At 31.5% G+C, this 72,089-nt stretch overlaps 2 protein-coding genes across 4 annotated transcripts; both read right to left on the bottom strand.

Moving 5' to 3' along the window:
* Positions 1–12,900: 12,900 nt before the first annotated feature.
* LOC139498395 (1-phosphatidylinositol 4,5-bisphosphate phosphodiesterase gamma-1-like) lies at positions 12,901–23,927 on the bottom strand. The gene is made up of 4 exons (XM_071286780.1): positions 23,890–23,927; positions 21,566–21,754; positions 15,410–15,549; positions 12,901–14,706 (listed from the first exon to the last, which is right to left on the bottom strand). The coding sequence occupies exons 2-4, from the start codon at positions 21,752–21,754 to the stop codon at positions 14,517–14,519; spliced, it is 519 nt and encodes a 172-aa protein (XP_071142881.1). The 5' UTR covers positions 23,890–23,927; the 3' UTR covers positions 12,901–14,516.
* Positions 23,928–32,980: 9,053 nt separating this feature from the next.
* LOC139498394 (X-linked retinitis pigmentosa GTPase regulator-interacting protein 1-like) lies at positions 32,981–60,542 on the bottom strand. Of its 3 annotated transcripts, XR_011657921.1 has the most exons (9): positions 60,425–60,532; positions 58,942–59,032; positions 57,776–57,981; positions 55,799–55,825; positions 51,657–51,846; positions 51,085–51,169; positions 49,048–49,181; positions 47,913–48,267; positions 32,981–33,499 (listed from the first exon to the last, which is right to left on the bottom strand). XR_011657921.1 is itself a non-coding variant. In XM_071286779.1 (7 exons), exons 1-7 carry the CDS (start codon positions 60,022–60,024, stop codon positions 48,155–48,157), a joined length of 759 nt encoding a protein of 252 aa, XP_071142880.1. In that variant the 5' UTR covers positions 60,025–60,148; the 3' UTR covers positions 47,006–48,154. The 3 variants fall into 3 exon arrangements, 1 of the variants encoding a protein (XP_071142880.1); XR_011657922.1 differs by lacking the exon at positions 58,942–59,032 and having other exon boundaries at positions 60,425–60,542; XM_071286779.1 differs by lacking the exons at positions 32,981–33,499; positions 58,942–59,032; positions 60,425–60,532 and adding an exon at positions 60,021–60,148 and having other exon boundaries at positions 47,006–48,267.
* Positions 60,543–72,089: the final 11,547 nt, after the last annotated feature.

The following is a 72,089-nucleotide window of genomic DNA, read 5'->3' as shown; positions in this document are numbered from 1 at the left end:
TCCATTTAATATCATATTGGAGGACCTACCTTGTATTGTACTGGCCACTGAAGTTTTACAAAATCCCACATGTTCCATGATAGTTCTGTACATTGTGCCACTGGAATATTTTCTTTCGCCCATCTTCTAAATGCCCTATAGTACGTACCCGTTTCCGCATATTTAGGGAAAATGTATAATTAGGGGAACTAGGTATTACTATGACATATGGTTGCAATAATAATGCCAAATGAGTAATGTAAAATAAAGTCTTCGAAATGTAGATTTCCCTCTTGAGCTGTGATGACAGTCTTTCACGTTTGTCTTATCTGCTAGGCTTACACTACATTAGAACTGCCTGTTTATTTTCAAAAATGCTTGAGAGACTACGCACTTGACTAACATGATGAAAAAATAAATTCCTCCCTATTTAGTTTACAATTAAGGAATTGATGCAATAAACATCAGCAATGTTCGACATCACAAGGTGGTAAATGTTCTAATTCCGCTATATTTTCAAAACCAGTCTGGTCCTATTATAGTCAACGCTTACATCAAAACTATTGCACCTACAGAATGTAACTACAAGAAAGCGTTGAAGCACCTTGATTTTGAACAATACATGGAAAACCCTCTGACATGTGTCTATTCCAACTCGCCTACTTTTACTACCCCTTTGGCCATGTTATTAACTGAGATCTAACATAATTCAACATGGACATCACACCGACAGATGATCTCTCATGGTCCTTAGTTTAGAGAACTGAAAAATTGTGTGAATGATAGACCAAAATCTGTTAACAGAGGTAAAGAAGCTGTGAAATATTTATCATCTGTTAACAAAATAAATGGTAATGTTCCTGTGAATAGAGCTTTAAAGGGTGACACTTTTCAGATGGTTAAAATGGATATAACAATATGCTTTCTATAAAGATTATTAATTTGTGAATCATAAAATGCAAAAATCAAAAGCACGCAGATATGATATTAAACCTTGAAAGTCTTGAATGAAGATGACAGTTGTCTAGTTTTGTTGCATTGTCTTCCGACTTGACTTTTGATGGCAAAAAAAGTAAAATAACACAAATACTGAACTCCGAGGAAAAAATCAGAACGGAAAGTCCCTATTCAAATGTCAATATGAAATTTCAATGTCAAAAAAGACATCAAACGAATAGACAACACCCGTCATATTCCTGACTAGGTACAGGCATTTTCAAATTTAGAAAATTATGGATTAAACATTGTTTTTAGTGCTAAACTTTTCACTTGTACGACGATCGCATCAAATTCTACTGTACCGACATCGATGCGTAAATAAAGTGCCCTAAATAAGAGTAGAAAAACATCGCGAACCCAACTAAACACTGGGGGGGGGTGTCAGGTGCTCCGGCATGGTAAGTATATCCTGCTCCACATGTGGCACCCGTCGTGCTTCTCTTGTTATAACAAAGCTGGTAAATACTCTTATTCTGTAAGGCACATTTGTGAAAAGGGAACGGTATTTTAGTTACGACATAGTAAAGGAACATATTCGATATCATATGAATAACGGATATTCAATAATCGTCAACCAACTCGTGATGGCGTCCGTAAAATTTACGAAGTGGATTGTGGCTTGTCATTACGCACTAGTTTTCCGTTAAAGCGCCCAACGTCAGAGTGAAAATGATAAAATATAAATTGCAGCAAAACTTGTTTATAAAGAACATATAACATCTTCATAGTGTATTCTATCCACCCTATAAATTTCAGCAAGAAATATGCTACCGTTAATTAATAATGATCGAGACAGTTTAGATGAAAAAAAAAACAAAAAAAAACCAAACAATTAACGTCATTTTATTTCCTTTGACGTAGTGATTTTCAATGCCAAAATGCTAACAACTTTTCTTATTAATTCAAGTAAACTTGTATTTCTTTTTCTTGTTTGTTAAAATGTAAGCATACTATTCAGTCATGTCTGCATTATAATATATATATATATATAATTCTTTTTTTTTTATCTCTTTAAAAAAATTAATGTGATCAATCTTCAATTTGGCCTTTTCTGTGTGAACTAGTACGACTCAGCATTTCAGTCTTGTACAAAGCAGGAAAATGATAAAATCGTATAAACATGCTTTCAACCCGAATCATCCTGCTTTTCGTCATCATCCTATTTACCAATCTGTGTTACCATGAACTATCATTTATGTGGTCATATTGATATCGAAAATATATATATATAAATCAACTGTTTTAATTTCAAAATGCACAAGTATGGCGTATAACGCATGAATCCGTTGCCTTGAACTGTTTAAAAAATTCTTTCGAAGCCGAAGCACAACACCTGTATGATCTTATATCTTTGATGGGTTACTTCCGTTGGTATTCATTAATACCTTTTTGTTCAGTGTATCGGAAATTAAAAAAAAAAATAGGAGAGAGACGAGACGTGTCTTTTAGTTTTTTTAGTAGACCAATGGGAGTATGTTTCTTAAAATTGAACACTTGAACACTTTAATATAACAATAAGAAGATGTCGTATGATTACAAATGAGACTCCAGTCTAAAATTCAACTAATAAAGATAGTCGGCAAGATAAATTCGTTACAAAGTGTGTTAGTGACCTAATACGATATATACAGGGTCAGTAAATTCCATACGAGGTTCTGTTTTCGCTCAAACACCTTATGGAATTTACTGGACCCGTATTTATCGTATTAGGTCACTAACACACTGTGTAACTGATAATATCTGACTAAAATTTAAACGAATCAGTTATTTGATAATGTTTTCAGTTAGTTTAATACTACAATTTTAGAGGAGATATGATTTATTGATTGATGTTTTCTGAACGTACAGTGGCAACTATTTCATGCAGATTTATGACCGGGAGAAGAATATTTAAAAAATGAATAAGATGTTACATGCGTTTTCATTGATAAAGAATTTAAAAAGGTTCAATATAAATATATAAAAAAAACAATGATGAGAGAGACACGACAAAAAAGGATCCAGCAAAATATAAAATATAAAATCATTTTTCATAGATATTTTATTCATCCTCTTTGTTGGTTAGTTGTAGCCTATTAATCTCGCAACTTTGATTTTTAGACAACCAGTAACGCCCAATTGAAAAGCTTCTTTTTGAAGATCTTCTTATACTCATAGTACTATGCATCGTATTCCGCTTGAATATCATATAGTTATTTGAAATAATCCAAGATGTAGGAGGTGGTTTATAAATTAAAATATAATTTTGAAAATTAAGAATATGGTGAATTTAAAAACCCAGAAATAAATGATTTAAATGATTTAAAGATTAATGAAACTTTCCGTTTTCTGCATATTAAATTCAATATTGACAATATTCTAGTAGATCATTTCGAAAGAAACGTTGAACTTTCAAATTGGTTGTAAACGCAACTGGTCAAATAAAATTAGCGATGCAAATTTTATACATTCATATGCAGCAGGTTTTTTTTCGCCAAAATCACGATCTTGCATGAGTTAACTTATCATTTCGTTTCCTATTGTAGGCAAATTTAACCTTACATCCTTCTCGTGCATTGCATCAGCAATTATTTAATTTTATTCATCTAAAAAAAAAATAGTTCGTGACAGATGTCAGACCACGGTAATCCGATAAGCAACCAAATGATCTGCAATAGTGGGTGAAAAAAACATGTTATAAATTCCATGCGGCCGAAGCGAGCACTATTTTTGATTTATCTTCATCATTTACGCACAGGAAAAGTATTTGAAATCCAAAGATATAAAAGAATATAAAGAGTTGATGAGCTATATGACGAAAAGGACACGCACAAAAAAATAGTCAAATCAGTCGAATGTAACATTAATTGATGCATTCGGCAATCCTCGGTACATGTATAATCCGCTACTCTCCTTCTATGAGGGTACGGAATCGGCCGAGTTGACACGAATGTGATTGAAGGAGTTTAAAACCTTAGGTATCTTTATAATTCCAAAATATATAAATGGACCATTGATTCGAATTGTAAGGATTTGCAGAATCAAAACATTGTCATAATTCTTACGTCTGCATTTTCATACTGGTGCTCGAGGACGGAAGACATGGTCTTACATTTTTTGGGGGTATAACATTTTTTAGTACAAACATATATTAAATATATTTCATTATTCACCAAAACAATTGATTGATAAGCAATGTTTCTTTCTATATTTTGTTGGACAGATGAGTAATCAATGATAAAATCATTTTGGTGATTATTTTTTTTTTCATCCGATTTCAGATTTCTCTTAATGTCGGTTGGCTACCGGTACTATCACTGTTATAAAACTGAACGTTCAGCTCCTCTTTCTAGTACCTCGAATAACAAGGAAAATATGATAATGTTTATTATCCCAGCTATCCAACTTATTTCGAGGAAATTAAAATACGTTTTTTCTTCAAGTTTTATACTTATTTTAAACATGGTATCATTTATGCAGTACAGTGACAGAATACAAAAGAGGGGCTACACTGAGTAGTGTCGTCATACGTATGTTGTTGATACAGATAAGGGCTAATTTTTTTAAATTGTTATTTGGATGGATAGTTGTCTCATTGGCACCCACACCACATCTTTCTATATCTTAGACAATATATATTGTCAAAATATTATATACGGAAGTTTTCAAATGCAGGAATTGAACCCCAGAATTTTACAGAGAAGGGCATATATTTCTAACTGAATAGAGAAAAATGACCAAAAAAATTGCAGAATACAGAAATGTAGATCTCCTCCCCTAATACAGTCCGTAATATATAGCATTGTGACGGATAGTTTTGTTTAATCTTTTTAAAGGCTTTTAATTTTGAAAAGAATGTTGTACAAGGTGTTGTTAATAAATGTAGCGGACAATATATCATGCCCTTTCAACTGACGTCCTAATTTGATGAAAGAAATTAAAAGCTTCTCTCCGTGTGCAACACGAAAAAGGGAAGAGCAATTGTTATGGCTTCTTGCCATTGCATTATTGTTAAATCGTTTTGAATTCGGTACCAAATTTATATTACATGTAATCATAGAAGCTTCATATCTTGAATATTAAAAACAGGTTTAAATTATTTACATGCATTACGATTGATATAAAAACATCCGGTTCGTGTTTTTTTTCTTCTTCTAGATTTACACTCTAAAAATAAATTTATAAAAAATGTTACATAGTGTCTTCTTATGTTGTCTGCATTACAATATATTATTGATCTGTAAGTGATATATCCGCCATCCATTATAACTATCTAATATGTTTATTTGGTATGCCATACTCGATAAAAGTGCGGACGTGATATAAAGCACTCTTTACCAAAATGCTGACGGAGATTACATTCAACGGAGGTTACATTTTGACGATTTCGTCATCTATGAACCATAATAGAGTCATAATATGTATATCTAGAGATCGAAGTTGTACTAAAATTTAAGGAAAGGTTTGCATGATACGTGGATTTTTTTCTTAGTGGTATTATATCAATATGATACATCATTTTGTTCAGGGAGGAGTACCTGATAATTTAATGAAAAAAATCAAATATCGCCCGTCCCGTTTTTTTGTAAGAAAAGCTCAAAATTTCGGTTTTTGACGTTTTTTAGGGGACAATGTATTGCACTCTACTGATTCAATAATGAATGCAAGTGACAATAAGCAAATAAAACTGAATAAAACATGTTTAAACAATTGTTGTCCCTTCATTAATAACAAATTTAAAATCAGAAGTTCATAAAAAAGTACTAAAAATCAAAAAGTGGCAACAAAAAGCAGAAAAATCTTATTTCCCGGTCCACCGTTTTTGTAAAAAACTGAGAACGTAGAGATTTTAGGATTTTCAGTTTAATGATCTAATAAAATTGATATGTCACCGAACTCGTTTTCACAGAAATAGGCGTTATATCTTCATCATGTCATCTCGGTAAAAAATTAAGTAGGTTTATGTGGATCTTCAAAGATTATTTCACGGTCAAAGACTTTAAGTCTTTTAAGATAGCTTTAAAGAGGCGGATTAAGAGGGGGACCCAGTCCCTCCCCCTTTTCTTGGAAAAAAAGTAGTTGAATATATAGGGAATCAATAAAGCATGACCAGTGCAGGTTCCCTTTAAGGCAGTCAGTACGCCCCAACTTATGAAAATTTCTGGACCTGCCACTGCTTTTTTTTTAAGAATCATTCTGCCTTGTAACCAATGATAGCAAATAGTGATTAACTTACCTTTTATGTTCGCATCTATCTGCCGGTATGGGAGTTATTTGGTCAAACTTTGTTTTACATGTACAAGTATCTGATTTTGAAGGAAACAAAAAACTTTCCGTCCTTCTACTGTTATATTTTAATTCATAGAATAACATTATGATTGCATTTGAGAGTAACAAGTACTTCTTTATTATCCAATGGGGGCCTCCAATGTTTGGTAAATTGTTTGTAAATTGTTTGTATGCAGCAATTGGATGAAAAGACATAAGTTTTGAATATGAAAGTCATGTACAGCAGCAGTGTTTATTCCATTCATTTCAATCTAGACATAATCAAATATTATACAAATATTTATGAATAAGCAAAAAAAAGCCCTGCATGAAAAAGATAGATTTCTGGTATGATTTGTCCAATTGTGACACGTATAATGTTTAGATTTTGAGTCTTTTTGGTATAACAAACATGTACAGTAGTTTTTGTTTGTTTATGTAATTTATACGTGTTTCTCGTTTCTCGTTTTTTATATAGATAAGACCGTTGGTTTTCCCGTTTGAATGGTTTTACATGTACACTAGTAATTTTTCGCCCTTCATAACTTGTTGTTCGGTGTGAGTCAAGGCTCTGTGTTGAAGGCCGTACATTGACCTATAATGTTTTATTTTTATAAATTGTTATTTGTATAGAGTTGTCCAGATCCGGACATCTTGGCATTTAAATTTTTGCAGGGGGTGATGCCAACAGGAATCCTCTAGATTTTTCATCTATCTGAAGGTGATTCTTAAATATTTATATTGCCAATTATTTTTTAACCAGAGGAGAAAGTATGTTGAAAATCAAAATGGAGATATTACATCGTGTCTTTAACAATTATATTTAAAGAGTAAAATTACTATATTATACTGGTATCGATACATATCAATTGTATTAATTTGCATTGAAGTCTTGAAAATCTAAAGGATTCTTATTGGCATCACCTCTCAACATTGTTTACATAACACACATGCTAATCATTAATTGGTCAATTACATGGTGTGATGTCACTGCAGATCTCAGAATTCAGGCACTCACACCACATCTTCCTATATCTATATGCATGCTTCTATACATGCAGATAGACGAAACAGAAATTAAGATGGACAGAGAACGCAAAACAGCTGTATATATATTGTTCTTATATGAAATAACTAAATGTGGTTATGTAGACCTGTAATATGAAAATCTTACTTTTAATTTAATAAATTAAAATTAGTTCAATAAAGTTCACTTCTGGATATCTGTTTTGTATACCCCATTATGTGATTTGTGGTGTTTTTTGTGATTGGCATGTACATTTGTATCTGTCTTTTTTTCACATCTGCTCCTTGCTATAGTAGGTTGGTGATTGTGTTGTTCAGTGATTACAGTATTTATGCAAGTTTGATGAAATTTTATAAAGTGAAAAATTGTCCAACTTTCAGAAGTATAAAAGTGTTCGGGGGATCTTGTCATTTTTTCTCAAATGTATCACTATGACCTTCACCTTCAGTCGAATGATCAATGCAACACTTATATATATACTCAAAGAAGAACAATGAAACTGAAGTTTAATTATTTCTTTATCTCTTGAAAATAAATGTTCTCAACATGAACAATGTAAATTAAGAAATATAACACTACCAACATCTTCAATTGCACCCAATCCATTACATAGCCAAAAATACAAATGGTCCTATATCTGTCACCCTGTCATATATGTTCTACTAAAGTACCTATATCTGTTCCAACCCCAAAATATCATACCCAATTACAAGTTCCTTTTTCTGTCCCATCCCGAAAACATCATATGTAAAATCTATTTGAAGGTGATTCTTGATTATTTATATTGCCAATTATTGTTTAACCAGAGGATAAAATATGTTAAAAATCAAAATGGAGATATCATATACTGAAGTTCTGATAACTGTCGCATCCTTATAAACGTCTTACTGAAGTTCCCATAACAGTCACACCCTGAAAACATCATACTGAAGTTCCCATAAATGTCGCACCCTCAAAACATCTTACTGAAATTCCCATAACTGTCACACCCTCAAAACATCCTAATGAAGTTCCCATAAATGTTACACCCTCATAAACATCTTACTGAAGTTCCAATAGCTGTCACACATTGGTAACATCATACCAAATTTCCTATGACTGTCACATCCTCATAAACATTAAACCCAGTTTCTATGACTGTCACACCCTCATAAGATTAAGATTAAGATTAAGGGCATTAAGATTTACCATTGTAGGTATACATAGGCTATTTTGGAATTTATTGAGTATTTAAAGAAATTCCCTCAACCCGTACAGATGGACTGGACGTACATCCTATAATTGGTTTCAATTCTCTAACTTTAATATGCTTTTATGAAACTTATACACAATGCTTATTACCAAAAAACACAGATCAAGTTTGAATGGGGTAGCATCACAGTTACCATACTAAAATTATGCCTTTTTACAAACAGAAAAATTACTGTATTTCGTTTCCATTCTCTTACTCCAGTTTTCCTCAAATAAATGGTATGAAACTTATACACAGTGCTAATTACCACAAAAGCTAATCAAGTTTAAATTGGAGTAGTGTCACTTCTACTATTCTTGAGTTATGGCCCTTTACAAATGGAAAAATTGCCTTATCCAAATATTTTGAAACTGATACACAATGCTTAATACCACAAAACAAAGATCTAATTTGAATTTTGGTGGCCTTACTTTTACTGTTCTTTAGAAACACCCCTTTTCAAATTGAAAAACATTGCTGATTTCTTTGTTTTTGCTTTCTTCCTTTCAAGTTTTCCTCAAATAAATGTAATGAAACTGATATGCAATGATTATTAGTACAAATAAAATTGAGAATGGAAATGGGGAATATGGCACAATAGTTTCAGAGAAGAATTTTGTAAAAGTTGAGTGATGACAATAAGACAACTACGGACGCCAAGTGATGCTAACAACATGAAATTCACTCTTCTTTCTCCAGGACACTAATCACAGATGTTAAGTTCTTGTTTGTTAATCGTATATGCAGATCAGTTAATAATAACTTTAAACCAGAGCTTCTGTTATGCGCTAATCTAATATGAAGTGGAGGGAAACCATTTCTGGCCAACTTCGTCACTGCTGCTAATGACATAAATTTCTGTTGTAAAATTTCATCATATCTTTTCTTGACATCATGAAAGGATATGTGGAAAAGGTCTTCATCAAGGACTTCCTTCTCTATTTTTTCTGTGAATAAAGTAGTCAATACTCTTACATCTTCTTTTGCATCATGCGCTTGATAAGTGCAGTTTGTAAGAAGTTTACTGACGAGATTTTCCTGCTTGTAGTTGCCAACATCAGACTTTTGGAAGATTCTTTTTGAAATTTTCAGAGTGTCAATAAAACCAAAAACATGAGAAGAAAATTCTGAAAATAATTTGAATTCAGCCATTCTATTGCAAACAATGGGAATGTCAAAATTACAGGCATTGTGTCCTACAAGTACGGGTTGAGGGAATTTCTTTAAATACTCAATAAAATCACAAAGAGCTTCTTGTATTGGTTTTGAGAATTTCAAACTCAAAACATTTCCTGCATGACTGAGTTACTTACTGACTATATTTCATTTTATATGCTTCACTGGAAAAAGTCAGTTTGACTCCATAGAGCAATTAAATTAAAACATAACAGATTTCTGTTATAACATCAAATTACCTTAGCAGTATTCCATGTCACATTCTTATACACAAACAAATAGCAATGACCCATATAACGCATCCATTCCTGTGGACATGTTCCTGTAAAATAAAAAGAAATATAAGGGTCTTGAAATATTTGATATATCCTGTAATCTATATTAAATACTTAAATGGTTCTTTTGGTTTGAACCATAAAAAACTGATGACGCTTTACATTAGCAAATAAAACAAAAACACATAGATAATTTATTCACTGAATATGTAATTTGAAATTCATTTGTGTAACGTTTTGCACTTCTTTATGTTGTGTTTCCAAGAACAGTACTCGGGTCATATACAGGATTCTGGAGATACGCTACATTTTGAAAAGTTTGTGGTGAGTTTTATGGCATAAATGAAGTCTGCGTCCGTCCTAATATGTCCAATTAATATTCTATCGGATAAAGATCTAACATGTTTAACCCCGCTAGCATGTTTAACCCCGCCATATTATGTATGTATATGTCTGTCTCAAGTCAAGAGCCTGTAATTGAGTTGTTGCCGTTTGTTTATGTGTTACATATTTGTTATTCGTTCATTTTTTTATATAAATAAGGCCGTTAGTTTTCTCGTTTGAATTGTTTTACATTGTCATTTAGGGGACTTTTATAGCTGACTATGCGGAATGTGTTTTGCTCATTGTTGAAGGCCGTATGTTGACCTGTAGTTGTTAATTTCTGTGTCATTTTGGTCTCTTGTGGATAGTTGTCTGATTGGCGATCATACTACATCTTCTTTTTTTATATTAGTTAGTCGCCGGCCATTCCATTCTTGTGATGTTTGTCGCTCTCATCAAGTTGTTCACAATTTTTTTAGTTCCAGCCTGATCATTCTAGCTTTATACCTTAATGAGCATCCCGACAATTGCAACATGTGGAGCAGGATCTTATGTTAACAAAGATGTCTATTGTGATATGAAATGCATTTGTTTTTCGTTTTCTGGCATCGCATTCATTTCATTTCATTACAGAAAGGTCTCGTGTTTCTTCGTATGTATAAAAATATAAAGTTTCTACTGTGTCTTTGATATTCTTTTTCAAATTTTAGTTTTGATTTGGAACAAACTAGTCTGTTGGCATTTTTTCCAATGATTTTCTCGATAAAAAAATAAGTGTTTTTATCAAAGCAGAGTCTGTATTAATGATTTTAAACCCTTTTTGTAAAGAAAATTATAGTTCTTAAAAAATATAAAAAAATTTATGAATCTTTTTAATTTGCAAGACAACAATTTCGTTTATGATTATGGTACTTACTTTTCTTCAAATCATCTATTTCAGACTGCATGTCGTTGATTGTCTTTTGAAATCCATTCAATAAAGAGGTGACCTTTTTTTCTATACTGTGGCATTCTCTCTTTTGAGTACTAACATTTGATTCTAAACTTGTTATTTGTGTCTTCTGTTTCTTACAGCAATCTTCCAAACTTTGGACTTTCGATTCAATATCTGTCACATCATGTTTCTCTAGCATTCCTTTTAGACTGTTTATTGCTACATGATTCTTATGACTGAGGGTGTGAACTTTGTTTAATCTGGTTTCTGTGCGGTCTAGTTGTTTTATCATCATCCACATAAAAGGATTATTAGACGATTTATCCGATGAGTCTGAAGACAATCTTTTCTCCATGGCGAATGAAGAGGCATCGGACAATATCAATAACAAATAGACACAAAATTGCATTTTGTCAAAACATCAATCAGGCAAAACTAGATTAAAATGCACTTTGTTTCTATAATTTCTAGGAGCTTTCAGAAAAAGTTGAAAAAAATCAATATACAGAGTAATTACATGTTTTGTGACAATTGTTGTAATTTGATATTTTACATGTTGTATAGCCTTATTTAACGTATATTGTTTTAGTGGGAAATGATCACGATTCGTCAGTTGTTATTGAAAAACGTTTTTGAATTGATTAGAATTTTCTTTTAATTAATATGTATGTATTTATTTTATTCATTATGATTTCTAGTTTTCTTTGTTAGAACATTTTACATATTTTTTTATGTACACGTATTTATTTATTTTATAATTTATTTTATAAAGGGAGGATCTCAGGATGGAAACTACTTAAATCAATAATTTAGTATTGGAGACAATAGTACTGAGTTTGTATCGCTATAAAAGCACTTACATTTTCTGGATAGCTGTTTCCTATCTAAACAAACTATAATTGTTTTTTTGTAAGAAATGGATATTCCAGTCTCAAATAATAAAGACGGAAAAAATTATAGTCTGGGACGATGATTATTTTATGACAATTGTTATGCCATTTTTCTCTATTCTCCATTCCTTTTTTTCTGCAAGTGTTTTTATGTTCCATATCTTTAGCACCATATTTTACTCCATGTAACTTTGTTACTCGTTTTGCATTTCAATTATTTCTGGGTTTATCGCTATTTGGTATATGAAATCGAACACTCTATAAACTTTAAAAACTGACACAGCTTATCCGAATACTTCTCCATGTAAGAGTTATCTCCTTGAACACCATTTTTTTTTATCTTCTACTTCACAACCTTAGGAGAAACCATCAAATTTATATTTCAAAATTTCTTCTTATATCATCAGAATGTAACGTTTGATTTTAATTGTCTGAAGCGTTACGACGGCTCCATGTGATAGTTATTCCCCTTATGTGTTTATACCTGTATGAGAGTCCATTCTCCTGGTGAAGATATTTCTAGAGGTTAATTTCTAACAAAGTAACAAAAGATTAACACTGTATCAGTTGTTTTATACTGAAACATTAATATGTGTTAGTTGATACAACCAATACTGGTATCCTTACCATCATCATGATGATAAGCTCAAATTAAATTTTATATTAAATTGTTTTAGAATTTCCCAGAACGCGAAAGTACTCTTAGTGAATCTAACTATAATGTATCAAATGATTCAATGATATCTTTATTTAACAAATACAATTAGCTTTGGAGAAAAATAGAAATAACAAATAAATAACAAAATAACAAAATGTAACACATTTGGCACCATTTAATATTTTTAAATAACAACAAATAACCTTTATTACAACATGTACAACATGTAAATAACACATCTAATACAATTGAAAAGATTGTTTTCTTTTTTTTTTAATCAATACACAATTATGAAAGGTAATTATATATATGCAGCCCAAAAAACAAAAACGTAACATTATAAAAAAAAGAAATACATGTATGAAGCATCTATTGTAACCAGTATAAACATTACATATTAAGACTAGATATTGCAATACTCAGATTGTTTATTTAACTAAAAATATGTAGTAGTGGGAGCAATACTTTCCCGTATATATCGGCCATGAGAAGAGCATACTTTTAATACAAACATTTTCTCGTTTGAATTGTTGTACATTGTCATATCGGGGACATGTATAGCTGACTATGCGGTATGGGCTTTGCTCATTGTTAAAGGCTATACGGTGACCTATAGTTGTGAATATCTGTGTCATTTTGGTCTCTTGTGAACAGTTGTCTCATTGGCAATCATACCACATCTTCTTTTTTATATTCTCTTCTCCGGTTTGTAGTTATAGATTTTCAAGTAAAATTGTTTTTGTAACCATTAATATTTAAAAGTAAAATCACAAAAAATACTAAACTCCCAGAAAAAAATCAAAACGGAGAGTCTCTAATCAAATGGCAAAATCACTTCAAATGAACAACAACTGTCGTTTTAATGTTGTGTTTCTGTTTTGTCGTAGTTCTCTTATATTTGATGCGTTTCCCTCAGTTTTAGTTTGTTACCCGGATTTATTTTTTCTCTATCGATTTATGAATTTCGAACATCGGTATACTACTGTTGCCTTTATTTATATATTACTGACTTGGTACAGGCTTTTTTAAATATAGAAAAAGGTGGATTAAACCTGGCTTGATAGCGCGAAACCTCTCACTTGTATGACAGTTTCATCAAATTCCATTATATTTACACCGATGCGTGAACAAAACAGACAAAATAGGTAAAATTGTCAAAATAGGGATACAGCAGTCATCACCGTGTCACAATCTCAAAGCGGAATTTTTCACAATCTGCTCTCAAACTGACTTGAAAAAGATTAATTTAACCTAATTCAATCCGTATTCATATTACCTTCAATTTATAATATGCTAGAACTACGGATCCCTCTGCTTTCATTTATGTAGTGCCCGTCAAAACTTACTTTTTTTGTTTCATTTGAGAACAAAAAATGGTATAGTCATCTTTAAAAACGTTATAAAACTACAGTTTTTTTTTTTACATAGTTATAGAATAAAAAAGGTGATAATGTTTAAAGTGCGAAAGCTAAGGAAAAAAAATCATTTCCCGCTAAATGTTTTATGTACATGTAATTTAAACGCCAAGGAACAAACGAACCTAGCGTTTGTCTGCTTTCTCGGTTTTGTTATTTTGATAGTATCTACAATGTATCTATGAAAAAAAAATGTAACCAACACGTTTAATAATTTAACAGTCTTTTCTGAAAAGCTTGTTGCTTTGAAACAGATCAAACATTGTTAATTCAATTTAAAATACAGGTTTATTAGACTGAAGATTGCCTTGTACGCAATTGAAATATATCTGTTAAAAAAACGCTTTGTGATACGATTTATTCATTTCGGAATAGGTTCAGTTAGTGAAATTGCTTTATCTGAAACACCAAAGACAAATATATGTGTACCATGCTTTAGAAATTCGATATAGTTATCAAGACTATCAAACAAGTTTCCATTAAAGTCATACTTCAATTGTCCAGAATCCTCTTTTGTATGTATCCTCAAATGTACTGTTTCATCTTTTATCCTATAAAAATATATGATGTATATCAACATGATCAATTAACCAAAAAAAAAATTATGTTCCCTTCCATATTTGAACGAGTCTAAAAAAAAGCATTTCATTACTTATTGTTTATCTGGCGTACTGAAAGTGTTCATTGATATCCATTGTAAATAATTATGTAAATTCATGATGATTAACTGAAACATGACGATTTTAATTTTTTTCTTTGACATTTCTATTCTCAATTATGTTCATTATCCTTCCCCGTATTTAATAAGCTATTTGCCAAATCCCATAATTGACCCTTTAATTAGAGATCCCTTTTTTTGTTGTCTCCCTTTATGAGGGATATTAATTTTTATTTACGATGGAGAGCTAGCAGAAAGAGCAAATTTACCTGTGGCAAATTTACCTGTGCGTAATGTGAGTAATCTATAAGGTTTTCTTATCTTGTAATTACATTAATTTGTTGTTTAGTTAAATACTTTTGACACCAGGAATTGATTTTCATGAAAAATTAGTTAAACCGCCGATACATCACATTCAATTCATCATGCTTTGCGTTGGCGAAAACCAATTTTGTCCGGTATGGAACCAGTCTACGATTGACAAAGGGAAGTAATTTGTTTAAAAGTGTGTAATAACAGAATCAAATCGGTAATTGGCAAATGAACTATAAACCTTTAAACTTAAAACGACAAAACACAATACTGTTGATACTTACAAGATACTTAAGATATAGTTGCCTGTTAATGTTCTACTTTCTCTTACGAGAAAAGCACCATCCCCCATATGTTTGTATTTCTTTAGTAAAGTGTCTGCTTCTACGCGCGTCATCTTTCCATAGTTCCATGGCTCGTTATTCTGCAAGGATATCTTTACTATTCAAAAATGTGGATTAGGGGAATTTTAGATTATTACATGTTTAGATTACCATGTAAAGGCAATTTGCTTTATATTGTTTGTACAATATAGCTGCCTGGATACTATGAACCAGTTTTAATACTATGAACCAGTTTTAATACTATGAACCAGTTTTAAATACAAATCACTTATCATATTACATAGACAATAACTGTTTAGTGTCTTTAAATATCAGTTGTATTTGTACGAGGCTAGGAAACAAGGTGTATGCGAGCTTTTATCGAGCTACTACACCTGTTTCGAGCCGAGTTATTGTCTTTATCCTTCAATTAATTCTGTATATCATTTGTGTTTTGAAAGACTCAATAACAAATGTTATGAATTATTTTCGATTTGAAATCCCTTGAGGCCCGTGTACATGGTGTAGTAATACGATACAGTAAGCACACATTCAGCTGAAGACGGGATCGCAAAAAAAAAAAAATCTCGAACGGTTAACAATAATGCATCGCTTTAGGTGAATAATTATCTATTTTAACATAACAAATAATTTCAACAGTAAAAACAAGTAACAAATCATTGTCCAATTTGAAATATGAGTGTACGGGTTGTCCTACGGGTCAGACTCGACGTTCACCAAACATGCATGCTGAAATTGACATGACAATCATACACATTGAAGATTTGAAATCGATGTGTGTCATCGTAGAAAAGACTGCTGTTCATGTGTGTATGTTATCTGAAAATTGGTGTGATTCGTATTGTTTTAAAGAAATGTTTGAGAACAAACAGAACGTATAAAAGTAATCTTTAATTCGCAATTAATACGTCATTGGAATGTGACTGCAATACACATTCTGAGGTCACGCAGGTTCAAACAATACTCAGTCCGGCAGTGAGCGGAGCTTTAAAGCGATATCTTTATAGTATACAGATACACCATAGCGATATCTCTAGGACTGAATCTGTATAGTAGAACACCCAATTGCAGGATAAAAAAGATTTAATCTCACAGCTTATATCCTAACTCTCTAAGGTTAAAGGACAGCACAAACGTGCCTTGAAACACGGAACACCGCCACGCATAGATAGTCTCTTGAATTAACAAAGATAGTATATATTAAAAAATAATAATTCAGAGATCAATTGAATGTCTGTTCACATATATTTTCTAAATACAGTCAAACCTGTTTCAAAATGTTTAAGAGACCAGATAATTGATAAGACGCTGTTTTTTTATTTCTTCCAATCATCATGACTGTAGGTATATATGTTCCAGACCGTACAAGTATTTGGACCGTACGCGTACGGTCTGGACCGTATGCGTACTTTTTCAATATACGCATACGGTCGGACCGTACGCGTACGGTCTGACTAATATTAAGAATTTTTCAAGTCAAGTTTATTAGATACAAATGTATATAACAGATCTCAAATTTACATAAAAAGTTGAATAGTTATTGAAATAAAAGCTTAATATTTTAACTATTTGTAAAAAATCAGGCTTATTTAACTTAGCATGTCAGTAATTCATTAATTACAGCCCAGTATGCTCATTGACATTGAAGTTATCGGAAGTAAACATAATGTGGGAGGACAATTGTTTTAGAATATTTAGGAACTTTACAAAAAATGCATATGCAAAGGAACATGCATGAACAAAACATGTTAATGTTAAAAATATATGACGTTCCTTGTGGAAGCAAGTGTCATCTTGGGCCAGAGTAACAAAATAGGATTTACGGTTATGAAATTAAACAAAATTTAATATTTAATGTTAATTGTTCGCTTATTCACTTTCTCCATCTAATTGTAATAAACACGTTAAAAATAAAAAAGGGAAAATAAATAATTCCCATTTTGTCCCAGTTTTGATATTAACTTTTTACATGAAGAATATGTACATTAATTTGTACAACCGGGACATTAAATACAAAAATAATCATCAATTCTATAAAATTCGTCAGATTCTTCTCATTTTATTTGTAAGAGAGTTTTGATACTCAAATATAGTTACTTCAATTTGTATAAAACAGATTTTCTCCACATTATTTGGTACGTTTACTTCTATAACAGTCTTATCTAAAGAGTATTGACACTCTTTGTTGTATGCGGTTCTTTTATACAAACAATACATCACCAACAGTATCAATTTACCTTTGATCGATATTCTAAGTAAAAAAAATATTTAGAAATTAGAATACAAACGGTATTCGTTTAAGGTTGAAAATTATATAAACACTTTTTTCACCTGCATAGCCGTTAAAGTCCAATATCGTAGATTATAGAATGAAATTCTTCTCTCAATTTTCTTTGATTCAGTAACGTTATCAATTAAAAGAATCTAAATAATTTAATATATACTAAAATCATAATTCTAATGTATATTTTTTTGACAGGATACTTTGTTAAATTTGTACTTGATGGAGTAGAGAGAGTTCTCAAGCAAAAGGACATAAAAAAGAAGAAGACTGGAAAAAGATGATACTTTTGCTGTAAAAATCCATATAAAATGTTAATAAAAAAAAATGTGTATATATTTATTAACTTTTGTTATATGTTTGTATTCCCCTGTTCCGAATGGAGGAGAACATGTGTTTCATTTATTTCAGAAACTTCTCTCAATTAATTTTTTAAAATGTGATATCAAGCCGCATTTCATCAATTTATACACTGTCATGCACTTAAAAAAGTCAATGCTCCTCAACTTTTCTTACTACTGGTTAATTCTTAATAATAATGGTTCTGTAGGAATTTTTTATTGCATTCTTCCCAGAAATCACACATCAAGGTCTTCGAAATTTTTAATGGTGTTTTATGTGAGCCTTATATACATCCATCACTTATCAACTTCCTGTTAACCAAATACATAAAGCTGCCCTTTTTTTAATTTTTTTTAGCACTACTTCAAAGTTCAACTGGTTAAGTTTTAAGACTCGTTAGTGTATTCCATTCTCATCTATGGATCGAAGAAAACAATTAGTAGCTCAACTTCATTAACGCTCAGATGATGTAGTATGATTGTAAATGAGACCAATCTCGCTACAAAAGACCGATTGACACAGAAATTAACAATTATAGGCCACCATACGGTCTTCAAGAATGAACTAGGTCACAAAAAATTTCAAGGAGTATCAATACTCCCAAGGTAGAAACCTTTTTAAATGAGTATCGATACTCTCAAGATAGAAACCTGTTTAAATGAGTATCGATACTCTCAAAGTAGAAACCTGTTTAAATGAGTATCGATACTCTCCAGATAGAAAACCATTAATAAGAGTATCGATACTCTCCAGATAGAAAACCATTAATAAGAGTACCGATACTCTTAAGGTAGAAAACTGTTTAAAAAGGTATAAAAACACTCAAGGTAAAAAAAAAGCTGCTTTAAGAGTATCGATATTTCCATGGAAGAAAACTGTTTTAAAAAATATTGGTACTCTCAACGTTGAAAACTGTCGATACTCTTAAAGTAGAAAACCGCTTTTAAGAGTATCGATACTCTCAACATGTTCAACACACTCAATGTAACCTGTTTAACAGAATATTGATTCTCTTGAGGTAGAAAACAGTTTCAAAGAGTATCGATACTCCGTCAAAAATAAACTTATTTAAAGTGTAGATGTTAAAAAAATGCTTCTAAAATACTGCTTCTCATGGACCATAAAACTTTTTTACCCGAATATTCTAAGGCTAGAGGTAGACAATGCTTAATTGAGTATCGCTACTCTAGAAAATATATTTGCAAAATATTTTTATACTCTTTAGCAAAAAGAGCTATAACCTAAGAGTGGCGATACTCTGTGGTATTATACTTGTGACGTATAGTACTAGACAGTACTCTGGAAGTCAAGATATACAGGAACCGCATATGACAAAGAGCGTCAATACTCTTTAGATAAGACACTTATAAAGAGGAGATGTAAATTAAAGTAATCGTATTTGAGTATCACAACTCTCGTACATATAAAATGATAACTTGATAATTTTGTTTGCATTGATGATAATTTTTGTATTTAATTTTCCTGTTGGACCGTGAAATCAATACGCATTTCTAAATGAAAAAAATCTAATACACAATGTTTCAGCACTCATTGAGTTGGAAATATCAAAACTTGACCAAAACGGGAATTATTTATTTTCCCTTTTTTTATTTTTAACGTGTTAATAATAACAATTTGTATAACTAAAAATAAAGGTTTTGATAAATGTTTGTTAACATTTAACCCATATGATCCCAACACAAGTATGGTCATCTGGACCGTACGCGTATACTCATACGGTCCGACCGTACGCGTATGGTCGGACCGTACGAGTATACGTATACGGTCCGGACCGTACGCGTACGGTCCAAATACTCGTATGGTCTGGAACATATATATACTGATTAAAATGTATGGTTTATTTATAAATTCTGCATGAAATGAGGGAAATAATTGTATTTTCCATTTCAGAAATGTCACTTCTGGTCTCATGTGACAACTGTATGTTTGATGAATATAAAAATATATTGTTTATATATGCTGTTGTCTGTACAAAGGGGATATTTTGCAATGTATTGTAAGTATCTGTCGTTCGCAAATGATAGTTCCTGAATTAATTTAAATTAATTAAATATGATATACCTAGGTATTTTGCCATGAAAAAAAGTGCAAAAAATTACTACTGGGTTTACTCGACGACACTTACAGTAGATCTTTTCCAAATGTAAATGTATTCTCACATGTTGCAAAGACTGGCTATAGAAAGAACCACATTGAAGTGATAATCTTGAACCAAGCAGAAGTAAGAGAAAAGGTCGAAATTGATAACGTCAACCAAACTTTGACATTGAACAAAATTTTAAGATCATTAAACAAGAACATGTAATCAACCTCTTCTACATATGGTTAGTACTAAGATAAAATATCACAGAGAATAAAACAGGGAAAATAACTATCATTCTCTTATACTGTTGGAAAGTGTTAGACATAACAAGAAAAACAGTGTTCAGGAGGTGACTCTTTCATAGAAAAATATTCGGTAAAGCGGTGTCAGTTTCGAAAGCGTATAAACATATAAAAAAGAAGATGTGGTGTGATTGACAATGAGATAACTGTCCACAGGAAACCAAAAAGACATTAACAACTATAGGTCACCGTACAGCCTTCAACAATGAGCAAAGCCCACACCGCATAGTCAGCTATAAAAAGCCCCGATAAGACAATGTAAAACAATTCAAACAAGAAAACTAACGGCCTTATTTATAAACAAAACAAACAACAACAGTTCAATATCATGATTTTATACCAAATCAGCAAACGATTTCGTGCAAAATAAGAAAACAGCGAAGGAAAAAGGCGCAAATAATCAGAACAAAAGCAATCAGATTTTTTTTTACGGAAAAGTGGACAGACCTAATAAAAAATTGTAAATGGGAAAAAAACTGTTGATAGCAAATGTGATAACGCCATTTTTCCATTCTTTAATTCAGTTAAACATCGGTAAATATCAAAATAGGAACGAAACCCAAACCGTGTAATAATCCTGTTTTATAATGTTGACACCATGACAAAGGTGGAAAAGGAAAGCATTTTTGATTGCTCTGGAAATCATTAGACGATGTTGGTATATGTCTGGGCAACAAAAAAATATATAATATTATACACCTTTACAACATGAACAACAAATTAAATATTAATGATGATGATGATTGACATTGAGTTCACAGCATTTGCAATGAATTATATTAGTATAAGAAAACGGTAATTTATATTGACAATCATATTCATCTTAAACATCAGTTTATTAATGATACATAACCATATGACAACATGGTAATGCCATGAAGATCGTAAAGCGATTTTGTTTCATTTTTGGCAACTGATGATATAATATGATAGTAAGGAGAGCCCCTAATAACACCATGAGCAATACACAAACTATTGATGATGATAGGCATTTGCAACGAATTAAATCAGTGAAAAAGAACGGTAATTTGATTAACAATTATATTTCTTAAAAGGCAATGTAATACCTTCCAAATATCTTGAATAGACACAATCCTATGCTTCTCTGATGATTTTAGTCTTGGGTGAATTTTCTCTTTACACGTACTGCATAGGTAAATACCACACTCCTCGCATTTCCACTCAACTTTGTTATGGTCACATAATTGACAAACGAAAGCTGATTGAGCTACATTCACACAAGATTGTGCTGCCATCTAGAAAATTAGGGAAATAAAAACAAAATGGTACATGTTGTAAACTGATGTTCGATACAAATTAAAATGTCTGAGACAGAGATAGATGAGAATGAAAATAAATGATATTGCGAGTATCAACTAGGAATAAGACCATGTGCATCGTCAACCTTAGAATCGCCTCATATCTCTCCATACCACACACACATAATTAAAACCTCATTCGTCAGAAGTGTTTATGTTATAAAGACAAAACCGATGAATATATATGATAAATATAGTGGGCATATGATATGTTTGCCAGATATATAATATCAATAGTTCGAATGTTTGTGACGGACATTCAATTTTCTTAATCTATCAATACAGTTCGAACCTGACATTTCCTTGTTTCCTATGAGACATTTCAGATTTCCAACTTTACCTTTCAGTTCCTTGTTTTTATTTTCCAGTTTCTAGTTTACTATTTATTTTAAACTTTGCAATTCAAAATGTCTGCGTCTCTAGTACAGGTATTATATTAATAGACAATATCTCATGGAATTGGTAAAAAGAAAATATCGCCTGTAGATCGAGATCGGTGGTTCATCACACACAATTTTTATTGACTCTAATACAGATCTGGTTACGATTAACTAAGTAGCATTAGATGAAAGATAAAAGAAATTGTGTGTTAAATTGAACTGATGACAAGGGACGAAACGTTCTGATTGTGATTTAATAGGTGGCATTAGATAATAGCAAAAAAAAATTGTGTGTTCAAATAAATTGATGATAATGGAAAGCAGATGGCAAGCGAAAAGAAAATCTTTCACTAGCATTTCCGCCATGGTAATTCAAAACCTAAATAATACAGCATCAAATTATCCATATGGTTTTTGAAAGCAAGCTTTGATAGCGTATCATATAGTTTCCCTATATTACTATTAAAAAAATAGGTGTTCAAAATATATCAAACAATTATTTTTCATTATGAAGACCTTAATTTTGCAACACATTTTAACTTTTTATCCAATAAATGTCTGGTAGGGTTTTGACATTGTGTCTCATGGATTGAAGTTAGTAAATTGTTCGTTCTGAGATTAATCAAGTGGGTCAAATAGTTCAAATTTGTCAAGAGTATTCTAGCGCCCTCTTTTTTAGGTCAGGAATATGGCCATTGTTCATGTTGTTATATTTTAGTTTTCTTTGTGTATTACATTTTAACGTTGTGTTTCCGTTGTGTCGTTTGTTTTCTCTTGTGTTTAAGTGTGAATTCAGATTACTATAAGACGTGTCACGGTACTTTTCTATCCCAAATTCGTGTATTTGGTTTTGATGTTATATTTGTAATTTTCATCGGATTTTGTCTAATGCTTAGTCTGTTTCTGTGTGTGTTACATTTTTATGTTGTGGCCTTGTTATCCTCTTATACTTTAAGCGTTTCCCTCAGTCTTAGTTTGTTACCCCGATTTGTTTTTGTCCATGGATTTACGAGTTTCGAACAGCGGTATACTACTGTTGCCTTTATTTATTAAAGGATTGCATAAGTTATAAATTGTTTACTTTTTTATTGTCCACTTTAGTATTGATGTTCATTCGAGGCAACTTTATCCTTTTTGTTGAATCATTTTGATCCTACGTATTATTCTTAAAAAATACTTTTCAATGTTCAAAGTTTTTTTCTAATTTATCTCTATCAAAATATTAAACGTTTGACAAATTAGTACTTTCTGTGTATGACTAAACTCACCACTTGATAGATAGATTTGTTCAACAATGCATGCAGGTATTACTACAGTCATTGTGTTACGTGCTATAAACATAAGCATCCCCATATTATATCTGTGTACACATGTCCAAATTCAATATATTTGTCAGTTGCTTTTTTATAATTCAAAGTTTTCTCCGGTATACAAACTGATATTACTGACCGATCTCAGATGATCTCTCTTACATCCATTTTGATTAAAAAAAATAATTCTCAAATATAAATGTCTAGGGAACAGTACGCTTGTTGATAACTCCTATGCTACTTCTACATATTCGACCCCAAAAACAACATATACAGGTCAGTTGATTGGTAAATTATACGTTTGTTCAAACCTATGATGAAAAGACTAATCTAAAAAGCTACGCTTACCAAAAAATAATGTTAGAAATAAAATATTACTTACTACATGTACAACGTACTTCTCTCCTATACATAGATATATATATAAATCTTTAAATATTTATAAATGAGGAAGTATCTACTTGTTCCGTGTGTCCTTCCTGCTTCATATTTTTTGATGTCATAATTATTGAATTTATTTTATAAGAAGAAGTATTAACGAAATTTGCGTTACTTCATTTTACTTGGGTTTTTTTTTCTTTTCTTTTTTATTAACCTTCGTGTCAGTTAGGCGACATATATTTCGTTCTAGCGTAAATGCAAAAGCGACATATATGTCATGCAGGGGTTTCATGCAAAGGCGAAATACATATGTCCTCTCCGAAAATTAAATTAGTATAAGACATTGCAACTTTATACAATATTTACTCAATAATGTATGTTTTAGTGTTTGCCTTGCAATGACAATGAGTAGCAGTCAAGAGAGTCCAAACAGTTCAGCAACATAACGATAGCGTGTTGAATTGAAAAACGTACTGCATTTTCTATTCTTTTTTTATAGGCATAAGAAATTTTATGTTAATAAAAAACTGTTATACTTACAAGAAATTGTTTACCAACATATACCCGAAGCTTTGTTATAGTATTGATAAAGGTGTTACTATCCTAAGGATTATTCCATTTCAATTTTAGTGATTTCCATTGTTGATTTAACAGTGCAATATTTGTATGGCATATGTTTATTTGTAATTTGTATTCAGGGGTATCTTTACATATTGTAGTGTATATAAGTAAATTATTTATTATAGTGACATGTGTTTTTCACAAAACATTATATAATATAGTGAAATATAAAAACAATAATTAGAACACCCGACCCTTTGGGTCTATAAGTCACTTTAAACATCAATTTCAATGGTACGACGTACAAAAATAACTAAAATGTTATCGAAAATTTTCATATAAAAAGTTTTTTCTCTTACTGAAAGCATGCAATAGATATTTAGCAGTTTTTCTCGGATGTTGACATAGTAAATATTTAAACTGTTATTCATTTGATAGTATACATAAATTGTCTATTTGTGAGAAATGTTGCAGTCGCAGATTGGTATAAAAGTTACAGGTGATAAGGAAATGAAATTCGTTTTCCACACATTTATTGCTACACATTTTACACAAACGGTCACATTCGTCTTCAACTGCAAAACGACCAGTTTCTAACCTGAGTGGAAGAATGCCACACCTGAGTTGCGCTATTATGGATCTTTCAGTACGGTTAAGATTAAGTTCAATGTATTGTTCACAGCAGTATTCAAATTTTATGAGCATGTATGTTCGTAGTTTCGGAAAGTTTGTTAAACGTTTCTGCCAATCTACGAAGCATTTATCTTTCTGCAATGTTTTACACATCAGTGAATCGCAAGTGTTTTTTGTAATTAAATTGCTCTCTAGTCCTATAACTGACATAATGTTTTTCACTTCAGATGACCAATTGTTCATGTAAATTTCGTAGTCCCAATTGAAGACGCGTTTACATATACGAGTGTCATACATTGATATAGGTTTGTTCCAATACCTTATCATATTGCACCATCGTCGTTCCTTTGAGTTCATCCAACCAACTTCACCGTTTATTGCCAATGTCGGTGCAAATTTATGGACGCCGAGAAAATAACGAATTGCTTTGTTCTGGATTTGGTTCAAGCAAGCAAAGTCTTTGTATCCCCAGATCGAATTGTCGTTCACATCGCTTTAAAGTGCGGTCAAATATATTTTGGGCAGTATGAAATTCCTCACGGAGTTTACGTTTAACGGACAAATTACCTCTGAATTTAAGAAATTATTTTTCTTTATTACGCATTAAATGCCACAGTGAGCCAAGATGGTCATTCCAATAGGTATTTCCCACTTTAAAACGTTTTCTTGTCTTTCTACTAGTTTCGAAAACTGGAATTTTAGCATTCATTTCGTCAATGATTATATTTAACACAAATCTGAATATATATTATCCATATTAGTCTGATTTTCTCTTGTGGTTTCTATTCTGAATATCAAAGTTTGCAAAACAGTTTTACGAATGTCCGACGCTAGAAAATCATTATATAAATGTTACTTTAAAGTAAAACATTTCGAGATAAAGATAAAAGAACGATATTGCTGGGTTTTTTTCACCAACATTAGCTCTACTTTCTATTCAAAACAACTGCAACTGGAATGAGTATATCAAGGAGACATTTAATCGGAAAATGCAATCGAATAATTGTAAGATTGTGAAATTGTACAAATTTATGAGAAATAGAAACTCAGGATAACAATTATACCGAAGTATATTGAATAAAACACATTAAAACCTTATTAAAACAGCATTTCTAGGGATTTCAAAATAATCTAATCCATTATTTTAATAATTTTCAACATACACTAATAATTACTCAATATTGATTATAGGTAAACGATATAGCACCTCACGACATGTTGGATATGAAATTCATTATTTCGATTTCAGTTGGAAAAATTGGATGGTTAGCCATAATTTACAATAAAAACAAACTTTTGTACAGAATATATATATATAAGATATAAGGAGAAAAAAGGGTCATAAGTTTGACCCTTTAAATGAACTAGTAGTCTTCCTTTCGAAAGTCTTCCGGTGTATTGTTTGCGCTTTGAGTGTACACGTAATAGTTTTGTGCGTGTCGACATATTCATTGTCAAAGTTGCGTATTGATTACATTCTAGTTTCTGGAAGAACAGTTTCAGTAAGTCTAATTTTTGCACCTTTTCTAGACTTTAATATCGGATTCCCTTTGTAAAATGCTATAAGATGCTGAAGTTCATCGAACAATTGTCCACTGCCGTAAAATTTCAACTGTCCAGATATTTCCAATGGTTTGATCTTTAAGTGTTTGGCTTCACCATCAACCCTGAAAGAAAAGCGAAATATACCATAGGAGCATTCAAATTCCACCTCGTAAATCTCACTTCAACAGTTAGAAATGCATTTGTAAAGGACTTTCTCAATTACTTGTGCTTTAATAATCTGTTCCACCATTTATACAGCTATATTGAGTCATATACTGAAGTATAATTATAGTTCTAAGATCGATAAACTTTATTTCCACTTTTCATAATGATTTCAACTATGTTTTGTACTTTTTATAAAAATATAACATCTTTTAAGTTCATACTATCGTATAAATAGGCATTTGTCAAATTCTGATAACTGGAAAATTATCACAAATATTGATATCCCCATTTTCAGCCATAATCTCAAAATTGAAAATCAGTGATCGGTTTAAACGCGACCTCCTGGTGCTGGTGAAGATAATATAACACTAGCTTCCGTACGCACATATGATGACATGCGCGTTGTAATGGTTGGACAAATAGCCCTTACGTGACGATACCGGAATTGCATCTATTTTTGCAGTTTCGTCACCTACGTTTTTTGATGATCAACACAAACATTTCCATTCTGTGTTTATTTTGTAGTCGTATCTTTATTTATTATATAAGTACACCAATTTGGTTTTAATCTATATTGAGTCATATAAAAAGGGCTTGGAATCGACCTCCAAACTATCCTTGATTCCGTCATGAGGAGTACCCAAATTGCATTCATGCTTATATTCACATCATTAAAAATCGAATAACATGTTTTGTTTTATATTTTCAAATATTTAAAACAATTTGACATAAGTTCAACCTCAAGATTTCTCTTTTTTAATTTGATGTTTGTAACATATTTTTTTCGTTCATTTTTAAAAGATGACTTTTTGTGAAAGTGACATGGAGGCGTTTTCGTAAATTTTTCTTTTCTTGTGAAAGCTTCATCTGTTGCTATAAATTGTTTGAATATACTTGAATATAGTCACTTATTTTGTATATAATATCAGATAATTCAAAAACAAATTGTTTAGTCTCAAAGAAAACTCTCATGTGTTTATGTTGAATAGATGCAATTTGGGTACTCGGTGCAATTTGGGTGTCGTGAAGTAAGCACTATTCGTCCGGCCAGCCGGAAAAACAGCCACTTCGTACTTTTAAATTGGTGTTTGTTTTTTCTTCAACCTTACACAAGTCTTACAGATACATCTCAAAACGGTTGCGATGTATCTGCTTATCACTTCGCATTATACAATGTATATATAACTATTATAGTACAAAATATTTCAATAGTCGTGTGATCCGTTATATAACTGCTTGTGCAATATTCAATATGTTGGCGTTTTGTCTGAGTATGAATCAATTAGGAGATTGGAACTCTAACCCTAACCTATGGAGAGATTACATGCATCGCAGGAGACGCTAACGATGATCAAGCATCTTGTCTCGCACGTTATCAGTTCACGCAGTTCAACTAGTTGTTTGACTCTGGTGTCTCTTATCTAATTCTGCTGTGTTGATGTCCATGTGTGTGTGCCAAGTCATTACTCTGCAAATAAGTCAAGTCATTTGACATTGCTTTGCTAACATCAGATTTTTCAAAGTCCATATTTAAAATGTGTAGACATGTTTTAAGGACCTAATCAAATACTTATCATTTCACTCTCATTGCTTTCTTAAAGAAAGGAAACTGTTCATATACATTGTACATATTACAAACTTGTTCTTACATTATTATCTGGATGTTTGAGGTTCTATAGACACAAAATCATTTTTCTGTTATATTCCTTGGTATTTTTACTTGATTTAGAAAACAAATCCTTGGTAAAAATATCTTTGTTTACAGATTTCAGTCTTTACATTTTATAAAAAATCATTTGATAAAAAATCATTCACATTGATTGATACTTATACGTACAATAAATCAAGTTATGTCAATGTTTGCTCATTATCTTCAAAAATATGATAGACAAAGGTAAACTTTTAAAAGCAATAATGATCATATAACAGGTTTTTCAAATTGTCTATTTCATAGTCAATTTTATGATACCATTGCAAAGATGATTACTAATTAAACACATGACTAACAAAAAACTGTCAAACTTTGGAAAGTCGTAGAAAATTCACAGACATATGTGTAGTGCATGACTGTATGTATCATTGTCATGTTGCTTAGTTTTTTTGTTAACTATTCTCACATCGGACTTTAAACTGAGTTATACTGTGCGTATTGCTGTGTTTTTGTTTATTATAAATACGAGAGGGAGGAGTTGATACCTCACAAAGCTTGTTTAACCCCTATGCATTTCAGGAGCCTGCAATACACAGTCTGCCTCCGGGTGCGGGATTTTGACGCTGTTTTGAAACCCAATTTTTGGTCTTGAGCAGGGTTCTGATCTTAGGACGGGTTGTTGTCTCTTTGACACATGCCCAATTTCTGTTCTCAATTTCACCCATATTTTGTTTTATTTTGTTTTTATGGTATTATTTGTTGTTATTTATCAAAATATAATTAGATACTTAATAATTATCACATCAAGTATACAAAATATTCTAATTTTGCAATTAATTAAATAAACTGAAAAAAATGTGTTTGAACAATATCGCACATAACAAAAGAAGACACATTCCTAGATTGATCTTGTGTATTAGTTATTCCTTCACGCAACAATTTTCACATGTAAAACTTGTGGTATCTATCCGCTAACATGGCATTATACATGTTATATGAGTGACAAATTAATGTGAAAGTATTATGTTTCTAATAAATGCACTCACTTTTTTTCATATTTTTCAAATGTAATTTCTTGGGCATACATGTAGACAAAGTATTCATTAGTTGAAAGTGTAATGTTTCAAAACAATATAAAATTTGGCAATTGACAGATGTTTAAGCAATAAAACTTACCTAGATTATCTATATTGTAATCAAAAGGTATGCAGCACTTCCCAAAATGGCAGAGATGGGTTGACAGTTTTTCAATGTGACAGGTAGGGACATAATATTTATCATATCTTAAAGTTGAGTAACATCCACTTTTTGATAAATATTTTCACAAATACATCAAACAGATACATACTGTCAGCAAATTAAAAAAAAATCATGTTTCAAATTACTTTATTTAACTCAAAATTACCTTCTTTAAAAATCGTACCATCTTCATACCAACAAATTATACCATGGTAGAGTACTTTTTACCATACATCGTACCGTTCCATAGTACCATTTATGCATACGATGGTATGGTGGTATTCGTACCATACATTTGTAACATAACACATATCATTTCATCGTACCATACCATATTTTACGGTATGCCAAATGTAGCTACATTATCTTAATCTTAGGTAACCGTTCTAAAATCTGAAAGTCATTTAATGTCAAAACTCGGTTATTCTTGTTGTGAATAACTCAGCATACAACAATTCAAATATCTTACGTCATTTGAACTTCATGGTATGAGTTTTCTGATATATAGGGGAACGTTTTCGTTTAAAATATATTCTTCTTTTTGAATGTTATGTTTGGCCGGGCTCGACGTACGGATATGTTTTACCTTTAATTTTAATAAAATAAAAAAACAATAAAATAAACATTCATTTAAAATAAACATACATTTAAAATAAACATACATTTAAAATAAACATACATTTAAAATATACATACATTTAAAATAAACATACATTTTAAATGTATTGATCTTGTTATGTTAACGAATGTTCACTTATATTCAACATTGATCTGTTGTTACGTTTTGTAACCAAAACCTCAACAAGCTATGGTGTTTTCGAATAGAATATAGTAATTTATCAAATCAATTTAAATTGTGTTTTTTTTTCTGCTATATTAATGAAAATAAACAATTTAATGTGCTACTTTCAGTCAGACTTGATCTTAGAAATGTACATATATTATACGAACTTACTTTTATTGAATTATTAATCTCAATGTCTTTTATAATTTTGAATTTAAACAGCTAGGTAACAATAATGTAGATAACCTGGTTTACCGTATATTGAAACAAAGGGTCAAATATAATCAATAAAATCAGGGTTTCATATCTAACATATTCACACTTATCTAAATGTTTTGATCAATCGATGTTTTTCAGCTTATAAATCAAGGTAAATTTATGGAGCCGTCCTTAATAATAATCAAGCGACCATGGAAAACTAAATTAACTGATCTTTAAAGGGGCACTAGACACAAAGTTTGTAATTCTATTATGCTGTTTTCCTGTACTGTCCTAAATAACTTTTTAGGTATTCGTTTTTATTCTATGGTTTACATGTCGAAACGTACCAATATATTATTTATTTTATGCATTTCCTCTATCCTGATTTTCATGCATTTTTTTGTACTGTCTTCTTGTCATATGATGTTGTCATTTTAGCAGTATATCTATTTATTTATTAAAGTGCGAGGTTTGGCTAGCCATAAAACCAAGTTCACCAAACATTTTTTTCGTATGGTGACCTATAGTTGTAAATGTCTGTGTCATTTGGTCACTTGTGTAGATTTGTCTCTTTGATAATCATACCACATCTGTTTTATGTCTGTGGTGAGATTCGGATGAATATATTTTTCATAGTAATGCTTTAGTTTTGGGTTAACCTTGTATTTATAGTGCGGTGACAGAATATGAAAAAGTCGATTATTAAAAGATTTTATTTCAGGTCATGATACACGGCTAAAAATTGGCACAGTCCTTGAAAAATGATTTAACTTTGATTTGAGATTGGTTGTCAAAAAGTCGTATGTAGCATTTTTTTTTTAATCTAAGCTTTTAGTCTGCATATTTGACTTTAAATGCAGATCATTAGTGGCACGCAGTTTGGCTTTTCATTCAAAAGTTGCCCTCGAATATCTTTCTTTATTGTTTTATTTAAACATCAGTCATAATGTTCTATGCATTAGGCAAAAAAGAAAGTTCTTAAAGCCTTTTGATGACAAATTATGAAGGTAAATACAACTGCTAACGGGGACATTTTTTGTTTTACCTGATTCCAACATCATACAATAAAGCCCTGATGAATGGATTATATCGTATTTGCTATAAAGTAATAAAACTGCAATTTTTATTTTCATGTACACATGTTTTAATGAAGTAAGATTGTTCAAAACGATATGTTTTAAAATTGCAAAAATCTTTGCTATTCAATAATTTACTTTAAAAAAAAAAATCCGGATAGTTGTGTCCCGTCCATAATTGGACTGAATACATAGTTTTCCTGTAATATTTTGGACTTGATATTTTTGTTTCTGTTGATGTTTTATTGTTTCGTTGAATTATTTGGGTGTCCGTGATTCTTCTTAATGTTGTGTTAATATGATTTTATTTATATCAGAGGCAAAATAAGTGTTTAGTTGTTTATTTAAGAAAAAGGGATCTAACAAAAGCCCCCAAAAGATAACAAAACTATAAAGTCCGTTGAAACTTGGCTTTTATATTTCAAAGTAAGCAAATATTCAGTTTAATTCCTTATATAGTGTTATTTCCTTAAATGCGGATATGGAATAATTGATTAATTTTACCACTTACAGTAAATCGAGGTATTTTGACAAAGTTCATGGTATAATAATGAAATTTACCTGAAATTGCGCGGATGATTGTGACTTTATTTCATTCATAGATGGGCATCTATGGTTCATTCTAATTGTTTGAAAATTGTTTATAATAAAAGTGGATACAAATGATGCATAAGTCTACATAACATATGGTATTTACAGTTCGCACTGCAATTTGAAATGCAGAACCTTTTCAAAGACATAAAGAAAACAATTTTGTTGAGTTCTTTGATTTTAAATTCAGATATCTTGAAGTTTTCATGTCTCTCTTTAACCTACAAATCAGTCAGTCGGTACTTGTATTTCCCAGTTAGCTAATGATAAAGGATACTGCAGAAACTAGAATGTTTGCGTCATATCTAAACATTTCTTTGATATTGAGACAGATTGACAACTAATAATATTTTATGAAAGTTTATGAAAAACTTAAGAGGGCGATTTTAATTTTCAAATTGTTAATTTCCCCATGTCTCAATGTACTACACTCCTCTGCGCTATCGTATAATGTGCACATATCTCACATGATACCTTCCGCTGGTGCATGTTGAGTCAATACAGACTTTATGAACAGGGGTAAACTCCTGAATAATTACAGCAGGCCGAATATTTCAAAGGTATATTCAAACATATTAGTCGACGTTAATTTCAAAACCGCATGGTAAAAGTCGAAGAATGACCTGATTGACAAACAAAATTCAACAAAACTATACATATAAAAAAAGAAGATGTGGTATGATTGCCAATGAGACACCTATCCACAAAAGACCAAAATGACACACACATTAACAACTATAGGTAACCGTACGGCCTTCAACAATGAGCAAAGCCCATACCGCATAGTCAGCTATAAAAGGCCCCGATAAGACAATGTAAAACAATTCAAACGAGAAAACAAAACGGCCTTATTTAAGTAAAAAAATGAACGAAAAACAAATATGTAACACATAAACAAACGACAACCACTGAATTACAGGCTCATGACTTGGGACAGGCACATACATAAATAATGTGTCTGGGTTAAACATGCTAGCGGGATCCCAACCCTCCCTCTAACCTGGGACAGTGGTATAACAGTACAACATAAGAACGAACTATAAAAATCAGTTGAAAAAGGCTTAATTCATCAGATAGACAAAAAATACAAGTGGACGTGGTCGGGTACTTATACATCCCGACACAAAAAGACACAATGAAGAGATCTGAGAGTAATCGCAGTTATCTGACAGCTAGTTCAAAGCCAATAAAAACTAATAAAAAAATCATGATTCTAAGACTAAACAATCAATCGGTACACATCCAGCATACAATGGATTTAGTGTAAAGAAGTCATAAACATCCAGAGAAAAACACGACCTTGTGCAATTCCAAGTTACAGGTATCCACAGATTGTAGATCCATGAAAATGTATATTTATATAACATACTAGTAATATTTAGTTAGCTTTTAATATACTGATAACAACATCAATATTTCTACCAATAAAAACAATATTCAATGATCTTATTACAGTGTTGAATAGGTAACCTTTTAGAATAAGTGTATTTAAAGGAGCAACAAGTTTACATGGTTCATTTCTAAATTTCCGGGCACGGTTATTAACATTTCCGTAAAAAAGAGGATGTGGTATCCCGTTTGAAATAAGTTTTTTACAGGTACAACCAACCTTCATAACCAAATCTTTAATAATTGAAAAATTTAGTAAAGGTTTTAAGTAATTTATGGTAACGATATCCCTGGTTTAATAATTTACAAGTAATACATAGGTTGCGTTCGTTAAAATCAAAAACGTCACAACGGACACGGGCATAGCGAACAAGTTGTGAAATATAAACACCGTAAGATGGTGACAAAGGAACATCTCCATCTAAAAATAGGAAATTAACAATAGGGAACGAAAAATCGTCTCTTTTGTCGTATATTTCGGTGTGTAGTTTCCCGTTTAAAACCGAAATATCTAAATCCAGGAAGGGACAGTTATTACCGAATACATTTGATAGACCACCAAAGATCAACACGAAACATACTGAAAACCAGGGATTATATCGTGTGTCCCCGGAAGGTTTAGCGGATTCTGTTTCAATCATTACACCCGAGTGTCGTACGTGGAAACATATTCAAAAACATAAACATCGGTAATCTACTGTTACCTCTAATGCTTCTTTGAGACAAACAGATAAAATAGCAGCCGCCTGAAGACAAGAAAACGAAGTCACGGTTATCAAAGGTTTTGCTCTGTGAACTATAATTATTTGTCTGCTGGTGTTTTCCTTTTTTGGCCATGGCGTTATTTTCGATTTATGACTTTACTGTCCCTGTGGTATATTTCGTTTCTCTTTCATATGCTTGCATCTGTCGTATAAAAATCTACAAACAAGACAAGGAATTTCATTTTCTAAAACAGCACATTTAAGTATAGGCTGCCTCATGCAGATTGATTGTCATACAGCCTCTACAAACCTTTACTGGGAGTCAAATTGTATTCTAAATCACTAGAACATTAACAGAAGAAAGTACCACCAGTAGTACGATAAAAATGCTAACTCTAGTTTAGATATCAAATCAATTATACAGACCGGACTTTAGGGCACAACTACCACGACAATCGGAAATATTCCGCAGACTACAGTCAAGTGATCATGGTTTGTGTATACTGTCGATCAGGGATGGTGTTTTTTCTTGACTTTTTTTCAAAGATATATTGAGTTGCAAGCAGCAGCAAGGCAAGACGTTTTTTTTTCAATACAGAGTTCTTTTGATATTTGTCCTACAGGTGCTCTGATGATACAATTGTTTTATGTCCCCTATTTAAAGATTGATATGGACAAAGTGTATTTTGCAATGACGAAATGTTTTGAAATTGATGTCCAATGATGTTGGATAAAAGCTCGCTATATGTAGTACACAAACATTTGACCACCACTTTTTTGCAAAAATGTCCGAAGTTAAACATTCATATTCGCAATAGTATTATAGAATTCGTGGCTTAAGAATGTTGTCGTGTTTTTTAAACACTATGGACCAATACTGACATTGGAAATTTGCTACACCTTCCACTCACAAACACATATTATTTCAGCCTAGTGTCAGAACAGCTTTATAACGTTTCCACATTACAAAAGTCATTTGAGGTCTGAATTACTGATTTAAGTTACGTACACCTACATAGAATTTTGTTATCTTGCGTCATTTAGTTTGGGATTGAATAACCGAAAATTTCTCAATTTTCATACGAATAAAAGGCTGTTTTATCATAAAACATATATTTTTTAAGTTGTTAGTTTTCATAAAATGATTATATTACTATAAATACAAAATAATTTAATAAAAATCGTCATGACATTATAAAACTCAGTTATAAGTATGTTTTGATATAATTTTTGTTGTCTTTTTTGCATGTACCGTTTTCAACATATATGGCAAAAACATAAGTTTTCATTTTCATTGAGGTATTCTTGGTGATTATATTAATCAATACATGTGTGTTCATTATTCTTATAACTGGGGGAAAAAAAGACATCAGTTAAAACTGAAAACACCCCTTTTTGTAAAGTCGCATACGTGTGTTTGGAAATCTAATTTAATGATAGGTTTCCACCTTTTTGGTAAAAAATAGATTCAAGTTTTTAATGATTCTACAGTAAAAAAGGGTATTTGAAATGCAGTTAGATATTCAATGTTGTTTTCCTTGAAAACAACATGTGACCTTTGATCATGATTTCTGAAAAACTGCACCATAATGTCTTTTGACGACCAGAAGAATTTCAAAGTCCGAATCCAAAGATATATGATATAGCCGTTTACCAGTTTTGATGATTAAAATTTCATAAATCCGACTTTGGTCACCGGCCTATTATATTTACTTAGTTTTTTAGTTTATCGGGAAAGTTTTATTGCTGTATATGGTATACGATATCTACTATTAACGACAGTCAACACATTTACAATCTCATACAGCATTTATTTTTGATATATGATTATTTGTATGTTTGTTTGATTTTTTTATCAATTGTGTTGTATATTAAGGTGGTACCTAACACTACAGGGAGATAACTTTGTAAAATCAGCTGAACGTTTTAATAACGTTGCGTTGTTAAGGGAATATTAAGCTTCTCAATGATCAAAATTAGTGTTTGTCAAACTGCTATGTGACCAGTATAATTTTTCTGATAAAATGATTGGTTCAAATTTTTTGAAATTCTTATATATTTGTCAAAGGGTCAAAATAAATACTTTGTCAAAATTTTATGAAAATTAAACGAGCCAATTTAATTTTAGTGAAGGTGTTGGGTACCACCTTAATGATGAACGTTAATACATTTCATCTTGTATAGTTTAAAAACTTTTATATAACATTGATTGATTATTTTTTTGTATTTTAACGCCTTTTCTAAGCACCGCATTGAGGCTATTTCGTTGCGGTCAGTTTTTAATGGTGGAATAAGACACCGTTCACACCGACCTTCGATAGGGAACTTTTCAATATAATAATTATAATTATATTAACTATTCTATCGTGTCGATATTTCAATTATGACTATACATGTTTGTCAAAGGATGTGATGTAATGCTTTATGTAATATGTAAAATAGAAATGTCTTTAGTATTATATGTTAGTGCTTATTGATGTTTAAACACTGAATGTAAATAACGCAACAATGTATAATTTAACGATCACTACTTAACAAATCAGGTGTTTAACACATGAAATTCCAATGTACATTCTTCATTGCTGATATAGAATTCGTTATGCAAAAGTAGACAAATGCACATGCAGCTTAAACATACATGATATATGGGTTAACATATAATGATCAGCAATTGCATATTTGAAAGTCCACCAATGAAGGAAAAAGAACTAAATTATGAAATACAGGTAATAAGTATAAACTGCACTGAACATGAAAGCATTTATTCTCCTAACGGCAATGCTAGTATTTATTTACCTATCTTATCTGCAGTTTTAAGTCGACTTATGATTGTTTCACATGTTAAAAATTGCCGAAGTGTTGCCACCAACAAAAAAGGACACACGAAACCATATCACTGTGTGAATTTAAGTGTGTTTAAGACTTTTTGAAAAGAGCCATTATGATCATAAGGTTGTATGTGTGTCTTTCATAACCTTGGATTTTAAAACAACATATTCAGGAAGAGAACATGACGTTATGCCATGTTTAACCCATTTCTCTGACGTCAGTCTATTGTTCTAACGGTGGATTATTTTTCAAGAATCCACTGACTACCATGTTAACTTAAGATAACTTATATCATAACTTATAACTTACGTGATTATATCCTCTCAAAAACGAGTGACTAATATAGGTTCGAACTCGCGCGTATTTTCGACAGTTAAGTCTGTAGTCTATGCATGATACCACTAAACCACGAGTGCTGATATAAATTATTATCTAAATATCACTCTTATAGCGTATATCTGTCAATGCATGTCAATAAACTGTATTTCTGTCTTTTTGTTATTTTATGAAATATTTAAATACTATAAAATCAAGGAATAGTAGATATTACTTACTAGTACAATTCCTTTATAAAATAAAAATCCATGTACACATAACACTTATCACTTTTAAGGTACAAGTCTTTCCCTTTTCATCATCTTCTGGTTTTATTATTTCAATGATATCATACTATGATCACGTAGTTAATCTTTGTTTGATTATAAATGATCCAAATATACATCAACATTTAACTGACTCTTATATGAATAAAGTGTAATTAACTACCACTGTAAAACTACTTTTTTGACGGTGAAACCAGAAACAAAATCGTCGACTTTAGAGTAAAAATGAAATATAGATACCTCTAAGATTTAAAACGATATTTTGGTAGAGAAAAACATTACAAAAATAAATCATTCCGGGTACTAGGCTTGAACTAGGCACTGTTAATATCACAGTTTTTTTCTTTCGGTGCCATCGACTAGACTAAAGTCGCTCGTTGATTATCGTTTACGAATCCACTACTTCTTATCAATTCTCTACTACATAAACACCTGCTTTGTGCAAACCGAAACGTTGAGCTGGATTTTTACGTGATAGGTCAAATGGTACCAATTAACAGAAAGACGTGTTACTCTGGCACAGTATTCTTACTCTGTGTCTCCTACTCTTCTCCCATCAGGATGAGTAGCTTTTCCGAATTTTCAAGTCTTTTGTTAGAACACAATTCCTCCCGCTTTCGAGGAAAGTCAACACACACAAAATGTCGCATGGAGAAATTTATAATAATAAACAGCTATATAATGGGTTTTTTTTTCAGTCACGTGTTTTCATCCTTACAGAATGGGTATATGTAAAAGGCCATAAATGAGTGGCGAAAGATACCAGAGCTACATAAGTCGATATCTTGATCAACATTTGGCATCAGTCGTGTTACTCATAATAGCTAAACGGGGGTTATAAGCCCCATATTCGTCGATAGGGGACGACATTAGAAACATATCCGTGAACGGATTTTTTAAAACGGTCAACCAACTGGTGATGGCGTCCGTAAAATTTACGGAAAAAAAATCCAACTACAACACATGGAACTATTGTTGTGTGCTTTATGTGAGCAGATTCTCTTTATCGAGGAAATCATAACTCATGGCTATAGCAAAAGACAAACCAAATCAAAACAAGATAAAACTTTTGTATTAAGTACATGCAATGCTTCAAAATGCTACATAACTTCATAATGGTCGAGTATTTGACTTTTTTAGATTATCGGAAAAGCTGACTTATAGACAGGTGGCTGTATACTTATTTTCATCGATTATATTTAGTTTGAAATGTACCCCGCACTCAATATCCACCTAATGTGTAGTTGAATATTTGCTTGAAAATATTTTTTGTTCAGGAAAGTCATGGCGATGCTTGGATTCAAAATAAAAACAAGAACACGAAAACTTGTTTTATTATAATGCTACATTTCTTTTATATGGTACATTCACATCAGACAGGTTTTAAATCTATTTGTTTTATTCAAAATATCACACATAATCCTGAAATCTGGCATATCTTAATTTAAAGCATTAGCATTTTTATAATAATGTAATTCTTTATTGTCGTATAAGTACAATTATACTGGTGACATAAAAAAAAGTAGCAACAACAAAATAACGGAGTTGAACAGGTAAACTCAAAGTGTGCTATTTATCGCATGTTGGTTCTTTATGTACATGTTCAGTTAAGATAATGTGTTTACCTGCACTTGTCGTAATACTTTGTTGCTGTTGCATAGTTTCATTGATAATGTCTTTTAAATTGTCAAACACAACATTATTGATGGGATAATACTCCAAATGTCCAGAATCTTCTTTTGTTTGTATCCTCAAATGTCTCACTTGATCGTTTTCCCTAAAATAGTAAAGCTCAAGAGTGCAATCGATAAATGTCTTGTCTATTTTTGTTTAGATTCGTACAGAACAATGATTAATTACAGGTATCAGTAAACATCACTTTACATATGAGATATGTATCTTACAACGCAATCCAAGGTTTACCATTCAAATGTTTGGTTTGTATGGGTTGATATATGTATGTGTGTGTTACATTTTAATGTTGTGTCGTCATTCTCCTCTTATATAAAATGCATTTCACTCGGTTTTGTTTGTAACCTGGATTTTTTTTATCGATGTATGAGTTTTGAACATCGGTATACTGTTGCCTTTGTAGATATATTAAGATGTGACCACCCAGTCATTCATTTTCAAATACTCTTCAATTTCGTATGCCAATTAAATCTAAATGTAACCTTCCAACTCTTTCACTTGAGCTAATCCCTTCTTGTAAACGAATTGATTTGGCGTACCCATTTATGAGCTTATATTTTGAATGAGTATTAAATCTTTCTGTCAGGAAGTATCAGTATTCTATGATTTCTTTTTTAAGAATAACATAACAATCCTAGCAACGTCTTATTTTTATAAATGTTCATATACGTGACATTCCTCGCAAAATGAGGTTGTAATCTGATAGAAACTCAAACATAAAGACGTATCATGGCCACACTGCTGATTAAATGTGAATTTATTATACACAGCATCACTGAAGTTTGAAGAAAACGTAACAGTTTATATAACAGTTTGGCAAAAAATCTAAATATTGGCAAACAGAGAGTATTGTCTGGAAATTTCGAAAATTACCCACACCTTACAACTCATTGATGCTTAACAAATAAAAAGAAATGTTGTTCAATTGTACCAACGAAAAGTGTTACCTATATATATAATTACATTAGATGTATCTTTCATTATAATACGTTATTATGATTGGCTACATTGCAATCTCGTGTTATTTCTTTATCAACTGCATCACACAATAAATTTACCATTACGATGACACGAGGTCTCACAACACTGAGTTACAACAGTTTTTTCAAAATACTAGAATACAATGTACTATTATTGCTATGTTCATCAATGTACATGTATTATCATTCAAAGTGATACACAATCCCAACATCACTTAATATATTGCTCGTGACATTAACCTGTTGATCCAACAACAACAAAATTCCCGTATATTATCCGATTGTATAAATCTTTTTCCAAGAAAGGAATAAATAGGTTTTGAGTATTTTTTACATTGAATTGTGAAACATACCTAGTATATCAAACAATAATTAGTGACTGTTTTTGGAGATTATAGTTTACTGTTTACAAAATATGAGCTATCCGAAATACTTATTATTTTTGTATTCAATGCATATATAATCTTAGCTGTATTTGGCACAACTTTTTGGAATTTTTGGTAATCTATGCCCCTCAAGCGTATGAAGTTATAAGCCTGGTACCTTTAATAACTATTTACACCCTGGGTCGTCGCCGATGGTATCAACAGCCTAGTAGTTAGCACTTCGGTGTTGACATGCATATCAATAATATGTTCTAATTAAATTACATTATAAATCTGGTACCTCACATGCCCTCTCAAGCTTTGCTATTTTCCAAGTTATTATGGACTATCTCTTGAAGGGTGAATGCCTGCCTCACTGCCTTAAAACCGTATTCAGTCTATGAGTTGTGGTTTTCATCATTTTGTATGAGTGGCATACAACTTGGGTAAAAAATACTTAAACTAAAAAAATTGAACTCTAGAGAGGTAAATGACATACTTTCTAAAGTTGACCTCTGCTTGCGTGTTGCGGTTGTTCCGTTTTGTTTGAGCTTAATAAAATTCATATGAGACAATCTTCAGTTAAAAGTTTGCATTTTTCCAAGAAATATAAGGTGTAAAACTCTAGACAATGGTAGAAGGGTTAGTGAATTACTGCCTTACTTCAAACTATATTTGAAAGTTATGGTTTTCAGCACTGTTTATGATGAGTTAAAGTTAAGTTAGGGTTCCGAAACTATCATGAAACAGACTGAAAGAAAGATAGATAGATAGAAAGACGAACAGATGGAAACACAGACAGGAAGATATTCAAGGGTAACACTTAACGCCCCATTGCTTTCTACGGGGGTACTAAAGGAAACGGAAAGCAAATGATACTCACAAAAAATCTATGGAATACATTCCAATATTATTTGCACTTTCTCTTACGAGAAATGCTCCATTGCCCATGTATTTGTTTTTCAGAAGTATTCTCACTGCTTCCTGGCGCGTCATCTTTTCATAATACCATGGCTCGTTGACCTGTAAAAATGTACTTATTATTTTTCGAAGGAAAGAAATTTTAATGATAACCTGTCACATGTTATCAATCCTATACACAAAGTGCACTTTACCTTTTTACAAGGAATAATAATGCATGCAATGAATGATTTAAAAATAAATCACATAAAGTAGATATTGATAAATGACAGCACCTATGTTGTTGGAGTGGAGAGGGCCTAAGTTCCATTTGAATGTGAAACATTATATCTTTAAAACTAAGATGAAGACCACAATACTCGTTCATACCAAGAAGATAATTAAACCTAAACTTTTAAAAATTCAGTACTGTTTGGACCATACATCTTTGTTTGGTAGACAACAATGAGAACCCATTTTCTTTGAAGAACAAAAACAGCAAGTGTTCCTTAACATGTGATGAACAGTTACGCAGATAACTTTTTTCAGTTATTGTTTTGGATTTAGTCATTATAATGACGAATTGTGTCTACTAATTTTTTTCTGAAGAGATGGTTTTTTGAAATCGTTTCTCTTCTCAACAGAAAAGTTTTTACCTAACCTTGTCCTCATATGTTTTTGGCATTTAAGGGACCGCCTCGTAATTCCAAAATTGATCTCAGCGTCACATGAACATTTAAAAAGTATAAGACATACTCACTGATGATTATTATTCGTCATATTGATAACGTACTCAATGCTCTTCAACTTATTACTTGTTTAGCTTTCGAATATTTTGATCTGAGCATCACTGATGAGCAGGGTTTCCCCTGGATCAATTATTTTTTTCGCCACCTCTTTCGCCAATACAATGTATTTTTCGCCACTTTATTATTTTTTTCGCCAATTAACATAAATACATTTTTCGCTTAAAATTTACCTTTTTGATCATTTATTTCACAACGACAGCTTTCTTTTCTAAACTTTCTTTAAAAGGAGAGGAGACGTCAAAAGTTTGATTCAAACACGTGCGTCGCAAAGTGGTAAATAAATTCTGTATGTGACATTAAACGGAAGCCATTTTACCATATCATTTTGTCAAACAATTCAATCAACACCTTGGTTAATTAGTGCTTTGTTGTCAATAGCTATAAAATACAATCAGCTGATTATTGATTTTCTGTCCAAATCTTAATGAGGTCAAGATGAATTCCGAGTATTGTCTGATCGGTTAAAGTCCGAGAAACTCGAGAAAAAAAAATAAACAAGATGGAGGAAAATAAATCGTTATATATATTTCGTTCGCCAAATTCTTTCGCAAATGACGAATTTTGATCGCCACAATTATTATTTTTTCGCAGCGGAAACCCTGCTGATGAGTCTTACGTAGACAAAACGAGCGTCTGGCGTATCAAATTATAAACTTGGTACTTTTGATAACTATCAATTACCTTTCCAATATCTTTAATAGATAACAGTATGTGCTTATCTGATGATTTTAATCTTGGGTGCACTTTCTCTTTACACAAATTACATATGAAAATACCGCAATCTTCGCATTTCCATTTACATTTTGATGGTCTGACACATGAAAGCAATTTGAGCTACATTATGACAAGTTTAATCCGCCATCTTGAATCCGGCTGAAATGATAAATTAATATGCAATATAAAAATAAAATACAAATTTCAAGTCATACGCTCATAAAATAAGTACTACGAAAGACTATTGATAGGATGAAAACAAAACGAATTGCATTAGCGCAGATGTTTGTCTATAACAAAAAGCCGAAGAAAGACACAGTGGTAAAAAAAAAAGACAACAGTGCTAACAAGTGCAGAATTGGCAACTATAATGCCATCATTAAACGATGTCTTCGATACCGCTGGCACCCTCAATGCAATATTTGTTTGGCGGGTTATGTTCGTTGGTGTAAAATTTCGCGATATAGGTGAAACAGGGTATAGGAAAAAATCCCAATCAAATAGTTCGTCTGACACTGAAATGATTGTTGTTAAAAAGTTGTAAAAATTGAGAAGTGTCTATTGTTAATCCCAATCAAATAGTTCGTCGGACACTGAAATGATTGTTGTTAAAAAGTTGTAAAAATTGAGAAGTGTCTATTGGTTTTTTTTATATGCATGACGTCGTATATTTTTAATAATTTGATACAGTTAATCAATATAATACCAGTACTTCGATACTTGTCACAAGTACACAAATCTCCTGTTAATGTTACAGTTGATTAGTTACGGATTTGACCGAATATTTGATGTACTTATTAGAACATAAAATGTTCATGAGTGACTTGTAACATACTCTCATATAATTTGACACTATTTAATTGAAAAAAAAAATATCTGAAAAACTACTTCCACATTTATATTATCAATAATATTGGTTTGTAACCAATTAACTTCTTATGTTGTTAAACTAAACATAAAATATTATTGATCTTACAAACGAGAAAAATAGAAAGTTTTCAAAAAGAACTTTACGTATTGATTAATTTGTCGATGAAATCAATTTCGCGATTTCAATGTATACCCGTCAAAATAAGCGAAAATAAGCACCTCCAATACGGGTATGTTGCAAACTTTATTGATCACCAATTGGTATCGCATCTTAATTTTACTTTATAAACAAACGAAAAATATCTCAAAAGTAAATCCGATTTTCTTGAAACTGCAACAACTTACAACCTAATTGGTTAATGCTATAGTATTAATGAATGGGTGTTTTTATAATGGCCCTGTTATATGTCCAAGGTCTGTAATAATGGTCGAGGAAGTCTGTAATGGCCCGAGGCAACGCCGAGGGCTATTACAGACATCCGAGGCCATTATTACTGACCGAGGACATATAACAGGGCCATTATAAAAACACCCATTTCTTAATACATTTATTAACCAACTGACCAAAAGTGTATATGTTGCTGCTAACTTGATGTACGGTCTTACTCTTTTAATGACAGTTTAGTTTGAACAAAATAATTTGTACTTCACCATTATAAAGCTTTAAATATACCAAATATCCAAGATATTAAGTTGAAAGAGATATGTGTTAAAAAACAGGATGAACAGTGATCCCTTTATATGGTTCTTTAATGTTGGTTGCTGGTTACTAAATTAAATAAAATACAAAAAGGTATTATACTCTTTACAACTTAGTTTTATAAACTTTATTAAAAACCCTAACAAGGCTTAATACAGACAAACAGGGCATTAATACAGGGCCATTACAGAAAAACAGGACCATTACAGAAAAAACAGGGCCATTACAGAAAAACAGGGCCATTACAGAAAAAACAGGGCCATTACAGAAAAAACAGGGCCATTACAGAAAAACAGGGCCATTACAGAAAAAAACAGGGCCATTACAGAAAATATGTAATTTTTAATAAACAGTCACTTTTGGCAATAATGCACTTAGTTGGTTAATAATAATGTGTAATTGTACTACCATAAAGGCAATACATTTCTAAAAGTTACAAAAGTCAAGTGTAACTATTAATTTTATGATTTTAAAGTAAATAACATTCAGATTAACAATATAATAACAAAACATAATGGTACAATATCTTCCTTACAATATTTTTGGGATGTTCACTTCGAAATACAAAAAAATCTTAATCAGAATAATAATCAACCTAGGCAAGTTTTATAAATTGATTTTGCATTTAGAAATATATCAGTTAGATGACATAACACCATTTCAAAGCTGAGACTTCCCTTTTCAAGTATAATGCTAGAAGTGATTTACTCCCAGATTCAACATTTAAAATTCAAACCTTAACGAACTTTATAAAAAATCTTAACCAGAAATATCATATTGAAAACTGGAAAAACTCTCATCTCAATGTGGTGCAGCCAAGGATGTTCATTCACAATTGTATGATAACCTTTTATCACATTTGTTGACATTTTGCATAACAGGACAATGAGAGGATTAAAATAAAATAAGATCTCAGTCTAAAATGATTTTTTAGATGATTCTGTTGATTATACAATTTTTGAAATGTAATGTGCATTAAACTTCAATATCTTGGTAAAGTTTTTGTAATGCAATGGATCACTTTTCAAATTTATAAACATTTTTGTAATTGTAAATGTTATATAATGCCATTTTTCTCCTAGTAAATGTAATGCATTACATTGCAATGTTACTACTCATTACCATACATGGACTGTGTTACAACAATGGTAACATATCTTTCGGGGACATATATATGCTTTGTAAACATCCCCTCAATTTGCATAAACATATTTGATAAGAATAGTGCAATTTATTGAAGACAGTCTTATTAAGGTCTTTCCTCTTCGTGAGGAAAGACCTTATTGTTTTTCTCTTGTTTTTTCTTTTTTTCTTTTTTTTTTTTCTTTTTTTTCTTCCAACATTTTTTTGACAGGGCCTCCTCCCCTTTCTGTTGAAGTTATCAAGACCAAGTATGGACCATCGATAGACCTCATCATGAACTTCTACCAGATGAACTTTTGTAGGATTTCATCATCCCCTTTAGAAGTTATCTCCCTTTTATTGATTTTTTCAACATGGCCCCCCTTAAATGTTTTGAAAGATATCATGACCTTTTATGGACAAAAGGTATATATCATCATGATGTATTACCATAAGAGGCTGCTTAGGATTTCATCGTCCCCTTTGAGAGTTATATCCCCTTATAACAATTATTTTTATTTGCATTTTTCTTAAAAAATGTTAGAGATAGAATATAATTGAAAATGACAGCATGTACAAGAACAGATGGCAATGTTTATAAACATAAACAATTAATTTGTTACTTACCCTTATAAGGAGTTATTTCCCTTGAAAAATTGTACTTAATTTTTGAAAAATTCTATTTCGAGAACCGGCAGTCATAGAGACCTGGAACCTTCACCAATAATCTTTAATTCATGTGACCTTTAATATGCACCCAAGGTCAAAGGTCACCGAGTGCAAAAAAAAATTACGCTGCAATTTCAAGCTTACATATTAGGAAAACGATAAGACTTTGCTGCATACATACAGCGTGTAAATTGTTCCTCTCGACGAGCTCTACATTTTATGCAATAAGCCCAAACATGTCCGACCGTCTGTTGAAAAGTTACAACGGGATGATTCTTAAAGTATAGTATTGTGTGTATATCTTTTTAAAGGTACCAGATATCAACCTACTATAAACTGCAAAGATGATCAGTAATTCAAGACCTTCAATTTGAGGTCAATATCAGGTCATGATGAAATTTCACCTTGACCTTCAAATATTACTATGACCTTGACCTTGTGATAGTTGAAAGGTCAAGTGATCCTGAGTTGAATGGTGCTAGTCTCATGTCTCTACGACTTCCGGTTCTCAAGTTTGATATTGCATCATATATTTGATGATTAATTGTGACCTTGTTGAACTTTGAATTTGTTCCAATTATTTTTCTATAATGTTTATTTTTAACTGTAGATTATTTATCATTTAACAGATTTGAGATATCTATTATCGTTAAAGAGATAATGCAGTTTGAAGTTTTGCGAGCGGAGGCATGTATTTCTGAATCAACAAGAGCTTACCACTTAAAATGTTTTATAAATTGAACAGGTTAACATAGTTATATGATTGACCAAATACTAAAAACATTCCATGGAAAAAAACACCAAAAAATCAATTTGAAATTTTCAAGTTTTGCATTGACTTCGTAAGTTTTATAACTTCTATTTATATATTTGATATTGCATCATTTTTTGCACTTTGTCAAATGAGGTCATCTGATATATCAAATTGAAGGTCTTATTAAACTCTACTTAAAAATGAAAATTTTAAACCACCTTTTCATCCCAGGGGGACGGGTGAGGTCATTTAGTGCAAACAATCAAATTTCTCAGATGGTAAGGTTGTCGCATATCAAATGAAAGAACATAAAGTGTACATTTTACGACGTTATCGATACAGCTAATAGCATAAAGTAAAACGTACGTTAATTACTCATTCAATATACTAAATACTAGAAATAACTTCTGACAACTTATATAAACTCTCTTAATACAATAATAACAATATTCCTTTACTTGGAAATAACCAATATATACATTTACAACAGCATCAATGAAAATTAAGCACTTAATTTAAAAACAAAGTTAAAAAGAAAACTATCGATGCAAACCAATACAATCAACATTTCCTATTTGAATAGCTGTTCAAAAGTACTATTAAGGTAAGCACATTTACAAGATGTGTATCATTTCTTTGATTAGCTTTCTATTTTCCACATTTCATTGACAATCTCATAATTTTTTTGTTTGTTTTTGTTGTCTTAGTAATTGTTCTATTTTCAAAATGTGCCATCGATCTGCATTTCTTTCTCTATAGCTTCTAAAGCTGACAGGCATTGTACAGTTACATTTAATGCTCCTATTTTCTCCTTTTCATTTTTAGCATCAAATACTGAAAATATAAAGTAGGATATCTAATTCATTGTTGTTGAATGATGTTGTACAATGTATTTATAAAAAAAGTATTACCAAAAATATGTGTTTCCATGACAATTTGTTTAAAGTTAACAACTGACATTAACACTTCTTATTATTATAATACAAAAATAATGAGAATGGAAATGGGGACCGTGTAAAAGAGGAATTAACCTAACCAAAGAACAGAAAACAGCCGAAGGCTCCAAAGGGTCTTCAACACACACCCTAAGGTACGCTTCAGCTTACCACTTATCCAAAATTTGCACTTGTTCAGTGAAAATGAACATAATATTTTCTAATTCAAACTAACTAACTCTAACGACGAGATTCAATATGGCTGAACACAATAGGCGAATAATGTACGGTAAACAATTTATTTTTGGACAACAAGTGTGACCTGAACCTGAGTAGCAATTCTGAACGTTTTGAAAAATATGTAGCTCTATGGTCCGCAAATAGTAAAATAATAACATAAAGACCTAAGAGATACAATTCCGCAGTTATCAAATGTTGTACTTAAAAGTCTCATTCTATGAAATGCTTATTCTAAATTCGTTCATCTCAAACACATGTCATGTTCTTAAAATATGCCATACTCAGCCATTATTTTCCTAATGACAAATTAACTGTACTAACACTTTGCCATTTTTCAAATTTCTGAGTATATAACTAGACAGATTTTCTGTTGCTGGAATACCAAGATCTATGTCAATTTTCATTGATCAGTTTTATCAGGAAAATGAATTGAACTTACTTGGAATATCATGGTCTATGACATCATTATGGTTCATGAGTATATCTCGGACACTGACAAATGCAATACCAATATCTTCACATTCTCCATCGTCATCATCTTCTAAGGGCTCACTAACAACTGTGAAACGAATCCTAAAAAATACTTTATCTATTATCTAGGTGCTAACTAAATACTTTGAATCGAATCCTGAAAAAAATATACCTAATCTATTATCTGGGGGGCTCACTAACATCTGTGAAACGAATCCTAAAAAAACTACTTTATCTGGTATCTGGGGGGCTCACTAACAACTGTGAAATGAATCCTAAAAAAACTACTTTATCTATTATCTGGGGGCTCACTAACAACTGTGAATCGAATCCTGAAAAACATGTACGTTATCTATTATCTGGGGCTTACTAGCAACTGTGAAACAAATCCTGAAAAAAATATACTTTATCTATTATCTGGGGGCTCACTTGCAACTAAAAACGAATCCTGAAAAAAATATACTTTATCTATTATCTAGGGGCTCACTAGCAACTGTGAAACGAATCCTGACAAAAATATACTTATCTATTATCTGGGGGTTCACCAGCAACCGTGAAACGAATCCTGAAAAAATGTACTTTATCTATTATCTGGGGGCTCACTAGCAACTGTGAAACGAATCCTGTCAGAAATATTCTTTATCTATCATCTGAGGGGCTCACTTACAACTGTGAAACGAATCCTGAAAAAAATGTACTGTGTCTATTATCTAGAGGCTCACTAGCAACTGTGAAACGAATCCTGAAAAAGAATATACTTTATCTATTATCTGGGGGCTCACAAGCAACTGAAAAAGAATCCTTAAAAAATACTTTACTTTATCTATTATCTGGGGGATCACTAGCAACTGTGAAACGAATCCGGAAAACAATAAACTGTATCTATTATCTGAGGGGCTCACTTACAACTGTGAAACGAATCCTGAAAATAATATACGTTATCTATTATCTGGGGGCTAATTAACAACTGTGAAACGAATCCTGTCAGAAATATTCTTTATCTATCATCTGAGGGGCTCACTTACAACTGTGAAACGAATCCTGAAAAAAATGTACTTTATCTGTTATCTAGAGGCTCACTAGCAACTGTGAAACGAGTCATGAAAAAAAATAGACTTTATCTATTAACTGGGTGCTCTCTAGCAACTGTGAAGCGAATCCTGAAAAAGTATACTTTATCTATTAACTGGGGGCTCACTTACAACTGTGAAACGAATCCTGAAAATAATATACGTTATCTATTATCTGGGGGCTAATTAACAATTGTGAAACAAATCCTGAATTAAATATACTTTATCTAATATCTTGGCGCTCACTTTCATCTGTGAAACGAATCCTGACATAAATATACTTTATCTATTATCTGGGGGCTCATTAACAATTGTGAAGCAAATCCTGTAAAAAAAATGCTTTATTTATTATCTGGCGGCTCAGTAACAACTGTGAAACGAATCCTGAAAAAAATATCCTTTATCAGTTTTTTGGGGGGCTCACTAACAAAAGTGAAACGAATCCTAAAAAAAATATACTTTATTTATAATATCTGGGACTCATTAAAACTAAGTAACATATCCTGAAGATATACAACCAATGTTACCATCTGGATCAACATTAACAATAACTCTAGAATGTTAAAAGTGACGCCACCAAAATTCGAACTAGATCTGTGGTTTGTGTACAATGCGGACAGACAGACAGACAGACAAACAGACAAGGGTAAAACTTAATTCTCCCTCAGCTACGGTGGTGTCATAAACACAAATGTTCCTCGTATATGAATATAAAAACTGAATTTCTCAACTATTAAGATCAGAGAGCAATGTTATAACTCTGTAATTCTGGGCTTATATTGAGGGAGAGACTAAGCAAACATATATCATTTTGACTTACTGTTAACAATATATGATAAATAGTTGGCACACAGATATGCTCATGTGTACCACAGATATTTGTCATGTGTATTGAATTTAATTTAATTTATCAAGTATATATATCGGGTACAAACCTGCCACCATCCGGATCATCAGGTAACAACATTCCAGCCAGGTATTTTCTCTTAGGATAATTCTTAGCCATGTCGACATGGAATGCTGCAAATTAAACTCATTAATTAATATCTAGGTCGTTAGATAGCAACATACAAGTTAGTTTCCAACTTCATTGTCTTGAGGACAACCTATTCCATGGTAATATAATTCTCCAACACACCCTTATTATAATTTATCATAAAATGTAATAGATTTCACAAATTCATCAATAAATGGAGAGTTTCTTTAACTATACACGCATGATATTATGTACAACTTTCAATAAAACTAACAACAACAAAAGTCAGACATACAGTATAAATAAAAAGACCAATTTATATGACCAGTCAAAAAAAAATCTATTGTTTGTTTTAATAGAAAAATAATCAGCAAATTAAAGTTTATTGACTCCTCTGAAAATAAACTTAGTTTGCAAAACAATATTTTTTGTTCAGAAGGAACAAAGGTGATCAGCTGTGATGTTGGAAACATGTTGAACAACTTATTATTTAACTCAATCGCAAACGAAATGAAATTAATTTATACTTACTTTTGCTGTAGTTAAAATTGATAGGTTGTTCTGCTTTTGGTTTAGGTAGAGAAAACGGAGTTTCTAGTTCATGTAGCTCAATTCCTAGGAAAATGTACGAGACAAACAGTTGGGATATACTCTCTTTATCTAGTACTGCTGCACCGGTAGATAGCACTAAGTGGGTTATGGTCACTGTTACTATATTACTCTGAAATTAGTATATTGAATTAAGGATATTTACATGATTGGTGAAGAAAAACATGTAAGGATTCTGCTGAACCCAGTATCTCGCCTAATTTATGAATTTTATAAATGTTCTGCAATGTTAACTGGAAGTAAACTACGTACATAATTATAAAAGTAACATACGAAAAAACAGAATATATACTGGTTTTTGATCATAAGCAAGCTTCTGCACAAGTTTGGTAGAAATACAGTATAGTTTAAGAAAATTATTTAAATTTTAAAAACTTTAACCACAGAATAATTGTTATGTTAACTTGCAGGGGGAAGTGATGGTGGTCTTAAGATGCCTAATATTTACTATTTTTGTTATAGTGTAAAAATGTCTTGGCTGTATAAATTACTAGACCCCCAAAATTATTCTCCTTGGAAAATTTTGCTGCTTAGTTATATACAAAAATTTGGGGGGGACAAAATTTTACATTTAAGTAGGGAAGGATTGCTTTATTTAGCAAAAAATAAAAAAATAAAGTGCTATTCCAAATAGATGGAAAAGTAGGATAGAAGGTAGTTCTAAACTTGTTAATATTGAAAATAAATTAGTAGATAAAGTTAAAAAAGACCCAAAATCTTGTAAATATTTCTATAATTTATTTCTGGAGGATAATAAAGTATTATCACTATCTTCCCGTAACAAATGGGAAATAGACTTAAATATACAGATTGAAGATTGGAATGCTATTTATTCCATGCCCTTCATTATAACAAGAAATTCGTTTTTACAAAATTTTCAATTTAAGATTGTTCATAGAATTTTACCATGTAATTCCTTTTTATATAAATGTAAATTAAAAGAAACTGAACTTTGTACATTTTGTTCAGAAGTTAGAGAAAATATTTTTCGCATTTTTTGGGAATGTAATGTAACAAAAAACTTCTGGTTTTCCATTATAGATTGGATTAGAAGTTATGACATCTTCTTGCCTTTTAGTGCAAAAGAGGTCATTTTAGGAATGTCTGAGGATTTTGTCAACAGTAAAACAGTTAATAATATTTTGTTGTTACTTAAATACTATATATACAAATGTAGATGTAAGAGCGTATTGCCCACAAAATATGGTGGGATAGAATATTTAAAGTATTGGATCAAAATAGAAAAATACTCTGTATGTTTCTTAACCCCTACACAAAAAATAAAATTGGATCAGAAGTGGCAATTGTTAGAAGCAGCATTAAATTAACAAAATCAATTGTAATATTTATATCTTATTATACCATTATGATTTAATTGACCTTACAAGTGTTATTTAACTTCTTATACTTGTGTCTAATACTGTATTATGTAATATCACATGTTTCATCTTCAAAAATAAAATAATTACAAAAAAAAAACTTGCAGGGGGAAAAAAGTTCATTTATAAGTAAAATACGAAAAAGGATTTTTTTCACAAAATAAACTTTTTAATACCATCTTCCGATCATAAACAAGCTTTTGTCCTACCTTAATAGAAATCCAAAATAGTTTGAGAAGGTAATTGAAAATTTTCAAAAGTGTAACCTGAGTTTAGCCACTGTTAACTGGCAGAAAAACAAAGTCAATTTATAAGTAAAGTATAGATAAACAGGAAATAAATTTTTACACAATTTCCTTCTAGATACTATCTTTTGATCATAAACAAGCTTCTGTCCAAGTTTGGTAGAAATCAAGGATAGATTAAGAAAGTTATTTAAAAATCAATTTATAAAAAAAGTTTCTCGTGATGGCATACGAATTCTAGACAGAATAGTTAACAGACTGGTTTCATTACTTCGATCCGATAACTAAACAACGGTCACCAAAACAATGCAACGGCACACACTTCTTTAAAAACTCATCTAGAAATTTATTTACTTCGATTCGAATGCTTGAAACATCCTCCGTATAGCCCCGACTTAGCGCCAATGGATTTTGCGAAATTCCTGCGTATTAAATATTTTTTCCGTGGACAAAGGTTCGACGATTTATCTGAACTCAGACAGGAAGTAACAAACATAATCTTCAAAAAAAAACAATACAGTTTGAGAAAATATTTGATGACTGGTATAAAATTCTTTGAAAAAGGAAGACTACGTTGCGAAAAGTTAAAATGTTGACGTCGTCAAACGTCGGATCGTCAGAAAAAAAATTGTTTGATGTTCCTGTTTAGCAGGTATCGATAAAAATATGATTATTTAAGCAGGTAATGAACTAAAATGTGTGTACACTTAATCAGTAAATCATGAAGTTAGTTATATACTTGTTTTATTTATTGCTTACGGGTAATAAAATATTTTATCGAGATTGTCCTACAAGTTTACAGACAACCCGTGTACACATACATATAAACATATAGAGCCAAAAAAAGTTCAGTCTTAATTCAAATAATTATAATTATAATGTAAATTTAATGAAATAGTGCTGCCTCTATTCTATATGTATGTCTAATCATTTTTGATAGCTAAAGGTGTGTCTATCACTGTATCAAAGTGCACATTTTGATTTTTACAAGCTTCGGTTATGCGTACTCAAATAAGTAAGCATTTCTATGGTTATTTCCAAGCCTTATTTTGAATGTTATAGAATTACTGGTACAGTAGTAATTCCTAGGTTGTTGGTTTTTTTTTCTTTTTTCCTGTCATCAAAAGAAAGACATTGGTCTCAGACTAAAAATGGAAACATATTTTGACACTTAAAAATGTTTCCTTTATACATGTTCGTTAAAAAGAAGGAAACAAACTACGTATACTACAATAACAAAATAAATTACCAACGAATTGAACAAATCAACGCAAAAAAATCAATTCAGCAACTAAAGTAACATACACTTGCATATAAATGAACACAATGTACATAATTTATATAGTACACAAACAAGTCTAAATTGAAATCAACGTTCACACCTTTGGTTGCGTTGGATAAAAACCGCAATTTTTATTCGTGTGCATGTAATACAGATTTTGTTGTAGAGAGGTCTAAATACAGCACAAACAACATTTCTCAATTGACCAAAAAAGTGAAAATGTATATTTTAACAAAACGCATTTGACTAGCTTAACAATACGAACAACTGATGTTCTTACACCCTGTTGACTGCCATGGACGATTGCCAAATTAATTGATCACAAGATATAACAAAATGGATTTTAATATATATTTTATTCCAAAGATAAAACAATAAACTTGCGGCAAGATGGTATACCACAAACATGAGGTGCAAAACTTTGAACAAAATATCCGGATTTCGACAATTTATGTCTCCTCAATGATGCTAGGGATCGAAACAGTATATGGAAGGCCATATAATTTACCTAAATTTTAGGATAGACTCTTGAATTTTAAAGAGTCAAAATAGGATGAACGGATTATATAAACTGGAAGAAAAATATAAAACAAGCCCAAACAAAAAGATGTAAACAAGTCTAAATTAAAAACAATGTTCAAACCTATGATTGCGCTGGATTAAAACAGCATTTTTTATACATGTGTATGTTATAAAAAATTCGTTGAAGAGTGGTTTAAATAACATTTTCCAAAGGACCAAAAAAAGTGAAAAAGTATATTTTAACCAAATGCATTGACTAACAGGACGAACAACTGATAAAAGCAATTGCCATTATGTTTCAACAGTTACAATGTAACAGCCGTTTACAAAAGTAATTAATCATTTATATTTCAGCGTGTGATAAAATAACCACACAAATAATTATATACATGCAAGTTGTCTAAAAAAACTAATTCATTTTTTTTTTATTCAAATAACTATTCATTGATCCATTATTATTTGATTATTCAATTTAGAAGTAATATAACGGATATTTTCTGCTTGTTAATTTTTGTTTGTATAAGTTAGAGTTAAGTAGACAGTTTGAGGTTTGTATTAATCGATCATTTACAGTAATATTAACAAAAGCTCACTCATAAAGCACATAGAAGCACAATTCAACACATATAAACTTACATTTACTCTCTTTGCTGTACTAGTATTCTAAAATGTATAAAAGAAAGAAAAAATACATCAGAAATTGTAGATATGTACAAATATGCATGCATAGCATGATATATATTTTACTGGTGACAAACAGTAGATATGAGAAGCCAAGTCAGTAAACTTATTACAGTATGTGACGGAATACTTGAATGTTTTTTACAAGTTATTACCAATATTATTTCAACTGATCGGGTGTAGCTTACGTTTCAATTTGCATAAAGACATTCTATTTGAAAATGTGTGTGATAAGGATGATTGCCGTTATGATTATAACTGATTTTTAATCACCTATCAGTGTCATCAAAGGAATTTACAAAAGAATGACTGGACACTTCATTGATGAATTTATTCTAAAACACCTATCTATAGATGGACTTGTTTATTATGAGCGAGCCGGTTAAACTCCGCCCAGTCAAGTGAAATAAATTAGTAATAGCAACAACGGAATTCCTTGTGAACATGCCACTGGTCTCGTGAACTAGTGCGTGTTTCGAGGATCACAGTGAATCCTAAATGACGAATACGTCTTTTTATTTTTATCTTCTGACCTGATCCAGTTTATAATTTTGACATGTTCATTTCGGGCTTCCTTCATACACGTAGGCAGATCATCAACAATGCGGATATTCTTTCTGGCTAAAGGAGTAGGTTCAGTAAGACCCCTTTTTGGCCTCAAAATATAGCAGTTTTAGAAAATTGTGAAAATGTAATCGTTTAGATATTTATTGCAAAGTAGAATGCTTCTGCTACATAAATATGGGCTGTTTTTGACTAAACAATGCACATATATCGGGTACTAGCATCATTAAGTCATGCTAAATTACTGAAATCTTCACAATTGTAGCAATTTAGTTAAATTTTAGACGGTTTCCGTCTGAAATGAAAGTGGCCGCATTCGTGTTCATTCATAATATTGAAATGTAAGTTGTATTTGATGATAATACATAATATATATAAAGGTTGAGGATGAACACGGATGCGGCCACTTTCATTTGTGACAAAAACCATCTGAAAAGTGACGATGTTTGGCATATTTGATAGATTTTTCATATTTAAGCTTGAATCGGGACGTTTTAAATGACTTATTAAGTTCAAATCTTCCCCATTAACTAATTGAATCAATTGAAATAGACACTTTCGTTAGATGAACTTGAAAATTGAGGCCGAAATTGGCCCTTACCGAACCTACTCCTCTGACCAATGTGATAAGAATAACTCCTTATCAGCATAACGAATGAATCTAATTAATATAGGCTTTGGTCGTTTTCTCTCTCCTGCATTCTTACTAGCTGAAATTCTATTAGCATTTGCAAATGGGAAACTATCTACTTTAGCATGTTTAGGGGTTTTTTTTCGGTATATATGATATTCAATAATATAAGAAATGTATATTACACAAACTAACTGAACTAGTTTTAAAGTGAGAAGACTTTTAATTATACTGCATTTAAACATAAAAAATAACGGATTTCCATAGCATTTATAACCATGAAATAAAAACAAGTTTACCAACCATGATTTATACTGTTTCGGGTGTTCATTCATAAAAAGAATTCATTACTTGAATAGTTTGTTTCGCTATTGAAAGACAAAAGTCACAGTTAAATAATTTGCTATTGTTTGAACAGGAAAGGGAAAATACCTTAATGTTATCTTTTTATGCAAAAAAGAAATTGAGAATAATTGTTCATTTGATATATTGATATAATGCAGTATGTAATAAATAAATATCAAATTTTAATCGTACAAAATGTACAGTCTGTTTTCTCAATAATAATATAAAAATAATATAAGTAATAAATGAAATGCTTATGATACTATCTACGAAGCATCAAGGATGAGATGTCAATTCTTTTAGATTTTTATAATGGGACTTTATAGAATCCATGTTTCATCTACTTTACACAATAAGTTACATGACTCTAAATAATTGTAATTGTACATTACCTTTCCGATATCTTGAATGGAAAGAATCTTGTGTTTATCTGCTGACTTAAGTTTTTTGTGAATTTTCTCTTTACATGAACTACATAGTAAGATATCGCAGTCCACGCATTTCCATTTTATATTCTGTTGATCGCAAAACTGACACATCAAAGCTGTTTGTGCTGCATCCTCATTAGTATTGGATTTTTCCGCCATCACGAAACCGTCTAAAATTAAAAAAAATACATGACAAATACAAATGTATGAGTTGTTATGATATACTGTTTGCTTAGAAGTCAGCATTGATACAGGAAATTGATGAAACAAAATTGTATTTAGTTTAAAGGGATAAGCTGTTGAATTGCAAACAAATATGTTAGTTTTCATTCCTTTTTATCAACGTACACGAATTTCAGGAAATATGGGCTCTCTATCGAAATTATGCTTTAAAAAATTGAAAGTGCGCTTAACAAGTGGCTGTCAATCTTTCTGCTAAATGATTTAAGTTAGAATGTACGATGTTATTATAAACACGAGCGAATATTCAATAATGCTGACATCTTTACATATATGCACTTGTTTGTTGTTGACCTTTGATTTTGATATGATTGCACTGTACATTTTTTTCAATCTGGCAAAATCGAAAGTAAATACGCTGACCTTTCGAATGATATATATTCAGATGAGTGTAAGGTAGTGCAATACACATTTAATTTCAGCTTTGATAAGTGTTTTATATGATTATATATTTTCACTGCTAATCTCGTACTAAGAACAACAATATTGTTTATTTTGTAAAAAAATAATTGCGTTCTTCATTTATGCTGTATACTTTACAACACAATTATTTTCATTTACCGGCGTACATTCTTCTATTTGCGGTATTTGATCAAGGTTATGGTTGTTTTTTTCTAAAATTGTTTAACATCTATCGCTTTATATCATTGAATTTATATTTACCTTGTGTTCAGTGTATGTTTACTTGACTATGTTAGTATATCTTTTTTTTAATTTTTCAGCTACTGTTACATGTTTATGCTCATACCTAAGACATGGAATCATAACAATATACTGATGTGAAAGATGATATCATTTTTGGCGGGTAAATCAAACATTTCCAATGGTCATAGAGACGAATATTTAAAATTTCTAAACGTAACTGATGAGAACGAACATATAGTTATTACCGTAGTCTGATACCAAATCCCGTTAATTTTTTCGGAAAAATTGAAGAGGATAAATACCAAACAATTTCCAGGAAATGCTGCCGCCAAACATCTACCGAAAATAAAAATTGGAAAAAGAGTAAAAAGATAACTAAATCAAACTGCAGATTAATTCATCAAGTTAGGTATGACGTCCATTACCACTGAACTAGTATATATATTTGTTTAATAGGGGTCAGCTGAAAATTTTAAAATATGTAAAAATTAAATCACTGTATTTTTGTTAACCACTTAGTGTGAAAGTACTTTTATTCGTGGGGTACCAATTTTCGTGGTTTTCGTGGATAACTTTATCCACGAATTTAAGTGTCCAACGGAATAAAACAATCATTGTCCAAATCAAGAGATGGAACGATCCCCATCGGTAGGTTTGACTACTGATATCATCTAGAGGATATATTGAATAACGCAAATCTGAGAATACTTTAATAGCAGTTACAGAACTACAAGCGCATGCAGGATTATACCAATTTAATCTTTAATAACCTAAACTGTACAACTTTTGATCTTTTAACTCTCATAAAAATATTTTTGATCGACGAAATTCAGATTTCCGGTATTGGTATGCTAGTATTAAAAGTGTACATATGGGAAATAATAATTTCATGCTGGGCTTCATTGTCTTAAGAATTATTTGACAATTCACGATACGTTTATAGCATTTGTTTATGTTACGGTGACATGTTTATGGCTAAATTAACACCTTTGATGGTGGTCTTTAATATGTTGATCACTGTATCAGGGGTTAATTAGTGTTATCACTACGATTTACACGGGTCAATGTTTACTTTGCAATTTCCTCCAATCCAGACTATTTGTAACCTTCGTTTCTAAAGGCTTTAATTTTTCAATTTTTTGTTTAGAAAACTAAAATCCACAAATTTAATAACCCACGAACATGTAAATATTGCTCAAACCACGAAAATTGATACCCACGAATTAAAGTACTTTCACAATAAATAACTTGTTCATAACAATGACTCATCAACATAAGTACATAAACCGTAATGCCAAATATTTATTTATAATTATGTCAATACCCATGATAATTCATATCAACTCAGACGTGATGACAACTGGGGCAGTGATATCCTCGTAGAAGAAACTTCTACCAGCTTTGGTACTGACCCATTGGTTGTAAAAAAATCATCGTAGTTACCGAACTTAAAGTGTTGCACACTAAACGCGTATATTGTCTCATTATGTTTATTTCGTCTGCTTTACGTCAAAAAAATATACGCAAACGATGATGTATTGCTACGTTTTTTAGACATGGTCTCAATAGATCTTACTGTAATTGATTAGAATATAACATTGTATTAAAGACTGTTAGAAATGTTATGATGTAATAAAAAACACACTTTTTTATTTGTTTTGCTTTTTTCTCCTTACCTATTAATAAAGTTATTAAATATGAATACATATAATTAGTTTTTATACTTACTTGTATCAGAATATTTAAACAAATCTTAATATAAATGAGTTAAAACAGGTAACCATTTTAACATGATCACACAACATTAAATCATTGATTTTTCTACACATAAAGATCATGAATACATAAATAACATAAAGGTCAATACCCTTATCAAAGTGTACAAATCATTTTGAAATTTTAAATCGAAGTTATTTAAATAGAATATAGACAGGTAACTATACTTTGTGAACAAGATCGTCATACGGCAAACGTTTGGTTTTCTAATAGTATTGTTTGCCAATTTTAGTTCTCCTGCACTATTTTATTATCTACATTTATAAGCAGAAACAATTCTATCTTCAATGTATAAGATATAAATTTAAGTAATATAAGTACAATAAACCGTTATTGCCAATCATACCACATCTCATTTTAGCTCACCTGGCCCAAAGGGCCAAGTGAGCTTTTCTCATCACTTGGCGTCCAGCGTCCGGCGTCGTCGTCCGTCGCTTCGTCGTCGTCGTCGTCCGTCAATATATATCTGCCCTGAAATATTCAAATGAATTGGACAACCGGTTGTTGGGTTGCTGCCCTCCAATTGGTAATTTTTAATGAAATTTTGCTGTTTTTGGTTATTATCTTGAATACTATTATAGATAGCGATAAACTGTAAACAGCGATAATGTTCATCAAAGTAAGATCTACAAATAAGTCAACATGACCTAAATGGTCAATTGACCCCTTAAGGAGTTATTGCCCTTTATAGTCAATTTTTAACAATTTTCATTAATTTGGTAAATTTATGTAAATTTTTACCAAATATTTTTCTCTGTTACTAATGGGCAAAGTTCATTATAGATATAATTGTAAGAAGCAAGAACGTTCAGTAAAATAAGAACTTCAAACACATCACCATCACCAAAATACAATTTTGTCATGAATCCATTTGTGTCCTTTGTTTAATATGCACATAGACCAAGGTGAGCGACACAGGCTCTTTAGAGCCTCTAGTTTATATTAATTCAAAGTTTATTGTTAGACAAATATGAGACTCGTGTAGATGAAACGCAGGTTTGTCAGTCCAAATCAAAATCCTGTCATCTTTAATGAGTTTTTACTTCAGATGTTGATTCTAGTCAATTATGTAGATTCTAGTCGATTATGTCAATACAAGCTGAGTATGTCGATTCTAGCTGATATGTCATTTAAGGATGTACTTGGGTGAGGTTTTTGGAATTTGTGTCAAATATTCGGACTCCTTGGAGTTTTTCCATACGATACAATGTAAAATATTTTGCCCATAACACACACTTGTTTTTCCCATAAGACTTGATAGCTTATAAAAGGTCATTTTCCAAAATTTAAGCAGATTCTTAATGTCTGTTCTTTCGACTTGAGAACCAAATAATATAAATGCAAGTGTAAGGTAAAACTCCGAGTCAACTTTTTCCCGCCATAATTTAAGAAAACCAGTATATCGAAATGGAGCTCCATGACCTATCATGACCTATCAATATTGTTAGCTTATTTCCTTAACTTATCCTCCTCTAACCAAGATAATCAATTTAAAATTCTTGATTTTTTTTAATTTTACAAATTCTCACCGTAGTACATCCTTAAGTCGAATTAATCAGTTCTAGTCGAATATGAACTGAAAAGTGTACTAAGCGTATATAATCGAAGCTCTGGAAAAATCAAAAAAAGACTGTCTTTCTGAAACACAAAATGCTTATCACCTTTATAATACTAGTGGATGCTAAGCCTTTAAGATCTTCAAACTGCACGGATTAGTCTGTACTCTTAGGAGATTTTGAGGTGTAAATGTTTGTCCATTTGTTATGATGAACCTTCATCTTTGCTGCTTTTTATAAAAACAACAGAAAATATCATATACAAACAAAAATAACTAATTTGGAGCGTTCTACAAAGTCCTTGGTATGTTATCATTTTCCAAATTATTCTTATTTTTCAAGTTTTTGAGTACACTGGTTTGCCCATTTGCACGTGAACAGTCAAAATATGAAATATTATCCTTTCGTGAATACTGTCATTTTGAAGTCTGTTAAGTCGGTTTTTTTTATTCTTTATAAATTTTTTAGAAGAGGTCGTCTATATTTTTTACAGGTATTTGCGGTCTGCTTGTTTAATTCACGTTTATTTCGTACATGAGTCCCGTTTAAATTTGATAATTAATTTGTTAACCTTTGCTGCTCATTCTTCTTTTGAAATTTTCCCTAGAACCTCTCTGACCTAGCAGCATATATCTATTCACGATTTAGTAGCATATTTCAGAGCGGAAGAAATGCATTGGAGTGGATATTTCATGAAAATTTTCGAATATCAAGATTTTAAGCCAATTGGGCATATGGCTCCTCTAACGTGCAGTACTACTGATTTCATATTTTAGATGAGAAATGATAACATTAATGTCAATGGGAGTTTTCTTTTAATTTCATCTTATGATGTTGGGTAATTTTTCTGGTATATCGATTTCCTAAAATTACATCTGTTACTTTCTTCCAAATATCTAATAATAAGATTTAATCATTTAGCATTAAATCAATTTGATAAATTGAGATTATCGTCTTCTAAAGTAGAGTTAACTTTTCTTTAATTTTGAAGGACTTAAGTGCATGGCTTTCATTTACCTACATAATTTCGTAAGCGGTTTTCCAGCTTTTATATGATATTAAATTGCATGTGTTTTAAGTGGTTTGTTCATTGCATTATTTGAACCGAACGAACAGAAAAGCCCACACGTTCCAACTCTTAAGAAAATGTTTTCTGCTGTTTGTTGTATATTTTTAGCTCACCTGGCCCGAAGGCTTTTCTCATCACTTGGCATCTGTCGTCCGTCGCCGTCGTCGTTCGTCGTTGTTAACTTTTACAAAATCTCCTCTGCAACTACTGGGCCAAATTTAACCAAACGTGGCTACCATCATCATTGGGGTATCTAGTTTAAATGTGTCCGATGACCCGGCCAACTAACCAAGATGGCCGCCATGGCTAAAAATAGAACATAGGGTTGAAATGTAGATGTTGGCTTATATCTCTGAAACCAAAGCATTTGCTTTAACAAAGGATAAACTTGTTTATTAGGTAAATATAAATATAAATATTGTTGATGGAAAAACGGTGACCTGATGTTGCTATTTTTTTTTACATCATATGAAAACTGTAGAGAGTTGGGTCATAAGCAAACATACCTATTTTCTTATTTCTTTATTATAATTTACTGTGTGCTAGCTCAAACATGTTAAAACATTTTGTTTTATTTCTACTTTTCCTTTTTGTATTTTATTTATTATCGTTATCACTATTGTAAATCATAATTGAGCAAATACAGTGTCATATATTCTCAGATAGTTTCGTAAACCTTATCATTTGTAAAGAAATTGTTAAAAAATAAATTTTAGAGATGCAAGATTGCCAGCTAGCCTTTATATATTTAAGCACATCCGTTTAAATATACGTACCATCTCAACGCTACTTGATAATTCGTGTATTTCTTCCTTTTCCAAATCTACTTTGCGCAAGTACTTAATTTGATTCGAATCATAAGTTTGTAAGACGGATCCGCAAGATCTATTAGCGCATTTTCCAACTCAGCCCATGCCGTGTTCAATGTGGACATTGGAAAGCAACTCATTGCATGAGCATGACAAATCTGGCTTCTGTGAGTTGTAATTATTTCCAATGCAGTGATTTCTGTTGGGTATAAATTCGCCAAATTCCGAAGAAGAAACGATATAACACTTATATCAAGTTCGTGGATTTGAATAGTTCGTTTGACATATCTGTGAAGACACATTTGTACAATCTTTCCATTATTACGGAGAATATGTCCTCTATCTTCTGGACCATTAACATCATACATCTTTTTAAATATCCAGCTACCCATGTGACCCTTTCGCTTAAGGCTGCATCCTGCTGGTGAACATGCACAACATAATAATTTTGGAGATTGCCAGAGATGAAATATTTCATGTTTTTTGTCTTCAAGAAATAATTCGAAATTTCCGTTGTATGTTGGTAAAAGTTTATCTTTAGCAAATGCAGATAGAACAGGAGTGCCTGTTTGGACGATACATTTGAATAATCGTAATAAGTCCTGTGCTTCAGAATTGTCAGTGCTCATTATAGTTGAGTATTAAATAAATGACTCTTTAAAAGTTTCACTGATACGTTATTCCTTATCTCTTATGCAGCATGAGTCATAGTATTTCGAAAATACTTACACTCCTTTATCTAAGAAAAAGCTGTCGACAATCTAACATTAGATTAATTAATGTCTTATAATTGTTGAATATCCCACATCTTTTATATATTCGACATTTGATAAAAAAAAAAAAAAAAGAAAAAAAGAATGTCTGTTAGTTCTGAATTCAAGATGTTTGAAGCAATCACAAAACAAAATCAGCAGTTGAAAATTCATTTCACATAATAATCATGGCTTCCCAACAGTAGTGCTATGCTTGAATTTAAGTGCGATTAGTTTTAGTTATCGATGAATATGCTAGTGTTTACATTGGTTTCTTGTACCTGTCTGTCTTTGTTTACTTACCTAATGAAATATATTTATGACATCAAACAAGGTCGTTTGTTTGAAAAAAATAATGTGTAAATCATGAATTACAAATAAGTGAGCATAATAACTTTTATATTAAGCAATCGAGACCGGTTTTCAAAGTTAATGTGAAACTACATGTATATACTCTAGAGGTATTGTACTAGTATTAAAATATTTGGCTGTTAATCACTTTTAACACCCATTCGTCATTCCTCACTAAAAAAGAAATTATGAGGCATTATTTGCAGTTTCTGCTGTAGCCTTTCAAGTTTTCTGGTATACAAACGTTCAACATAATCTCCAAACAATGAATTATATAATGAGGGAACATCATCCGTATATATATATAGTTTGTTTAAATATACCTTTTCACTTTTTTGATCTTTTGGAAAATGTTGTTTATGCTGTATTTAGACCCTTCTACAATGAAATTTGTTTTACATGCACACGTATAAAAAATGCGGTTTTTATCCAACGCAATAAAGGTTTGAAAGTAGTTTTCAATTTAGACTTATTTATATATATCTATCTATCTATATATATATATATATATATATATAACTCGTCTAAACATCAACACAACAATGTTAGATCTGTAAATTTGCTTTCGCAAATTTTTTTTTCTTCCCTCGCCGGGATTCGAACCCATGCTACTGAGATATCGTGACACCAAATCGCCTGCACTGTAGCCGTCCCGCTAGACCACACGACCACCTGGGCTCTCAAAAAAAGAGCTTTCGCTGGCCGTGTGTTACCTTTCCTCGTCAGTTTTAATCTTGCGTCGTACTACAGTACATGATATATAAGGCATGGAGATGTTATTGTAACAGATCAGCTCATTTATCTTCAATTATCTATAGTAAAGGATCCTACAAATTAATGCAAGATACAGTCACAGAAAATAATTATATTTATAAGTACGTCTGAGTCAGTGACAACTCTACAACAGATTTATCCATCGGATCACCAGCAATGATGGTGATACATAGCTGTGTACATTATGTATATACAACTCGTCTAAACATCAACACAACAATGTTAGATCTTTAAATTTGCTTTCGCAAATGTTTTGTTCTTCCCTCGCCGGGATTCGAACCCATGTTAATGAGATATCGTGACACCAAATCGCCTGCACTGTAGCCGTCCCGCTAGACCACACGACCACCTGGGCTTTACAATAATAAAGCTTTCGGTGGCCGTGTGTTACCTTTCCTCGTCAGTTTTAATCTAGCGTCGTACTACAGTACATGATATATAAGGCATGGAGATGTTATTGTTACAGATCAGCTTCATTATCTATAGTAAAGGATCCTACAAATTTATGCAAGATACAGTCACAGAAAATAATTATATTTATAAGTACGTCTGAGTTAGTGACAACTCTACAACGGATTTATCCATCGGATGTATATACATATATATATATAGCAGAACGGGTTGTTAAAGAATAATGCTAGCTGGGAATACCAATTGTTTGTTCAAAACACGTTCTCCAAATGTATCCAATTTGTTGTCATTCAAGAAATGAAGCATCTGGATAATATCAGTTAGCGGCAATTGTTTGCTCGAATCACAGTGATTTTTACAAAGTATGATTCATCCCGCCCTAAGACAAAATACTAGTATATAAATTGGACATTTTTTTTCTAAATCGGGATTACCGAATTTTGGTGTTTATATTTGTACCGTTATGCATTATAAATGAGTAACTTAATGTTGATGGTACAATTTTGATCAAAATCTCAACTTTTTTTTATTTCGTATCAATTAACATTATATGTTATGATCGTTTGTCGATGGCCTCTTATCTTTTTCTTCTTTTTTTGTTGTGTTACTGTTTGAGTGGGCTATATACTATATGTCATTCAGTTGTGTTTGTTTATGCATTTTCTTCTGAGGAACAGAGTGATTTATTGCTTACACAAATATGATGTGCCTGCTTCCTCCCTATATGGTACATGTATGAGCTCGCCAAACTTCTAAATTAAACTTGTTCGGACATTTGGACAAAGTTCATTGACAAACAAATACAAAATACTACGAAAGCTTCGACGTGACATTAATTCAAAACTGTTTTCATGGTAATTACCTACAAATGGAATAAACAGATGAAAAGCAGTTCTAAACTTTGTTGGCATGACCTTTAGCATCTTTAAGGTGTGTGCTTTAAAAAAAAAGTGCCAACTACTAGGCTGGTGAAACAATTTAGCATGGAACCAGGCGTTCATCATGGATACCAAGCTTAAACGTGTGTATGCCACACGTGCGTTCCGTCTACATATATGTTCATGTTATCTACTGTAAGTATACACTTATATGCATACGTTCATGTATTGTAACTATGGCTCAATGGACATCAATGTTCGATAAAAATATTATGTCTTTCTTCGTTTCATCAGAATATTGTAAGACAGTTAAAAATTAAGAATGGAAATGGGGATTATTTAAAAGAGACAACAATCCGACCAAAGAGCATACAACAGCTGAAGCCTTCGTAATGAAAATAAACACTCTGCTTGTATTCCTCGCCCTAATTAAGAGTTAAGACAGGTAAACATCTGTATATAACTTGGTAATAAAAATCAAACGTGATATATAACTTCATTTTCAGGAACCAAGTAGGTACTTTTTGAAATTGGTTTACATTAATATTTGTGAGGTCATAAAATTATTACGAAATCTTTCAGTATCGGTTAAAACACAGTTCACATTTTCAACAATGCGAACAAGGCATAGAACACAAATTCACTAAGTTGACGTTTATTTTAACATGAGTATATCAAATAAAAAAAAAATCATAATTCCGAACCGGAATATAAGTATGCAGAATGAATTAGCACCATAGCCATTGACTGTTCATAAAAAGTCAGGTTACAATAGTCGAAGTTACCTTTGGATGCTAACAACCTTATAAACTTTTTTTTCTTTCTCACTAAGATAAAACGCAAGAAATTATCAAACGTGTTGTTTTCAATATACATTTGACCGACTCTGATGGTATAAACACTAAAATATTAAGTTATATACATGTTAAAAGAACACGTTTTTTTCTCTTTAATTTCAAAGAACTCTTAATTTCAGTGCTCAAAATAATAGTAAACCGTAAACTAATCTAATCAAAACACAACTTTAATGTGATTCATAACAATATAGAAACAAGACTGCAGCTCGGATCTTGAAAAATTGACGAAAAACTTGTACGACCTACTTCGCTTGTGGGGATGGCGTACCTTGTTTTTGCACAATTAAACATAAGTCATCTACTGGAAATTTACACGTAAAAGAATATTTTTTTATCTGACACTGAAAAGTTATAGGTGTTAATGGCATGTGGGTTACACTAATGACTGGACCGAATGACAGGACCGAATGACAGGACCAAATGAAAAATGCTAATAACTTTTTCATTTCGCAAAGGATTGATCTCAAATTTGAAATATAATAAGATTTTATCATTTGATAAATAGATTTAAGAAAAAAATTTAAAAGTTTTGTAAGAAACTTTAGAAAATGTGACATGACCAACTTTGATAATGACAGGACCAACATCGAGAATGACAGGACCAAATAAAAATGCTAATAACTTTTTTGTTTTTCAAAGGAATTATTTCAGATTTGAAATATAAAATGGTATGTCATATTTTGAAACCAAAATGTTATAAAAAATTGCAAAACTAGAATGCTTCATGTTACTACTTTTTAAAATGAAAATGTTTCAATTTTCAGCATCAGTTTCTAGTACTTATAGAAACAAGGTGTGATAAGTAAGCAGGTGTTACAAATTGCTTGATTGGCAAAATGTGTATCTCCCTTTATCTTTTATTGGTGTTGTGTGTTATCTCTGCATTAGCAGTGGAGAAAATAATTTCTGAAGATTCATCTGATACATCGTGCAATAGCCCATAAGTATGGATGATGGTAACACATTTAGATCGTACAAACACGAAACTTAACAAAGTACAAAGCCTCAGTCATCAGAATCATATAGAAATAAACAATATGAAAAGAAAGATTAAGAACGATGAAGTCACTGAAATCAAATCTTTGTTAAAAAAAAAAGGGGGGACGAAAGATACCAAAAGGGACAGTCAAAATCATAAATCGAAAATAAACTGACAACGTCATGGCCAATATGAAAAAGACAAACAGACAAACAATGGTACACATAACGCAACATAGAAAACTAAAGAATAAGCAACACGAACCCCACCAAAAACTAGGGGTGATCTCAGGTGCTCCGGAAGGGTAAGCAGATCCTGCTACACATGGGGCACCCGTCGTGTTGCTTATGTGATAACAAATCCGGTAAATAGTCTAATTTGTTTCGTTGATACGGAATATTTATCAGTAAGGTCTTGGTACCTTCCGATGAACTTTTTTTAGAAAAAGGACGAGCTGTTCTTTGACATACCCCTTGTTCATCAACTTTCTGCTCAGACACTGGTGACGTTTTACAAAGATTGAGTTGGAGCTGCAAGCTCTTGAAGGTTGCAATTCTGTAAATATAGACAATTCAATTTCCCTTAGGAACTCCCTTTGCGGCTAAAACGGTGACACTTTTACTATGAAGTTTCGTGAAAAATAATATCCCAGAATGGAAAGTCTATATGCACTACTATTTTATTCAAAGGTCAAAATATAGGGCTGTGCGGCATATTTTCAACATTTATGTGCTCTGAATTTCTAAGAGTTTAAACTTGTATTTAAATTCTTTACTACCCTTTACCTCCCTTTTTGGAATTCCTAAGAAATAAAATTTAGGCGCTACCATGTTTTTCTGTACTTGTTACATTCCCAAGTGATGTCTCTATGAGATGAAACACAGAGATCATATATGGGAACCAGTACGTTAACAAATTAACATATCTATGAATATTATAAATCTCACCAAAAGAGGAGTAGTTTGAGCAACAGCTGTATTTACAAAGTGCAACCTGAATATCCAATAAGTTTGGAAATATATATCCCATATGCAGGTGAAGTATGTATATTACTACTAAGGTGGGGAAATTTATAATTTTAAAATCACAATCGTCTCGCTTGTCATAAATTCTGGCATTCAGATGACTGTGTATGTCAAATTCGAGATATAAGTCTTAAAATGAGGCGGAGGAAGCCTTGTCTGTTGTTTCGTTAATTTCTAGGTCTGGGGGATATATTAACGGAACCCAATCAGAAAAGTTAAATATTCGGCTTTGAACGATCCTGGTGAAGGTAAACCTGGAAAAGCGCTCCGGACATAAGACATTTCTATCGAGTTGTTATCATTTTTTACTAGAGGTTATGCTAGAAATGTTTGCATGCACTTGCTCTAAGATAAAGTTCGTGTTGCTTAATCTCTAGGTTTCGTGTGTTAATATTTTGCACACTGTTGTTGCATTCGTTTTCTCTTTTTTTTTCTTCAATGACAGGGCCATAATGTTTTACTTTATTAAATAAAAATGGAATTGATTTATCTTAAATAAATTTCGCCAAATATCTGTTACAGTACAGTTTGCTCATTGTTGAAGGCCGTATGGTGACCTATAGTTGTTAATTTCTGTGTCATTTTGGTCTCTTGTGGACAGTTGTCTCATTAGCAATCATACCATCTTCTTTTTTATAATTCTGCAGTCCATAGATAAAATATCAGTGCCCCTTAAATGAAGGGGAAAAAAAATAAACAAAAGTGGTATTTAATTCTAACAATAGTTTGAATATAACCGTGTACGGGTTTCTATATAAAAGGAGATGTGGTATCATTCCAATTGAGATAACTATACAGCAGACTCCACATGAGGTGAAACAATAAAAGACAACCTAACGGTATCTTTTGAGTCTTTGATTAATAAAAAAAAAAGCCGTACTGGGACCTATAGTTGTTAATTTCTGTGTAATTTTGGTCTCTTGTGGAGAGTTGTCTCATTGGCAATCATACCACATTTTCTTTTTATATTAAATATTTGAAAGGATGTGTCGTTCAGTATAATGAAGATTTTTGGTAAGAGTTATTATCACTGAACGATTTTGTACGTGACTTTATTGCTTAGATTACCCAAATATCAATTCGACATGTCTATTTATTTGTATAAGTATTTTTGCATCGTTGAAAACTTATCCATTTACACTTATAATCTAGTAGATCATGTATTAATAAATCCATGTTGCTGCCCATTATTTATAAATGTACGTTCTATTTTTTTATTTTTTTATTTTTCAAAGTTGAGTTCGTTTCAACCGCTATCAATATTTTCATGTACGTTTATTATAAAATTTTGCCCATCCTTTAAAAACATTTGAGAAACTTCTTTACCAAACGGTTTTACATCTGTGTGTTGGACATACATATACAGGGCTTTTTATACAGTCTTTTTCTGGGGTTTTTCGGCTACCTCATTAAGTTTTAGGTTGTTTATTTATAAACCGTCAAATCTTATAATTTCAGCACTTTTATATATTTGACACCATTTAGTATTTTAAAGCCCTCCAGACATAATATTTATTTTCTATCTTGTCAGGTGTGTTTTTCCGCAATAAATAAATAATTTTGTTCAACATTTTTAAAAATATCAGTGTATATGCATGTCTACCAAAACAAACAAGGTTCAATGATATCCTATTACATGGAAATGTCTACCCGCAAAGCAAATATACAACAGTCCACTTTTACAGCCATCATGTTTACCTTGTACCCCTTTGTAACACATCTGGTAGCAAAGCACTATTTGTCACTTTGTGTTTCTTTTGGAACAGGTTTAGTAAGTGAACAAACTATCTCTGAAACACCTAATGCAAGCATATGCGTACCATGCTTTAGAAATTCGACAAAGTCATAGAGACTATCAAATAAATCTCCATCAAAGTCATACTTTAACTGTCCGGACTCCTCTTTTGTGGGTATCCTTAAATGTACCGTTTCGCCATTCATCCTAAAATAAATTATGCGTATCAATTTAAAACTTTCAACTTCTATTAAACAACATTCCTGTCCCCTGGTTATAGATTTCTAACTTTTTAATCTTGTTCCCATTGTGCAAATTATCAAATAGAAAATGGTCTATATCTTGTATGAAAAATCCTAATTTTGACACATGAATGCATATCATTTTTTTAGACTTTTGATATAAATGACGAACATCATCA

The sequence above is a fragment of the Mytilus edulis genome, chromosome 12 (assembly GCF_963676685.1).
Source record: "Mytilus edulis chromosome 12, xbMytEdul2.2, whole genome shotgun sequence".
Classification (NCBI taxonomy): domain Eukaryota; kingdom Metazoa; phylum Mollusca; class Bivalvia; order Mytilida; family Mytilidae; genus Mytilus; species Mytilus edulis.
Note: the sequence above shows the minus strand (reverse complement) of the source record. Positions and strands in the feature narration are given on the sequence as shown.

Bases quoted from the DNA above. Each gene is read 5' to 3' on its own strand.
- LOC139498394 (XM_071286779.1), bottom strand. The intron at 55,826-57,775 runs GTAATGTACAAT...TATACATTTTAG, and splicing joins CCATTCAAGATATCGGAAAG to AATACTAGTACAGCAAAGAG. The intron at 51,170-51,656 runs GTAAGTATAAAT...TTTAATTTGCAG, and splicing joins CAATTTTAACTACAGCAAAA to CATTCCATGTCGACATGGCT.
- LOC139498395 (XM_071286780.1), bottom strand. From the start codon at position 21,754: ATGGCAGCACAATCTTGTGTGAATGTAGCTCAATCAGCTTTCGTTTGT. The intron at 15,550-21,565 runs GTATTACATTGC...ATATCCTTGCAG, and splicing joins CTATTCAAGATATTTGGAAG to AATAACGAGCCATGGAACTA. The intron at 14,707-15,409 runs GTAAGTATCAAC...ATATTTTTATAG, and splicing joins AACTATATCTTAAGTATCTT to GATAAAAGATGAAACAGTAC.